General features: G+C 41.8%; 5 protein-coding genes across 7 annotated transcripts; 1 reads left to right on the top strand and 4 right to left on the bottom strand.

The window, feature by feature from the left end:
* LOC8062523 lies at positions 7,064-10,260 on the bottom strand. The gene is made up of 3 exons (XM_002464205.2): positions 9,588-10,260; positions 8,599-8,946; positions 7,064-8,500 (listed from the first exon to the last, which is right to left on the bottom strand). Exons 1-3 carry the CDS (start codon positions 10,008-10,010, stop codon positions 7,868-7,870), a joined length of 1,404 nt encoding a protein of 467 aa, XP_002464250.1. The 5' UTR covers positions 10,011-10,260; the 3' UTR covers positions 7,064-7,867.
* On the bottom strand, positions 41,160-43,020 carry LOC8064511 (peamaclein). Of its 2 annotated transcripts, XM_021463606.1 has the most exons (3): positions 42,945-43,020; positions 41,930-42,081; positions 41,160-41,812 (listed from the first exon to the last, which is right to left on the bottom strand). In XM_021463606.1, exons 2-3 carry the CDS (start codon positions 42,024-42,026, stop codon positions 41,616-41,618), a joined length of 294 nt encoding a protein of 97 aa, XP_021319281.1. In that variant the 5' UTR covers positions 42,027-42,081; positions 42,945-43,020; the 3' UTR covers positions 41,160-41,615. The 2 variants fall into 2 exon arrangements, with proteins under 2 accessions (XP_021319281.1, XP_002464248.1); XM_002464203.2 differs by having other exon boundaries at positions 41,930-42,953.
* LOC8064510 lies at positions 43,479-55,049 on the bottom strand. 2 transcript variants are annotated; one of them, XM_021460307.1, is made up of 24 exons: positions 54,650-55,049; positions 53,707-53,816; positions 53,215-53,380; positions 52,994-53,094; positions 52,828-52,900; positions 52,600-52,741; positions 51,896-52,056; positions 51,600-51,724; positions 51,414-51,513; positions 51,077-51,173; positions 50,866-50,917; positions 50,372-50,473; positions 50,144-50,290; positions 49,891-50,062; positions 49,548-49,787; positions 49,228-49,382; positions 48,474-48,602; positions 48,213-48,330; positions 47,857-48,052; positions 47,542-47,653; positions 47,314-47,468; positions 44,627-46,094; positions 44,357-44,551; positions 43,479-44,238 (listed from the first exon to the last, which is right to left on the bottom strand). In XM_021460307.1, exons 1-24 carry the CDS (start codon positions 54,822-54,824, stop codon positions 43,759-43,761), a joined length of 4,971 nt encoding a protein of 1,656 aa, XP_021315982.1. In that variant the 5' UTR covers positions 54,825-55,049; the 3' UTR covers positions 43,479-43,758. The 2 variants fall into 2 exon arrangements, with proteins under 2 accessions (XP_021315982.1, XP_021315984.1); XM_021460309.1 differs by having other exon boundaries at positions 43,505-44,238; positions 52,994-53,088.
* On the bottom strand, positions 56,778-61,008 carry LOC8062522 (metal transporter Nramp6). The gene is made up of 4 exons (XM_002464201.2): positions 60,176-61,008; positions 59,205-59,341; positions 58,362-59,014; positions 56,778-57,352 (listed from the first exon to the last, which is right to left on the bottom strand). Exons 1-4 carry the CDS (start codon positions 60,811-60,813, stop codon positions 57,140-57,142), a joined length of 1,641 nt encoding a protein of 546 aa, XP_002464246.2. The 5' UTR covers positions 60,814-61,008; the 3' UTR covers positions 56,778-57,139.
* On the top strand, positions 63,470-69,863 carry LOC8062521. The gene is made up of 6 exons (XM_002466784.2): positions 63,470-63,851; positions 65,373-65,578; positions 66,479-66,770; positions 68,717-68,824; positions 68,994-69,244; positions 69,328-69,863. Exons 1-6 carry the CDS (start codon positions 63,642-63,644, stop codon positions 69,443-69,445), a joined length of 1,185 nt encoding a protein of 394 aa, XP_002466829.1. The 5' UTR covers positions 63,470-63,641; the 3' UTR covers positions 69,446-69,863.

Here is a 71,447-nt window from a genome sequence, read left to right as displayed (position 1 = left end):
CAGAGCAGTGATAGGTCCAAAATCAGCAGTTTTATTCGAGTTGTCAATGTTACTTGGTTTCCATGCATGTACAGAAACTCGGCCCATCATCGTCGGTTTCTTACAAACCGGCAATGATAGTGGCTGACGGGCCAAAAAACCAGTAGTACTGATAGGACGAATCGGCAATTATATTCGGGTTATCAATATCAGTTATGTAATATGGGCATAATCTACTATATGTGATTGATTTTCTCTAGCTAAAAGAGGATGCAATAACAAATTTATGTGTTCCTATGTCGCGATATTTTAAAAAGAGGCTGCAGAGTTTCATCTCTCAAAGATGGCAAAAGAAAATGATGAGAACGACCATAATTGCATTTTGAAGCCCAAAAGAAAGACCAGCTAATTAATAGGAAACATGATACAAAACCAAAGAATCGATCAATAGAGGCTTGGATGAAGAAATGTTGGCTTGATGTCGGATCCAGGAACACGAAGCCGAAGTCGACGTGGTTGTTGTCTTCGTCTCAGTGAGGATTGCGTCCAGTTGCTCCCGTCGCAGGACCCTCGCGCTTGCAGAAGTCCACCATGTGATGTGCGCGACCCCCACCTGGTCGAAGAAACAGCCGGCCAAGCTCATATATAGTACTCGCAGCTAGCTCACGCCGATGGCCATAATTTCGTTGTGTGTCCGGCCAGCAGGGAGAGCGAGGGTCGTGTCTAAGAGCAAGCATGCGATCTGGTGAACATACCCCCACTCAATCGCGTTCTTGCGCCGCTCAAATTCGATCAGCATCCGCAGCAACTGTTCCTCAACCGCACCTCTAGTGTCGCCATGTTCACACGCATGGTTACCGAACGAACTCAACAGAGAGAAGAACTGCAGGAGCTGCAGATGCATTGGTACGTGCATTGTTTAGTTCACCCTCAAAACCAAAAAGTTTTCAAGATTCCCTGTCACATCGAATCTTGTGGCACATGCATGAAACATTAAATATAGACGAAAACAAAAACTAATTACACAGTTTAGCTGGAAATCACGAGACGAATCTTTTGATCCTAGTTAGTTCATAATTGGATAATATTTGTCACAAACAAACGAAAGTGCTACAGTACCGTGGCTAATGGATGCAAGCGACGGCTTGGCTGCATACTGGTGGGATGCCCTGCAGCGCAGATGATGTGATCGCTGGGGCCTTTTAACTGGGCTATTTGTCAAACGGTAGATTCCAATTGAATGACGAATTGATGTGGAAGGGGAAGGGGAAGGGGAAGGGATGAATTAAGTTTTTTTTCCGAAAGATCCATTACCGGCTTTCATTAATAAAAAGAGGGAATTATGTACAGAGAGTTCAAAGCTTTGCTAGGCTTTTCACACGAATGTGAGAGCCATGGTAACCCTATCTACTTTACATTACAGTGTAAGAAGAGGAGAAAACAACATAGACCAACAAACAACGAGCAAAGAAAGGCAAGAGAAAACTACTGAAACTAAACCTGTTATGGATTAAGTTGATTAGGGCCTGTTTAATTCCCCAACTGTGCTAAAAAACAAGGTTTTGGTCTACCATTCTGCAAAATAGAATTAAGGAAAAAAACCATCTTAGATTCTACAACTATTGCGAAAGTCTGCTTTTCATCTCTGAATTCTAAAACCGGATAAATATATCCTTCAACTTTTAAAACCATGCACGTTACATCCTTGACCTGGTTACGAGCGGTTTTGAAAGCAGTTTTGTCCTTTTTCTTTTTATTTATTTCAACTGAATTTTTGAAAAGTTATAGTAAATCACATAAAAATTGTAAAATAGAAACTTCAAATTTTTTTGACTTCAGATGAGTAGGTCTAACACATTAAATATATAATACGATCTATTTTAGTACAAAATTTTTATTGTAGCTTAGATATATGCTTTTGTATAATTAATTGGAATAATTATAGCTACTGTCTCTATGGTCCAATAGCGGTGAAATTTATATGGTGAGCTAATTATTGTATGCTTGAGTTGTAGTAAAAATTTCATACTCATTGAATCGTGTATTGCTAGTTATAGATTGGTGGGCTAATTATTGTATGCTTGAGTTTGTAGTAAAAATTCCATACTAATCGGATCATGTATTACTTAATTATAGATTTATTTAAGTTTATGCTTGTTAAATCTTAATAAATCTATAATTAAGTTATACATGATCTAATGGGTATGAAATTTTTATCATGGTTCAAACATACAATAATTAGTCCAACATAAAAAATTCACCACAATTGGACCATAGAAACAATAGCTATAAATTATTCTATTTAATTGCAAAAAAACATAGATCTAAAGCTACAACAAAAACTGTGTACTAAAACATACTATATGATATGTTCATTGTGTAGATCTACTTATCCGGAGTCCACAAAAATCAGATTTTCTATTTTATGAATTTTATATGATTTACTATGATTTTTCAAAGATTCCACCAAAACAAATAAAAAAACAAAACTGCCTTCAATACCGCTCATAACCATGTCATGTCAGTGACGTAATATACACGGTTTCAAAAGTTGAGAAATATATTTTGCTCGGTTTTAGAGTTCATGGATGAAAAGCAGACTTTCGCGAAAGCTAAGAGACCTAAAGTGGATTTTTTCCTAGAACTAAACACCATCTAATTTTTTAGCAAAATGGTTGTCATTTTGCATTCTGGATTTTGGCCTCAAGAGCTCAAAAATCCTAAAGAACAGCTTTATGTATTTGGACCCTAAAAGTTTTGGTATTTAAGATAGAACTAAATACACCTATGAAAAGTTTGGCATTTTGTATTTTATCATTCTAAAGTACTTGGTATTTTGTATTTTGTATTTTATTGGAAATTGAACACAACCTTAATGAAATTGTTTCAGCGAGGTGGGAAGCCGTTTCTGATCAGTGATAGACGCGAGGGAGATGTACAGGCGGAGAAGCAGTATAACCTCTGTTTATGTTTGTTTAACAGGGAGGGGTATTGTGGCTGACGTGGCAGCATGAGGAGCTAGATAAATTTTGTAGTGAGATTCTCTTATTTATGACTTGTTTAGTTCACCCAAAAAACCAAAAAGTTTTCAAAATTTTCTGTCACATCGAATCTTTCGGTACATGCATGAAGTATTAAATATAGACGAAAATAAAAAGTAATTACACAGTTTACCTATAAATCGTGAGACGAATTTTTTGATTCTATTTAGTCCATGATCGGACAATATTTGCCACAAACAAACGAAAGTGCATATAAACAAGACTTTAGTTATAGAAGATACAAGATATGATGACTTGGCTGACCCTGTTTGCATATATGACATGAAATTAGATGCATCATTATTATTCAAATTCATGTATCATGCATGCATGTTCGATCGAGTGGACGAGAGTAGTGTCTTAACTCTCAAGTCTTGTCGCTAGTTTCCAAGAAAAAAAAGTCTTGTCGCTATTTTCAAAAAAAAAGAGTCTTGTCGCACTGAGAAGGGACGAAGAAAGCGTGTTACCGGCGACGCAATAGAGTATTTCGCTCCGTCTCTTTTCGACAAATAACTTTAACTAAATATATAATAAAATATATTAATATTTATAGTAGTATTATTAGAGAGATCTTTAAGTTTAATTTTTTAATAAATTTATTTAAAGATATAAATATTACACGTATTTTATATAAATTGAGTCAAACTTATCGAACGAAAACATAAAACGACACTTTTTTTTTACGGAGGGAGTAGGTGCATGCAATTTCCCGCTGGACGACAGGATGGCAATGCACGTGATGTTTTTTTTACGACCTTGTTTACTTCTAAATTTTTTTGTAAAATAAGAATAATAGTACTTTTATTGTATTTAACAAATATTATCCAATTATGGATTAACTAGATTTAAAAGATTTGTCTCGTAAATTACAGGTAAAATGTGTAATTAGTTATTTCTTTTATCTATATTTAGTACCCTATATATGTGCCACAACATTCGATGTGATAGAAAATATGAAAAAATTTATAAAAAATTTATAAAACATTCTCAAGACTTGTTTAGTTCACCCGAAATCCAAAAAGTTTTTAAGATTTTCTGTCACATCGAATCTTGCGTCACATGCATGAAGCATTAAATATAGACGAAAATAAAAATTAATCACACAGTTTGACTGTAAATCGCGAGACAAATATTTTGACCTTAGTTAGTATATGATTGGACAATATTTACCACAAACAAACGAAAGTGCTACAGTTCCGAAAACTTTTCAGTTTTCGGAACTAAACAAGGCATGAGTGCCTGGATCCAGCGGCAGACAGCACAAGCACTGTAAAAAAAAAACGCACGTAGTACGGCCCTGAAAACCAACCGTCCATCTGTAGAAAAAAAACAACTTTTTTTCCAAAAAGTGAAAAGTTTTCGATACCGTAGCACTTTCGTTTGTTTGTGACAAATATTATCCAATTATGAACTAATTAGGATCAAAAGATTCGTCTCGTGATTTACAGCTAAACTGTGTAATTAGTTTTTATTTTCGTCTATATTTAATGTTTCATGCATGTGCCATAAGATTCGATGTGACGGAGAATCTTGAAAACTTTTTGGTTTTCAGGGTGAACTAAACAAGGCCTCAAGACTTTCACTGCGCCGGCCGGCCACTGTCTGTGCTTGGCAGACAAGGCACCAAGCAAGTCAGCAGCAGCTGTTTCCTTGCCTTACGGTTGCAGACAATATTTTCAACAGTGTCTTTTCTTATAATAAATACGTATTTATTAAATCCACTAATTATTCAGCAATATCTTTTCTCATAATAAATATGAGCAAACAATATTTTTAACTATAACTTTTTAGCCAAGTAAATAGGATTATACAGCCGAGGTTGGCTTCTCCTTCCTCCCTCCCTCCTTGAGAGCTCCTTGGCTTCGACTCCAACTTTGTTTTGCATTGTACGTGCGTGGTGCTGGCAGAGAGTTTTCAGATCCACATTCCTCGATTCAATCTTCTTTTCTCCGTCCATATGCTTTCTTCAAAGCATGCATTTTCACTTTCACAGTTTCACACATGACACACCGGTCAGCCAGCCAGCCAGCCATGCAATGCAGCTTCCGGAAATGGAAAAGTACGCTGGTTTTATAATTGGCCCCGGCTCCAACATGACATGACACGACGTGACTGCACAACACGCCCACACACCATCATGGGAGTGTCTTATAAAAGGGTCAGGAACACGTCAGAAAGCTGCAGAATGCTGTTGGGGGCGTAGTATTCCCAGGTAAAAAAAACAATTTTGGCATAGAACCAAGTTAAATCACTTTCAATTAATCAGATTTATTAAAAAAAAATATCAGTACTTATGATGCCAAATACGTATGTATCATTCTTTCGTCTCGAGATATGTTTTTCATAGTTATTATTTTATCTTATAAACCTTGATTTTTTTTACAAATTTAATTTATTTTTAAAAAGTCTAACTAGAGATTGAGCTACAACTGCGTCCATTCGACGACACATGAGTACTAGTACCACTGTACCAGTAGATAACTATGTACTCCCTAGCTTTGTCCACAAAAGAATGTGAGTTTCGTATTTCAAGGAGTTAAAATTTTTAAACTTTGGTTAAAATTATATAAAAATATTAACACCCATGGGACTAAATAAATATTATTAGATTAATTATGAATATTTTTTCATAATAAATTTATTTAAAGACATAAAATGTTAATATTATTTATTATAAAGTTAGTCAAATTTAAGTCAGTTTGATCGGCCCGGTTCCATAATTGTATTTTTTTTTTCTAGACAGATGGAGTACTAAGGCCATCAGGGACGTTGCTGCTTCTGTGCAGACGACTGACAGTTTTTGCTTAATTTTCTCCCTAATACGTAGGTCCGGTTTCTGAATTGTCACCGTGCGGTGGCGTACAGCAATGATTTGAACATAGGAGCATGGCGACTATACCTATACTAGGGCTTGAGGCTGCGACCTCCTGATGGCGGATGCTAAGTACTAGGAGTAGATATCTTAATGGATATCACCAACCCCTTTGGCAGCTTTGCTTCCAGTAATCCTGTTAGCCTTTTAATTTGGTGCAGCCTAGCTGCCTCAGGCTGCATCATTGCACTGTCAAACCACCTCAGATGCACGCGGTAGCACTGCATGAGGATTGAGGCGTCTTTTCATTCGTTAGCTCCATCCCGTACCTTCAAACTCGTTTTGCAAAAATTTATATAAAAAATAACAAATTCCATTAGCATATGTGGGTTACTGTAGCACTTAAGGCTAATCCTGGAGTAACTAGTCTTAAAAGATTCGTCTCGCGATTCTCAACTAAACTGTGTAATTAGTTTATTTTTTTATCTACATTTAATGTTCCATACATGTGTCCAAAGATTCGATGGGATGGATGAAAAATTTTTAGGTAGGGAACTAAACAGGGCCTAACACTAGTGCGTGCTGCATGCTAAGCAAAGCTTCAGACAAAGCATTTTGACCTTGCAGAGGATTGTTTTGTGAGTTCCCAAGTAGGAGTGCCCAATAGATTAGGAAGGAAGCACTAATATACTGTAATGTAACTGGGACAAGTAAGACAGTGGTGGACTAGAAAGCATTATTAGAATTTTTCCTGCGTAGCGTAGACATTGGTCCCTTCTTCCCAGGAAGAACACGCGGCCCTACGAATAAAACTACTCCTGGCACCAAGGCAGGGCGTGCAACACCATCAATGCCAATGGGCGGCAAGGTGCCAGTGCCAGCGCCATGCCATGCCTTTCAAACAAGGAACAGGGAATGGAGCTCTGCTCACCGCACACCATTATGGTTGCAAAGCAAGGGCCATTACTCATTATTACAGATTACAATAAACAGGGGATGTACATCCGTGCTCCTCAGTGTCACTCTAATCACAGGCAGCACCTGGGAGGCTTGACACTGGGACTGCAATAGAAGCGCCACATGGGAGCCGTGCCATCACAGTGATGGGTTGGGATGGGATCATTACTTCCCCCAGCATACTGCAGAACAAAGCAGTAGTAGTAAAATGCAAGCAGGCCTGGAGAGAAACCACATTGATGGTGCCAGTACCACACTGTTTGCACATCAACGCTGGGAAAAAGCCTGAATCATTCCATTTCCTCCTTACAAGGACAATCGCAAACACAGTTCAATCCATGACACTCAAAAAGATGTTTGGGAATATATTACATCCACCATCTGTTTAACAATAGTGGATCCTTCATCTCATGATTAAATATAGAGAGATGCAAAGGGGGGAGGTTCAGGAACAAGATAACTTACTAAATAAAACACTGCTAACTAACAAACATCTAACAGGTTCTACCCAGTACTAAAACACAAGTAAAAACCATTCAGATGTTCTACTCTCTCTCTCTCTCTCTCTCTCTCTCTCTTTTTCCCCTGAGAGGTTAGCTTCAGCTCAATCCATCAGCAAGCAAAACACACTGAACCACCGCCAATCGGATGCCATGACGGCCAAAACACTGCCAGTTCCTGGCGAGGAAACCCTTCTTCCCCATTGATGGCAGCGACCAATTAGTATAAGCTAAAAGAGAACCAACCACAATGGCCTTTCTCATGCGGTTGGAATGGAGAACATACCCTAAGCAGTCCTTTCACTAGGAACAGACAAAAAAATGAAGAAAAGCCTGAAGCAGGAAACAAGGCTACCTACTACCATGTCTCTGGATGGGATCAGAAAGGATGATTCACACAGATCCGCTTCAATCATATGCAAGACCATGTGAATGCCTCATGCTTCTTCCTATACAGAGGAGGCATTTGGATTTACCAAACCTCCAAATCCTCTCAACTTTCACTTGTTTCTCTCCTACACTAGATTCAACAGGGTCAGCAGCTGCACTGTGAGAACCAAGTATAAACAGACTGCAGATCAGTTGTGACTCTCGAGTACGGTTCCACCACCCCATGCCACTTTATCTTCTTCTGCTTTCTCCAGGGCAGCAACTTTAGCGCAGTAGCCTTGGGGAGGGCCAGCCCGGCTCCTCTCGCCATGAGTAAGCTCCATGGCCTCACCAACAGATCCAGACTTGATATCAGTGGGCGGGATGAAGCAGTCCATGGACAGCCCTGGGACGTTGAATGCAACCTCTTCAATGCTCCACACCTCCTCCATCCGAGTCTTGGTGTGGCTCATGGCAACCTCACCAAACCTGAACAGGGTCACAGCCGAGCGCCCAGAATGCGCGATCATTATACCATCCACTGGACGGTAGTCCTCCATGAACGAGCTGATGGTAGTCTCCCAGTAGACCGCGTCCCCTCCGGCAGCTGACTGAATTCGGGTCAGATGTGAATCCTCAATGTGGGCAAGAAGACCAGTCCTCTGGCTGAAGTACCCAAACGTGACATGCCTGATAATCTCTGCATGGCCCTCGCTGCGTGCCTTGAGGGTCTCAGTGTCTGTGCTCAGCTTCAGGATGAAGCAATCCTCCCCATTCACCTTCCTCTCACCAATGCACCGGGCACGAGCAAACATGCTTGCCGTCATCAATGGATCCAAGCCCTGTAAAAGAACATCACTCAGGAACCATCTTCTATGGGACTGTGGCTGAATTAGAAGTGAAAAACACAAACAGGGGACATGGGCAGCAACAGCCATACCTGAAGGGAACGGCGAAGCGGGCGAACAGGGCCCGTGGCAGAATGGGCACCAAGCCATGGTGTGTGGCGCCACACGAGCTTGCCATTGCACCCTGCGTGCACCTTGCTCCCACCGACAACCAGCTCGATGTACCACATCTCAGGGGCCATCTGCCACAGCACGAAGCGGCCAGGCTCGCCGCCGCGTCCAGCATTGCGGTTCTTGGTGAGGCGGCCGCCGGTCTCGAACTCAGTGGCCACCATGCGCACCTTGCCCATGGCGTAGGAGTTGCGCAGGGAGGCCAGAAGCTTGTGCCCTCCGGAGGCCGCAAGGTATTGCTGCAGGATGTACTGCGCCGATGAGGTCTCCTGTGGAGAAGCACATTACCAAAGAAAAAAAAACGCAAATTTGTTATAGATCAGGCACATAACAGTATATAGAAACATCTCTGAATTACATAGCAGGCAACAGCGGTGAAAAAAAACAATCAGTAATATACACCAGTCCTAAAGAGCAGTCAAAGATCCCAAGACCAAACATGCAGACATTAAGAACCAAAAGCAACCCTTTTACAGCACTGTAATCACTGCTAAGTGGTAACGAACTTTTTACAGTCTACAGGACCGTATTCAAGGAAACTCGCAATTTTGTTAAAGATCAGGCATATAACAGTAAATACAAACATCTCTGAATTAAACACATAACAGGCAACAGCGGTGAAAAAAAAACAATCAGTCATGTCCCAGTCCTAAAGAGCAGTCAAAGATCCCAAGACCAAACATGCAGACATTAAGAATCAAAAGCAACTCTTTTACAGCACTGTAATCACTGGCGACGAACTTTTTACAGTCTACAGGACCATGAATTCAAGGAAACTCGGATACAGACGTCCATGAAAATCTTGACACCGGCATTTCGTCGAACAGTTGATTGGAACGGAACGTGGAGCAAGCAAACAAGCAAAAAAAAAAAAAGAGATCTGGAGCAGCGTGACAAGAGAAACACTTACGATGGGAGTGTCCTTGACGCTGAGGTGCGGGAGCGGCTCGGTGGCGCAGACGTGGACCGGCGCGAGCGGCGCTCCCAGGACGCCGAGGAGCATCCTGAGGTCGTTGCGCAGCGCGCCGGCCCCGGCGGCGGCGACCGCGGAGGACGGGGCCCGCGCGAACTGGCCGCGCACCCAGTGGCCCCAACCTTCCTTCCTCCCGCGCGCGGCGCCTCGGCAGGCGCCGCCGCTCTCCCCGTCGCTGGGCTCCGGATCGGGCCCCTCCATGAGCGGCGCCAGCATCTCGCCGCCGCCGACCACTCCGGCGAACCTGAGCGCGGCGGCGGCCAGGTCCGCGGCCTCCGACTTGCGGCGCGCCCGCGCCGGCGACAGCCCGCGCGCCACCTCCTCCCGCAGCGCCGCGAAGAAGCCGTGCCGCCTTTCCATGGCGGGCAGCGCCGGGGACCTTTTGGCGAATAGCGGAAACTTTGGTGGGCGTCTGGTGGCCGCGCTGTGGCCGAGGAATGAGAGCGACGGCGGGGACTGGTTGCGAATTTATAGGGAGGCGTGGGCTGCAGAGGAGAAAGAGGTGGGGCAGGCGAGCTCGGCGCGGGGTTTGCAGGCTGGGAAGTGTGACAGCGAGTGGGGTGGTATACGGCCGCAAGTCGGCTGCGGATTCCCGTCACCATCCCCAGCTGTGCTCCCCGGTCACCGTTCCATTGGTGTCCGTGTCAGCCGCCGGTTTTGGGGGCTTTCTTCTCTTCTCCTTGACATGGCTCGTTTAGATGCGAAAAGATTTTGGATTTCGCTACTGTAGCACTTTCGTTTGTTTGTGACAAATATTGTCCAATTATGAAATAACTAGGATCAAAAGATTCGTCTCGTAATTTACAGATAAACTGTGCAATTAGTTTTTATTTTCGTCTATATTTAATGTTTCATGCATGTGTCAAAAGATTCGATGTGACGGAGAATCTTGAAAACTTTTTGGTTTTCAGGGTGAACTAAACAAGGCCAGCCAAGAACATGGTTATTTACATACCTCCCCCCCCCCCCACACCCTTAGTTAGATATATGTAGGAGTTCAAAAAATGTGAGATGCCATAGTCTTGTTATAGCAACATGTGGAGTACAAAGCTCTACGTACGTAACAACGAAAAGTTCAGGTGGAAAGTTTAGTGTGCCTTTGGCGTGAGATGATGATTGATGGATCGTAAGCACAAGAAACGACGGTGCTATTAGCTGCATGGTGTGTCATCGATGGATGTTACGAACACAACAAGGATGGCAATTGTCGTCGAGCAGTGCGTTGGGATGATGATGTGAGTAGAGAATCGATGTCCATGCTCCACGGCAAAACCAGGAATCCAAGATGACATTGGTTGCACAAGATAGATGGTTAATGGATGAACAATTGCTGACCACAAATGCAGTCGAGATGATGATTCAAGGATAGAAATGGTATCCATACATCACAATGGACCCAAGAAGTTGGCGTTGTGCTACTAGTCGCATAGCATGTCTACCTTAGGTGACAACTCTTTGAAAGGTGCACATATCCAAGGTGAGCTATTCAAAGGTTGCACAATGATATTGCTTTGTCAACAAAAAAATGTACTAGGAGGATGAATTGGTGGACATAATTGACATCTACGCTCCGTAATAAAACTTGAAAGCCACGATGCCAACGAACTTGTAAGGTGATGATTGCTGGGTAGAAACGGTATCCATACAACTAGGGTAAACTGAAAAAGCTGGCAATGTGTTACTCTTTGCATGGCAATTATTGTTAGATAGAAACAATACCCATACAACCAAGATACATTGAAAAAAAGCTGGCAATGCGTTATTTGTCGCATGACGTTTCTATCAAAGGCAACAATGTACCGCTTTGAATGGCATGGGTATCCAAGGTTCCTGATTCAAAGGCCACAAAAGTAACGTACGTCGACAGTTAATGTGTAGAGAAGATGATTGGTGGGTAAAATCAGCATCTATGCTCCATGACAAACCTGAGAGTTACGATGCTATGAGCTGTATAATATATAGTATTCACGTACGACAAAGATAACAGTTGTTCATATTCAGTACACTGAGAAAATGATTTGTATTGAAATAGTATCCAAGCAACATGATGAACCTAGAAAGTTGGCAACGCACTGCAAGTTAAACTTCATGCCACACATATTAGGTGTGGACATGATATGCTGGGTGCGTATGAAGTAGCAATGCTTGGAGGGCTCGCTATGCCTTGGAGTCATGGTGAATCCCCTTGCTCTTCACCTTCGCTTGAGCTTGTGAATAGTTGACAACCATGGTTGTCGCACTCTAAAGCAGCCAATATGAGATGAGAAATGTAGGCCATACCCATCCCCATCAAAGTAGGCATGTCGCGTTGTGCCCATGGAGGAAGATGGATTTGATCCGTTACTGGTTTCGTGCTTCACTAGGTCTACTTGAATTTGCTTTAGCAGGCCAACATTTTTCGCTCTTCGACGAACCTACCGGCCTAACCTTGATGTGGGCCGGAACAATTGCCGAATCGGTTTCTCGTATCGTCTCTCGACAGCCCATGATCAAGAATCTCACCAGCCGAACACGGTTTCCCTTGTTCCCATTATTGTTTCATTAGTGGGCCGGTCGATCGGCCGGCCTTGTGGGGCTCATGTACCCACGTGCTCCTGCCACTAGGCTGTCTCACTCTGCTTTACTTTTGCGACGACATTTTTCCGCTGGCTATTGCCTACGTCTTGTTCACTTGTATGCTTCCTATTATGTTTAGAGGGAGTTTTTTTATGTTTATCTTAGCTATTTTGTGACGGTAGAAAATTCAGAGGTGGTTATCTTAGCTATATTGTGACGGTAGAAAAATCAGAGGTGTGGTGCATCACGGGGTACCCACAGTTTTTTTTTTTTTTTTGAGAATACGGGGTACCCACAGATGACCGAATATGCGCCATCCATCACCGGGGTGGTGAGCGTAAACAGCCCCTGGCAGCCGCGCGCATGCAGTCTGGCTGGCTGGCGCAGCCCACACTGGTCTCACGAGCCCCGAAACAACCGGCGCCGTTAAGCGAAGGTTCGGGCACGGCGGAACGTGCCTCGGCCGGCCCGATCGAAAGACACCTCCGTCTCCGTTGTGTTGCGTTGGTTGCCGCGCGCCCCGTGCCGGTGCCGGGGCCCCCACGCGGCCCGTGCGGACTCCGGGTCCGCTCACATTTATCGCTACGGCTAGCGCGCTGACCCAAGAGCAGCAGCAGCTGCTGCCACCGCTATCTATCTATCTATCTATCTATCTATCTATCTATCTATCTATCTATCTATCTATCTATCTATCTATCTATCCCCGGGCGCGCGGACAAAAGGCCCCCGGACACGGCAGGCATGCGTGCGCGACGGCGACGGCTCCAGTGACATGCCGCTCGCGAGCCTTGGCACGACTCCGACGTGCGCGGGGGACGTGGGTGGGCGCCTACGCGCGCGACGACGACGACGACGACGACGGGACAAGCAGGGCGTGCGGTTGGCGGGCGCGAGCGATGGCGTCCCGGCCGCGCGCGTTGATCGTCGATCGTCGTATATATCCCCCGGGATTCGCGTCGTCACAAAGCAGGCCTCGTTGGACGGGTCCAGGGGAAGGCCACCGTCACGTCAGCCTCCCTCTGCGTTGGATCGCTGCTGCTGCGCTCGTGTAAAGGGACCGGCCGGGCCGCTAGCGCTAGCGCTGGCCGGTTCGTGCCACGGAAAAGGCATGCATGCAGCTCCAGCAGCCCTCGCGCGCGGGACATGCGTGCCCCGGCCATATCTTAGTGATAGATACTATATAGATAGATATATACATCTATCTTAGAGATAGACAGTTATATATAGATATAAATATATATATATATATATATATATATATATATATATATATATATATATATATATATATATATATATATATATATATATATATATATTATTACTAAGTTATAGTCGTCGTATTGATTCAATTTTTTCCCTCTCTCTAAGAGATAGGTTTATGGACGTGTTTAGATGCCATATCCATATTGCTCACTATGCACGCAAGATGCGGCAAAGTGCCTGGCTATGGCTGTCAACCAGACAGTCTTATATATGTATATGTGTTGCGTGGCGTGTTGTTTTCTGCCCTTAATTAGCTTTATTATTTTATTCATATAAAACTCATTGTGTCACATATATAACTATTATCAAAGTTGTTTTCTGTTGCCCACGAGAACATATAACCAATTAATACATCGATTCTCTTTTATCAGACGTGACCAAAAAGACACCACCACTATTATTATATATTTTATTATTTAAATTCGTAAATTTAAATAGATAGTACATTAATTACCAATCTAGCTAGATCAAGTTTATATAGTACTTCCTCTGTCCCTAAAAGCTTCAACAACTAGAATCCGTGCCAGTCAAACTTGTTTAACTTTGACCAACTTTATAGAAAAGAGCATCCGTATCTATGGCATAAAATGAGTATCTTATAAAAATACATTCAATGGTAAATCTAATGGTATTAATTTGGTATTATAAATCTTAGTGTTTTTTCTATAAATTTGGTCAAAGTTTTAAAAGTTTGACTTAGGTCAACTCTAGAAGTTGTAGCTTTCAGGGATAAAGGGATTATATAATAATTAAAATTGTTAGCTAAATTATTTTGGTCAAAGATTTTAAATTTTGACTTTAGGCATGTTGCATGCCTAGTCAGTGTAGTAGTAGAGTACAATAACGAAGGCTACAAGCAAGTGGTTAGCTGATGAGGTATACCGACTACTGTTGCTTTGGACTCTATGGTCGTACTACATGAAAATATTATTTTAGGACGACGGATCTCGCTACTGGTGATCTCTGATGGTGGAATCCCTGTCGTGTTTTCTTTTATTAATTATTGGTATATGCTGAGATCTGCCCAGCAGGGTTTATATTAATTAACCGTATATACGAGAGGAGCGTGAGTTGGATTTGGCAAGGCAAGCATGCATCACCATTATCATGGAGTGGGTTCGCGTGCTGTTGATGGAGTGTACGCTGTTTCATGCATCCTTTTGGTTGGCGGTGTATATATAATACAAATATATAAATATAGTAATCCTTCCATGATCAAGTAGCGTCATACCCATACGTATTATTAACACGACCGTACCACGATTTTGGGCCTACTTGAGTTTAGTATTACACCTCGTGCAAAGACCAGGTGTTATGGGTTTTGTTGTTTTTCTTAAAAAAAAAACTGTTATGGGTTGTTGTTACTTACTTGCTTCCTTCTAATTCCTTTCTTTTTCCCCTTCTTTTCAAACCACTAAACTCATCTTCAGAAGAGATTGTTCATTAATCATCAGTACATATATACACCTAGAATTATATAGATGCATACGTACACACATCATGCACACTCATATTCATACCTGTATCTCTATGACTGTACTGTTTAAGAGACTATGCTAGCAAGTTGCGTACTCCCTCCATACACATAAAGAAAGCCGTTTTGAACAAGATTTGAGTCAAACATTGGGAATATAAATCATGAATAACTTTTAAGTTGTTGATTTTTGAAATGTGAAAACCATATAAATAGATTTATCTTCAAAAATACTTTCATAAAGTATACATATACCACTTTTTGATAAATATTTTTATAAAAAATAAGGAGTCAAAGCTAGACTTTGGAGACCGTATCGTTGTCATAAACGACTTTCTTTATGGGTATGGAGGGAGTATGTTAGAATGCTGACCACAAAAAAAACCTCATTCTCGATGAGCAAGTTTTTTTTCCGATGACAAAGCATGTCACTTATCATCACACTATAAAAGAAAAAGAGTGTTTTTTAAGAAGGCTCTCCCTCTATAACACCATTCGGTCCAGATGCCGTCCTATCTAAGCATTTCATCATCTGGAGGATGTAATATTTTGAGATTCGGGAAGTTATGGTTTTTTCCTTTTGTTTGTTTAAGTCACGTTGTTTTACATCTGTCGATTTTTGTTTGTTTAAGTCATATTATTTAACATCATTTAGCATCACGTCATTAGTAGAGTCCTAATCCATCACATTGTTTGTACATCATTAAATATAGTCCTAATCGCTCAAGTTGTTTGTACAATCTTACACCATTGAGGTCATATTCCATCATATAATTAATAATTTACATCATTGCTTAGTCATGGCTTTTTTTAAGCTCCTACTTAATGATACACGTGGCGTTGCATGATCTTGAAAAAAAATGTTTTTAAGGTCAGGAAAAAAAATTAAAATCACCGTGTAGAGCATCGCCTAGTCCGCAATCCCCACTTTAGATTTTTTTTTCACAGGTGAACAAGTGACAACCAACTCCACTAGGTTGGTGCCACTCACTTATATAATTTTGTTGATTCCTTTAACATTTTATATTCCCAATCGACATTTCATTATCCTATTTTTATATTTAATAAATTGTGATGATACATGTATATATGTATTGATATATCGAGAATTCAATGAATATTCTCAAGGTATTTGAAATAGTTTTCATTCTAGTGATAAAAAAAATGGACAAATAACTATCAGAAATTATAATTTTCCTTTATTGCATCGGTTGTTGTTGGCCAGATAATAATAAAATTACCGAATCTCATCCATTGCCGATAACGATTCGGTTGCTGTTTTCTAAATAGGGATGCAGCTGTTCTTATAGGTCTCTTTGGGGCTACTTGTGGGTCAATCATCAGAATGCAACAAGTTGTGTGCACAGGACAGCACCTGTGGAGATCGAAGCATCATCAAATACGACGCATGCTTGCGTGCGAGCTCGTGCAGTGTAGCGTGTAGGCAGCGTGCCACACTGCCACTCCGGGGACACAATGCCAGTTTTGTTTTTTCGTTTTACAAAAGGACCATGCCAGTTCAAAACCTGCCTGTGGCCCAATCGGTCCATGGCCCATCCTTCTTTCCTTTTTCTTTATAATTGTTAGCTAGGTTCACTTTTTTTAAAAAAATATAAATACAATACATATAATTCTTGGTGTAGAAAATTCAATATCTTGAGTAATGGAGGATATTAGTGCAGACCAAAAGTGGCTATGCATCAGGTTTTTGTAATTCATTTGCAGCAAACAGTGTTTGATCTTGTGCTAAAATGTTGTTATTTCTTTTAAGTTAGCAGTGTTGGCCAGTCCTATAGCTCACTTTAAGCTCCACCGCAAATCTTAAGTAGCATGGTGGTGTATGTTTAAATGACCCTTTATGCCATTTTAGTAATTAAAGGTGTAGTCTGTCTATGACCTATTGACCTTAAACTCTTGGTTTTAATAAAATATGTGGAGTGTTTTTAGTAAAAGTTATAATAAAAACAAGAGTTCTAATTTAACATGGAGATAAAAAAAATTGGTAGCAACCAACAAGATCAAAAATTTTAGTGGTTTTTTGGATCTTGAAAATATAAATAGGTTTTAGCAACATGAGATTTAAGTAGGTTTTTAGGAAACCCAGTTTTGAGATAGATAGTTATTAGCGTGAGTTTTATTAAAAATGTTAGCTAGTGTCCCAACTTTCAATGCAGCTAGTGGCGGATCAAGAAATAAGGAGCTCCTTCTCCTTATTTCCTTCATTTACTTCTCATTTTAACTTTCAATGACAACAAATTTTTAACAGAAGCTTAGGCCAGTCTCAATGCATGTTTCATGAAAGTGTCATGCATATTAAATATGGTGCCACATAAGCAAAATTGCTGACTTGGCAGGGTCATTAAATGAAGGAGTTTTATCTGATGAGAGATGAGTTTTATCCCCATGAAACTCCTATGGCTCGGTTACATAGTTTATAGTCTTGGAAACTATGCTATGAAACTATGCATTGAGACTGGCCTTAGGAGGTCATGCACAACATGGACTCATCAAAGAACGAGGAAGGGCACATTTTGGGTCCACCTATTAGCGTCGTGAGAGGACGGAAGAAGAAAATTTTGCTCTATAGTATTATGGATAGATATACCCTTACCTACAAATATGATTTTAAATAAATCACAGTGATTTGATCAAGGTAGTCGATATGTTAATGTGTATACTTGTGACACCCTTTGTTAACGTTGTGGCATATATATAGAAGAAAATGTTGAGGATACGATGGCTCATTCAATTTTCATTCGGGGTTAACACGTGAAATTCATTACTTGGCCGTGGCATAGAAAAAGATATGTGATAAGAAGTTATGGAACAATTTTAGGAATTCATCTTATTACTCCAAGTGGACATTGGATAAATTAAAGCCAAATTAATATAACATGTTACCTTGTTCGGGGTCTGCTGCCCACTCTAATACTACTAGTGTACTACAACAGCACCGCGCTACCAATGCCACAAGCAACCGAGGTGAGCAAAAAAAAAAAAAAGTGCAGCCACTAGTGAAGACCGCTCCTTCAATCGGCTCAATTGGGGTGTTCTTTAATTTGACGCATTGAAAGCTCAAGGGCGATATCATTGTTTTGGTAAGGCATCGGTTCTAGATTCATGAGGTAGAACATTCCAAGTCATCAAAACAATTATATGTTGGGTCTATCAGGCCTTGTAATTAAACTTGTTATTCAGGGTCTACTTAAGCCCAAGTTGAGGGAACCATTGATCAACCATATATAGCATGCCATATTTTTTATTCCTACTAGCTAGTATAGCCATCGTCACACAAATCTTTTTTGGATTCTGTTTACATATCAGTATAGGCCTTGTTTAGTTCCCAAATTTTTTTGGGCGGAGGTACTGTAGCACTTTCGTTTTTATTTGACAAACATTGTCTAATCATGGAGTAACTAGAATTAAAAGATTCATCTCGTGATTTAAAGACAAACGGTGCAATTAATTTTTATTTTTATCTATATTTAATGTTCCATACATATGTCGCAAGATTCGATGTGACGGAGAATCTTGAAAAGTTTTTTATTTTTGAGGTGAACTAAACAAGGCCCTAGCATTGCAAAACTCCAACTTGTGTTCCCTTCTTTAATCGAATTTGTAGATTCAGATCGTGTTATTTTGTATTATTCTTGTTGTGTTCTATCTAGATTCATTTGCAGGAAACAATAATCTTTTTGGCAAGGTTAGTGATATGGTCACGCACAATTAATTAATAACCAGCAGAGCAGTGGTACAGTGACTACAAAAAAATTACCAACAAGCACCCAGAGAGAGTAAACTGGTCAGGCGATCGAGTAATGGGGTCAATAATGTGTACACGGTAGACGTGAGGCACCCAACACAGTCACAGTGCGGCACGGTACAGGGATGATGCAGCGGCACATGCAGCCACACCCGGCCGGCTGCTGGATCTTTGTTCGCCGATCTCACTGTCAGGCACGCACGCACGCTAGCTGTAGCTAGCGTCCTGTTGCAGGTGCCCCGGCCGGCCGGCCTGCACGGAGGCGCAATTGAATTCAGTGCATGCATGCACGCATACCGTACCCCCAGCTAGAGAGTGTGTGTGCCGTCGTGGTGTGACACTGTGACCGACCCAGGCCGCCACGACCGGTGTCCGGTGCGCAGCAGTAGTCTAAACGATCCTCCACAAGTCCGGAGGAGGAAGACTACAAGCCACGTAGAGACAAAACTATATAGAGTGGGGCGCAATATGTACGTACTATGCTTAGGCCTTGTTTAGTTCTAATTTTTCACATTCTCCGTCACATCAAATCTTTAGATGCATGCATGAAGTATTAAATATAGACAAAAATAAAAACTAATTGCACAGTTTGGTCGGAATTGACGAGACGAATCTTTTGAGTCTAGTTAGTATATGATTGGATAATATTTGTCAAATACAAAGGAAAGTGGTACTATTCCTATTTTGCAAAAAAATTTTGAACTAATCAAGGCCTCTGACTCGCTTAGGCATGCACGAAGTTTGAGCTAAAAATAATAATGAATCTTACACTCCCCAGGTTCCCAATTCAGTTCACGTGTTAGCTTTTCCTAAATTACAGTTTTCTAAATTTGATCAGATTTTTAAAAAGTACCTCCTCTATTTCAATTATAAGATGTTTTGGCTTTTGAGATACAATTATTTTTACTATGTATCTAGACATACAGTATATCTAAGGGCATTGCCAAACCTAAGCATTTAGAAAAAATCAAAATGTCTTATAATTTGGAATGGAGAGAGTACTTCAACATCTACAATATATATCAAATTAGTTTTATTAAATTTTATCATAAAATATATCCTTAGCATATTTATTTGAATTTATAGAAGCCAATATATATTTCTAAAAACTTGGTCAAATTAAAGTAAAAGAAGTGTCGGTGTTTAGACTCGTGGTCTAGGCACAAACAAGTATAAGATTGCGTGACTACCTAAACCTGGATGGTGATGCAAGTGGAACACAGGGAATTTATACTAGTTTGGGCCAAGAATGCCCTACATCCAGTGAGACCGTGGGGTCTGTATAACCTTGCACCCAAAGGTGCTTGTAGTAGGGGGTACAAGCAGGTTGCGAGAGAGGGCTAAGTCCCAAGTCTCGACTTTGTGGTGGACAGAGTGCTGGTTGCTATTCTGCGAGTGAGTGTGGTGAGCTCTGCGTGTGAATCTTGTGGACCTTATCCCCTTAGTTGTGAACCCTGGCTCCCCTTTTATAGCCTCAAGGGGAGACAGGTATTTACATGAGTAGATTTCCTCTGTTGAATGATGAAGCCACAGTCCCGACCCTGTTGAAGCCTGTCCATCTTGTCCTTGAGGGATAGTTGACAGCATGGCTGTTCCTGTGGAGGGTTACCGAGCCCTGTGGGAGTCGTGGGGGTCGGATCGGTGATGCTGCTGCTTGTCCTGTTAACAGTGGGAGAAGACAACAAATAGTGATGCTGATTAACCTTCCCCATTCCTCTTTCACTGTGAGGCAGTACACCACAGTGAAAGAGGTAAGGCCACAGTGGCCAGGGTGGTTGGAATAGTCGCCGCCATGCCCTGCTGTGACACAGAAGTTACTGCGCCTGTCACGTCGCGGGTACGGGCGCCGTGCGTCGGAAGCCTTGCCTTAATCTGGTGGAACGTCGTTTGGCGCCCGAGCCCTGGAGGGGTCGGGCGAGCCGTAACTTACGCCCGAGGCCGAGGGGATCGGGCGAGGCGGTGTCTGCGTCCGAGCCTCTAGGGGGTCGGGCGAGACGAAACTTACGCCCGAGGCCAAGGGGATCGGGCGAGACGGTGTCTGCGTCCGAGGCCCAGGGGGTCGGGCGAGTCGTGGTTTGGCCCTGAGTTTCAGGAGTCAGATGATCTAGGGTTCGTGCCCTGGCGATTGCGGATGATTTGTTTTGTTCTTTGCGTTTTTAATTTGTTGCCCTGATCTGGGTATCTTTTTTATGGTACCCAACAAGAAGTTTGATACAGACAAATAAAGTTATAGTATGAACTATAATTTGGAAGGAATGATAGCTTTCATGAGTTTTGGGTCTGTTTAATTTGATACACATGACTAGTTATTAGCTGGGGCTACAAATTAGTCTAAATTAGTTGTGTTTGGCTAGTTAGTTGACTAACAACTAGTTGAAGAGTTAATAAAAAAAATAGATTACCTGTTAGCTCTCCTATTTAGATGCACTAGAACTAATAAATTTAGATAATTTTTAGCTAGTTAACAATTAGCTCTTATATACAAATACACCTTTAATTAGTTGTTATACCTACAAACATGTGCAACTGAGCATGCTGCACGCAAGTCGCGCAACCATAGAGACAAGCCACAATTGGGCTGGGTCCCTGTGCCTTACACGCTGGGATAGCTTGGTCGTTTTGAAGAACAGGTTACAATGGAAAACTGTGTGTGTTTGTGTGTGTGTGAGAGAGAGAGAGAGTGAGTGAGTGAGTGAGAGAGAAGAAATACATAGAGCGAGGAAGGAGAAGATGATGTGGACCTCACTTTGTGGGCCCCACATGTCAGGTGCATATAGTCAGCATGCCACATCAACCTAAAGAGTGGGTTAAGACCTGTTTAGACCCAAAAGAGACCCAGAACCATGTTTAAGGATCTAAAAATAGCATTTTGATAGTACGTACAGAGGGATCTGGATGACATCTCATGCCAAATTCGAGGACCGGTCATGAACTTTTTTTTCTCTTATTAGAGCATAAAGTTGACCTAGAACGTGACATATTTGTGACTCTATCGTACTTCTATTGTACATGCAAGTTTTTGTGTGTGACTCCAGAGCAGTGTTGTGAAGACTATTGTGGGTTGTTGGCTGGCTAGCTTCAACTTCACATATATATGTTCCCGAGATGTTAAATCCGTTGTTGTACATGGGGTTGACCGTACGGAACGCATGCAGCATATATATGTGCTGCACGCAAATGTTTGGAAAAGGTGAACGCGACTATATGCCGTGTGCAAAATGGAAAATCATCTGAACCCTAATACCCTATCGTAGTACTTTCTACTACTTTGCATTGTGCTCTCCACCACTTAAGAGCAGACATTGCATGCATGGAGAACACAAGGCAGTGGTGGTGCACCGATTAAAGCAAGCAAGGTCCAGAATAATGCATATATATGCATAGCGCGCTGTGTAAAAAGCAGAAGAGAGTGAGATCGAGATGACCACATGCATGCAATGCATAACACTGACACCCTTGCGTAGAAGCTTACCCATGCCTGTGGTTACTGTAGACTGCCAGAGCAGTGTATTACGTATTACTAGCTATACCATGCCGTCGAAACATGGGAGAAGCAGGCCGGGTGATGGAGTACGGTACGGAGTCGCAGTAGGTGCTTTAACACGGGCCGTCGATCGAGAGCATGCAAGAGGCCAGGCTCGGTCACATGCGATCACGCACCGTGCACACCTCCATGTTTCTCTCCGGCAAAGCCATTAACCCCGGCCGGCCAGTCAACCACCACCGTACCACCGCCGTTGCTTTTCCGCCGCGCTCGCGCGGAGTGCGTGCAATGCAAGCGAAATTGAGGTCAAAAGGGGACTGCAGCAGGCATGTATATGCAGCGTGGAGGACCCGGCGTCGGTCGGTGATGCACTACTTTTCGGGCGCCGCACGAGCAGTACGATCGATCTCCCTCTACCGTACCTCTCCAGTAGTCTCCTCCGCGCTGTGTCCAGGACGTACGAGCCATCGACCAAAATGTGTGGAGAATATATAGCGCACGCGAGTAGGAAAGTAGCCCGTACAAATTTACAACACAGGCGCATTATAACTAAAATCGATTGTGCAAAGTTTTTATCCCCGCCGGCTTAGAGCATCTATATACTAGTGCTTAGCACGTATGCTATTATATACACTCTTTGTATAGAGCATGCAGAATTGCAAAGGGAATGAGAGTAATATTAAAACTTAGCACAGTACATTCTCAAATTATATATGAAAGAATCTTTTTTTGAAAAAAAAATTCTCTCCAATCTTTGATACATACTAATGTTGAAGTTGGACTTCGTGGTCATCGACGATGAAGTCGACAACCCAGAGTTAGTTGTTTCTTTAGGCTCCATCTAAGGTGCATGCCTTTATGGTGCTTTGCAAGAGTGGGTAGGTGGATCAAATGGTCAATGATACATTTACTCTAGCATCACGAGTAGGGCTATAGAGGCAAGGAAGACGAGGTAGCTCGAATATTCCTGCCCTTTTGTATCCTTATCATCAACAGGTCTTCATGACGAGTGATATCCGGATGATTAAACATTGTGCCTTCCTATATATTAGGCCCTGTGTATCCTCACCACACCAAGAGAGAAGCTCAACTAGGATGGGATGGGCTGAGTTTGCTAAGGAAGAGGCCCAAACCAGACATGGTGTATCGATACTTGAAAGACAAGGCATCAGCCGGATATTCTTAGAATCCAAGTAAATCGAGGTGATACGTTAGGATCCAATAAGATTCCCTTGTAATAAACTAGAAAACTGTAGAACTAGGTTATTCAACATTCTATCTATAATCCTATCCTAAGACTATATAAGGCGAGGTAGAGGTGACCCATTCATCATTCTTAGCATACCATAGCTTAGAACCCTTGACAAACTCATCACCATCCATGTAAACTTGAGCACATAGAAGAAGAGAAGCACCCGCAGGACATATGATACCTTGTACTTGAACGAGTATACATCTATATGTCTCTTGTGCTACCCCTTTGATTTTCTACGCACAAAACACTGATCTACTTGTCTAGCGGAAAATCCTACGATAAGTGGCACTAGATAAATCGCAACAAATTTTTCCCTCTTTATAATACCGCTATCTATCCTATCGACTTAGCTATTACAACTTCTCTAACCACCATATGGCCACTGATAGACAAATCTTATGTTATATCTTTGCCTTCACTTTTTCCATCTTCTCCACATCTATAGTAGTATCCATTGCTTCTCACTGAGCTTGTTGCATTGAGCCATTGCAAACATGCTCATTGCCATCTTCACCACCATGGCCTCACGTACCTCAACATTTGCTTGTGGACTAAGCCACTACTTAAGGATAATTTATCAACATGTACAAGGGTACTTTGATTTTTTTTGTATCAATGTGGTAATTTCTAGGTCTTAAAATTAAGGTTGCAAACACATGGTGGATATGTGCCCATGTCTGAAGATGATGAGTGATTGTCAAGAGATGATTGAACTTTGGTTTAGTGTTGAGACTAACGATTGCGTGAGTTGGTGTAAGTGCAACATATCAACTATTTTCCTGTGAATTAATCAAGTTGACCTTTGGTCTTGTGGAATTCAACCTCTCCATTCCTGTCTTTGTTTCTGTTTTGGTGTTTTTATTGGCCTACTTGTGATTTATTCATTATGAGTTCTTGTGCTTCTTTGGACTTCATCTAAACGTGCTATGACTCTTGAGGAAAGTTCCTAGCCAGTGGTTTTGGTAGATTCCTCACAAGCATGAAGATCTGAGTTTTTGAGGAAATTGGAGAAAACCCCACCTTTAGAGAGCATGTTTTGTATCTACTTTCATTCCTCGAGTTTTTGAAGTTGATCTTTGGCAGATGATCTTTATAAACTTTGGTTTGAGTTGGAATTGGTTAGAATCAATTTTGTTTTTTGGAGTTTGTCATGGGCTGCAAGCATGTAGAATCGGCCAGGCCAGTTCCTGTAGTCGGCCAAGCATGTTTCCAACTGACCAAGCCGGTCAATGTCAGCCAGGTCAGGTTCCTCAAAGTAGTGTAGGAAAACCGACTTAGGCTGATTTGCCAAGTCGTCTAGGCCGGTTTTTTTGCAAGTGTTGCATCTTAGTTGTGTTTTCTGCTCGTTTGGTACATCTTCTGATGTTGTGTTTTTGCACCTTCTTCGTTGTGTTCTCTGAGTATCTTGGAGTTCATCTAGTTATCGGTTGATCTATATGGATTTGATTTAATTTGGAGATTTTAAGTCGTTGAACGCTTTAAAGGTTTGCTTGAGACTTAGCCAGTTTTCTCACTCGAGAAATTTGAACTAGGTCTCATTCACCACTCCCCCTCTCTTGTTGACTGCTTGGTCCTTCGAAGAGACACAGCGCGATGCAAGCACACGCCCGAGGAAACACATGCATGACCTCATCGATCGATGTATACACTACGGGTGTGTTTGGTTCACATTTTCGACTTGGCCTGCCTAGCTAACTAAGCCAGGGTACTTCAAGTCTGGCTCTCCCAATGCAAGAGCCGGTTGTTTGGTTCACTTGCCTTAGCTAAGCCTGGATTGCTTTGATCAAGTTTGGTTACCTGGTCAGCTTAAATGCAGTCACCTCTTCCTTGTTCTGGTAACTTTACCTCTTTGAGGCATTACATCGAACACTTGGTGAGCACTGGAATCTCCACCACACTACCGTAGCTCCAGTTCGATGAACTCCCTGCCATAGCTCCATCTCGATGAACTCTCAGCTTCAGATCGAGGGAGAGGAAGAAGAGAACGTGGTGGAGGCCAGGAGTCAACCCAGCTTCCAGCCATGGATGGATTGGCCACGGAGCTAGAGGTGGCGGAGTGGGTGGTGATGCGGTGGGACTCGGCCTTGGCGGGCGCCGGCGTGGACGAGTCGATGTTGTTCGACGGCGGCGGGGACCGGGCTGAGGCCGACCAGTTCCTCCGCGCCGTCGATGACCTTCGCCGCTTCGTGCCGCCATCGCCCGCGGCCGTCGGCAGCCCACGCTGCCTCTCGTCGTCCTCAGCGTCGAGGAGATCGAGCCACCACGGGAGCGTGAAGGCGGCCTCGATAAGGAGGAACTCCGCGTCGGAGTCCCAGGCGCGGGCCGCGAAGAGGAAGGACACCACGACGCCCGCCTCGCTCCTCCGCACGGCCATCAAGCAACTCCACCACCACGGCAACGAGCTCCTCACAGTTGCGCCACTCGACAAGCTTGCGCCAGATCTGGAGGAGGAAGAGAAGATGGAGGAGGATGCTTGCCGCTCGGTGCGATGGAGGAGGCAGAGGAGGAGGGCTCGCCGGGAGGAGCAACGAAGACCGAAGGTGACGCGGACCATCACTCGCCCCTAGCCAAGCCAGGCTCCATGAGAACAACCGAATCGGCCGTTTCCAGCAAGCCACCCAAATCCCCTAATTTGGGCTTGCTGGAGCGTGGCTAGCAGGCTATCCAGCCAACCAAATAAGCTTTGGTTACATTCCACAAGACTAGTTAGACCCTTATGCAGGCAACCAAACACACTCTACAATTACGCAGAGAAATGTGGTCGGCATTGTGGATTACAGATGGCACATGACGTCTATCTACCTGTCTCTTGTGACCCCTCTCTGGAGGATCGAGTTTGGCTATCTGAAAGCAGAGGCCTGACTGAACAGCCCTGTCTCTCTTCCCACAGCAAACCCCGGTTGCCGGTATAACACGCACGTACATGTGCATACCTTCTTTTTTTTTTTTTGCGAACCACGTACATGTGCATACATGCGGCTACCCGTAGTACGTACTGGGACATGTTTTTTTTATCATGCAACACGTAGATATACACACACAGGATGACAGGAATAATGCTTGACTAATAGTAGGCCAAAAGGTTCAAATCTTTACTGTAATCTCCCTTTTTGATAAAAAAAACAAGAGGTGAAAAAGAAGTAATGAACACCGTACAACAATAATGCATGCATGCAGTTAAAGTATTCTTAATCTTAGATAAAATCATTCGTACTAAATATGAACATGTGATCTCCTCCCATGATTGGTGTTGCGCTACTTTTGGTTAGGCTTGACGAACCTGCTGCTTAAACGCATGGCTACTGAACAATCGCTTTAGACGGACAATTAGCAGTGGCTAATCCCTAGTTAATTAGTGTGCAAGCTAGCTAGTGTTTGCTGTGCAGTGTGTGGCATCATCCAATGACCATGGTGTAACATGCACGTGCATGCAATGCAACAAGCTAATGGGGGGCAAAAAGCTGAGCGGAGAGCACCAAGCATCTCTCATATATATTAACAGGCTCGATCGATCTTTTTGCTACGATATTCTACTCGAGCAACTAAAGTGGCTTATGGAGGTCGCAAAAAAATTAGTCGCGCGAAGGACAATTAGTTGGTTCTGACCATGATCTTCATCTTTACTGATCTGAATTATCATAAGCAAAGATGATTCTGAATGGAGGCGATGAAAAGTAAAGATTCTGGTGTGATATCCAGTTAGCTAGCTCCCTGGTGACCAAGTCAAGATGTGTATGTATGGGGTCCGGTGTTAATTTAGGCTGATTATTATTAAACTATGGGAAGAAACAATACAATGTGCAAGAAGTTGTTAAGGGCCTGTTCATTTGAGCTTTGAATCGTAAAATTTTACGATTCGAAGCTGAAACAAACTAGTAGTTTTTGCAAGCAGGCAGCTCTTGACAATAATCTAACACACCAGCAGATTATATATTACAATATAACAGTCCACACCTCCCTCTAGCTTGCAGCAGATTGTTGAATGGCAAATGAACTTGGAAAAATAATTAAGCATGGTAATTAAGTATCTAGCTACAAGATAGAATGAATATGCATGGAGAAAAAAGATGCAACCAACACCGTACAATAATGCATACTAAATATGGACATCAGTGCATGTGCTCTGCTCTCCCCAGATTTGTGTACTATACTTTTGGTTAGGCTTGACCCATGGCCGTCCCTAAACACAATCGCTTTAGAGTAGACGACGTACGGACCAATAGCAGTGGCTAGTCACTAATTAATTACTGATGAAGGGACAACAAAGCTAGCTATGCATGCTCATCACTCCAGGCAGATCGATCTGTTGCCCTTGAACATGCATATATGCGTTCTGATGTGCGGTGTACTGTGCCAGCAGCATCCAATCCAACTACCATCAATGTTTTTCTAGTCGGTCACAGCTCCCGTTTAGCCATATTGCAGGCTAAGTAGTTCATTAAACATGCTAAATGGCCAGTTAAACAGATGATTAAATTGACACAACGTACTACTGTGTAGCATTTACATAGTGTTTAAACCGGCTAAACAACCATTTAAGCCACAGTGACTACTGACTACCATGTGCGCACACGGTGTAAAATGCAACAACGGGCCAGGCCGGGGCCGGGCCAAGTAAAGCTTTTTGCTACGATATTCTATTGTCGATCGAGCCACTACAGCTAATAAGGTGACCTGCTATAGAGGTCGTGGATAAAAGAAAACCCAGCTCCTGCCACCTGGAAGGGAAATTAGTTGATCATACGAGACTGACCTTAATTGTTCGTCATCTTTACTGATCCAAACGATCAGGTTTTGTACAATCGTCTTTACTGATCAAGTTCTTTACTGAAAGGCAAATAGCTAGTGAGCGAGATCGAGATTGATCATGAGTACAAATATGGAAGTAATATTACGGTGTTACAAATTACTACCCGGCCGGTGGTGAGGCGGTCACACCGAGTCAAGTCAAGATGTATATGAACAACTGTATGTAGTAACCGTGGGGACAAATAAATAAAGAATGATGACGATGCATATATATGGGCACATGCATGAACATTAAAAAAACAACTTTTGACCGGAGCTGATGAATTAACAAATTACAATCTGATCGAACAAACTGTGTACGTACGTGATCCACCATGCATGCATTCTCGTGAAAATCGTCTATATATGGACGACGTGGACGCTGATCATGCATGCATGCATATGAATCGGTGATATAATTACACATGATGATCATCATCGTGATGCATATAATGCACCCACCACCCGACCGCACCAACCCTTTAATTTGCTAGTACGTATGTACTAGTACCACTACGATTCATGGATGGCATGGCATGAATCGTCTTGTCGTTCTCGCCATTGACAACGCTGAATGAATCAGTGATAGATGGATCGAGCTAGCCTACGCCTATATAGCTACTAGTAGGACTCTAGGAGGCGCTGCATGCATGCTGGTCCTCTGCGCGACGACGACGACGACCGACCGACCGGCCGGCAAGCCGGCGCATGCACGGACGCAGGAATCGAATGGATCGGAATCGGGTGCACGCATCGCATGCAAGGCCCCCGTCCGTCCGGCAGACCCCAGCTGTGTTTTTTATTACAGTGCAAGGTACTCGATCTCTCTGTCCCTGAAAAAAAAAAGGTAATTCTCATTTTTCGAAGAATCAATAATTCTAAACTTTTATCTGTTATCTCTAACAAACTCTATATTTCCATTAAATCATTCAATAAAAATGGAAAAATCTCGGTTTGAAAAAATATATAAACATTGATTGAAGTTACTTCCTCTGTCCTGGAATATAATGCATTGATATACAAAATAAGAAAGAGGGCAATAGACACATGTACCCCTCACTTAACTTCCTAATTTATCGAAATATGATCCTCGCTATTCCGCATGATTAAAAGGTACAATATAAGTTTCTTTATAGAAAATATGGTAAGCACTCAGTTACTTTCATCTTCCGTATTTTTATTTAAGTAAACATTACTCCCTCCATTGATTTATCTCCTTCATCGTCTAAGCAAAAAAACATTTTATTCAAAAATCTCTTTCATATTACCTTGGGACATGCCTCCATTTATTGTCCTTTTGCTGCTCATTGGCTACCACTTGTCTGTATTTATTGTCTCTTTGCTGTTCATTGGTTGTTTCTTGCCTCTAACTCCTCGTATGCGCTCAGCCTGAGATGATTAAATGTAAAGTGAGTGCTTTTCCTATGCTCCTTGGTCATTGTGCCGAAGGCTAAAACGAAGGAGATAAATGAACTGAGGGAGTATTATCTTCTTGTTCTCAGAATGTATTATATTTGGGGGGGGGGAAACCTCTCAAATGCTACAATACACTCTATCCTAGGACGGATGGAGTATATAAGAAAAGACTACTACTAGCATCCTTGATTAGCTATAGATTATATTTTCATAATACAAATGCTAATAATATTTCCTAGTATCATTTTAGTTAAACTTGAGCTAATTTGATGGGTACGTACACCGTGTAATTGCATTCTTTAATTAAGCTTGGCCCCGATCGAACCCGGCGGGGAGCTTGATCCAATGATCACCACTAGACTAGTAGTAGGCGCCAAGCGCCATGATGGGGTTCCGTTAGGTTCGGTCGGGCAATGCATACAGTTGCAGCAGTCTGACTGCCGCGCGACCGCATGCTGCATGCACAACCGACAGATCCGGCCGGCCGGCGGCCTTAACTGATGAAAGCGCATCGACCGGTATGTATGGTTTTGGACTTTGGCCTAGCTAAACTTTGGAAAACGACGTGCCCCAAAATCCTGTACTGCATGGTGTCCATCTGTATTGGAGGGACAACAAGTTAACGCTGCATGCCGCCTCTTGCTCTTGCTCTTGCTCGTGACTATTATGAGGGAGGGCCATGGCCTAGAGAGTACTACGGAGGAGTAGAGAGGGACCGAAATTAACGTACGTCCCGGCTGCAAACTGCATGCTGGGTGCTGCCACGCTCTCTGGTCCAGTCCATCAACTTTGGAGCACGCTCTCTGAATGCCATGCTCAGCTTCAGCTCAACGACCCACGACTGGGACTGGCTGTGGCTGGCAGTGGTGTGTGGGTATATTCGAGATCTTTTCACGGTGAACAAAAGTCTCCTATTAAATGCAGTCGGGAAGATTGCTATAGGTAAAAATCAATTCCTCTCGGACATCCTTAAAGCTAAATATTATCCCAACTCCAGCTTCTGGCTTGCAGGTAATCACTCAACCAAATCTGCTTTTTGGGCTTCTATTACCAGCATAAAAAACACTCTAGTAAATAATTGTATTATCCAGGTGCACAAAGGAAATTCTAGCATTTGGTCCATGCCTTGGTGTGACATTTGGAATGAAATTTACAATCATCTTAATCTACCTGTCACCATTAACAATCTACCTAGTCGCATAGGTGATCTCTAGGACACTCACAATCTCTCTTGGAACAATGATATTATCAACTTAATTTTTGATAGGCAAGCGGCTATTTCTATTAACAAAGTAAAACCTGTGCTTTCAAATGAAAATGACAGAATCATTTGGAAACCCGCCAACAACGGAGATTGCTGTGCAAAAAACGCCTTCCGTTACCTTAACAATCTGTCTAGGTTTTAGCTCCCTCACCAAGGCCCAAAAGTATCACACATGAAGCGATGGGCATCTTCAAACGTGTCTAGAACTCTAAAAACATCTCTCCAGTCATGAAAACTTTCATTTAGAGACTCATAAGAAGAGCCATTGCTACAGGAGAGCGTGTGAGCGCCTTCACTGACAAAATTGACAAAGCTTGTGCTCTCTGTGGCTTTACAGAAAATGATATGCATCTGTTCTTCCATTGTGAGTTTGCCAGAGCTGTCTGGTTCTGTGCCAAAACCCCTCTGCTTTCTTCTATTTTGCCTCAGGAACAGGATGGGGTGCAACAATGCCTGGTGCAAATCATAAGTCCTCAAGTCTCGGATGAAATTTTAACACAAATCACTACATATCTGTGGTTTATTTGGAAAGCCATAAATGATCTTCGCTTTTGCAAACGCAGTTGGTCTGTTTTGCAGGTCCACTTGGCGGTGCATGCGCACATTCACTCTTTCTCTAGGGTGCTCCTGAAAGAGCGAACCCAAAACTTACTGGAGATGATTTCAGCAGGGAACAATCAAGTATAGGTCCAGGCAAGGCACTTACCTAGTGCGCTCCATAGCAACTTCCAGCACATGCAAAACAACAAAACTCTTTGCAGGTTCCCTGAGACTCTTAGTGATGCACGGTGTTTCACTGATGCTTCCAATGATCCAGATGTGACACACAGTTCACCAAGGAGAGCGGGGTTAGGAATCTTCTTTCTTGACCCAAGAGCCAACAACAGCTATTACATCAAGCTGCAGATCAACAATATCACCTCTGTCGTTATAGCGGAGGCTGCTACCTTAGCTTTTGCTGCAGCCATCGCATCGGCGCTTGGCCTTCAAGATATCACCTTTCTCACAGACAGTCAAATGCTGACAAATTATTTCAATGGACAAAATCTCAGTTGTCCCCCTTTCTGGGATGCCAAGCCTTTCACCCAGAAATTCCTCAATTTTAATGCTAACAAAAGATCTCAAGTTCTTAAAATTCCAAGAAGTAGGAATTCTACAGCTCACTCGTTAGTGAGCTCAGCTTTTAGACTGTTTAGATTTTATTGTAATCAGGTGAGTTATTCTTGTACCAATGCCAATCATGTATGCAGTTGCCCACTGCGATTGGCACTGCAAAATGTAAACTGGGAGGCAGTCTCCTTCATTGCAGCTTCCTGCTGCTAATAATAAAGTTGCCATTTGTCAAAAAAAAGTACTCTCTCCAATCCAATTTCCAATATAACCTTACATCTACAAATAAATATGCAATACAAAACTACATTCTACGATCAATCTAGCGTATTATGCATATTATATATAGTAATGATACTGTACGAGTGTCCGTTCTGTCCGCACAACACGCCCACGGGCCTGCGGCCCAATTAAACCAACGCAGAGATGCCACCAACGCCTCGTCATTTTTGTCCGCCTCCGCATACACCGGGCGATCGCTGCTGGTCTCTAGGACGGACGCCACACTCGCATCGAGCTTGCTGCCATGCTTGCCTGTTTGCGCTCCCTCCCCCCCCCCTCTCAATAACCTCCCTTCTCCCCGGAGACAAGGACGACAGCGGCGCCGGCTCCGACAAGGTATGTCGGTTCTTCTCTAGATCTGAGCCGCCACCTCCTCCTCCTCCTCCTCCTACTATGGATCTGACCCCCCCCCCATCCTCCTCATCCTCATCCTCCTATTCTAGATCCGAGGGACACAATAGTGGCTAGGGGTCTGGTGAACTCTTCCTTCCTCTGGTAAGCTCGAAGGTGATGGACCAGGGTTAGAGCAGAGCCCATCCCCTTGTTGTTTTTGCACGTCCTTTTCCATTTGTTTCTCCGTGTTGCAATGGTTTTTTTGGATGTTGCTATAGATGATTTTTCAATGTTGCAATGAGATTTTTGGGTTGTTGCAATAAATGATTTTTCGAATTTTTTCCTCTCCATGTTTCATGGTTACTTTTTGTGTGTTGCATTACTACCATTTGAGATGGTGCAACACATGTTTTTGGATGGTGCAACATGATTTTTATGTTGTAGTACATGTTTATTCGATGTTGTCGTACATATTTTTTTTTTGATATTGCAGTACTTTATTTTTGATATTGCAGCATATAATTTTCTATGTTGCATTACATTTTTTTTGATGTCGTTGTACATGTTTTTTGATGTTGCACTACGTATTTTTGCGATGTTGCAGTTTTTATATTTTGATGTTGCACTTGCAAACGGGTTGCGTTGGGGACGGGAGACAGAGGACAGGGGCGCAATGGGGAATGGGATCCAGTGGGGGAACGGGGCGCGGTGGAGGACGGGGTGCCGTGGAGGAACTGGGTGCAGTGGGGGAACGGGGAAGGGGGCGTCGTGGGGAACGGGAATAAGGGTGTCGTGGGGGAACAGAGTCAAGAGCGCAGGTGGAAAATGAGATACAGTGGAGGAACGTGACACGGTGAGGGAGCACTACCTAGGATGTGTGTGCGGAAGCTGCCTACGCCTTTTTTTCTTTTCTTCGTGTGGTGCGTGTGAGGGCCTTGGCATCCGAACACGTTGCTAGCGCCAGACGTCCGGGCACGAGTAATACCGTATTGTATATAGTTAGTCAAACTTTTATAGATTTGACTACTCAAGAAATAAGATATGTGCAGTTATTTATCCAAGACCGTGTGTACGCCTCTCGCAATCACACACAGGGCCCAATGGAGATCCACCATCTTGTGTCACTATATGCTAGTACTATCTCTATTTTTTAAGTGTCACATTTGATTTGTCCTAAGTCAAACATTATAATTTTTGACCAACCATTTTTAAAAATTATTATAGTCTCACAAGATATTAATTATATATTATGATATTATTTCTAATAAATCTAAAAATATAAATTTTATTACATAAAACTATATAATTTTTTAAAAAATCAATGGTCAAAGATACACATATTTGACTTATAAACCAAATATGACACTTAAAAAAATAGAGGTAGTACTCTGTTTCCTATTTGGAGAAGGAAAAAAAAAATACGTTTCAACCCCCGACCGGCTTAATTTGCAAAATTAAGCTACTTCATGTATTAGTGAGTAGTGTATGCATCATTGTACGACCGCGGTAGCACTAGCAGCAGCAGTACAATGCTGAGTCGTCCTTGTCACCATACAGCAGTAGGCCAGTAGCAGCATGAGTTTGGAAAAAAAAAATAGCGCCGTCGCAGCTGCTGTTAAATTTAATTCTGGATGCAGATCACCTTTTTTTTATGAGGAAACGGATGCAGATCACTTGGTGGGCTGACATTAACAGCATCAGTATCTTCCTTGTTTCAAATTGGGCCGATCAGCCTGGATAACACACTGCTTATGGATCAGCTTCTGTTACCCAGTTGGCCAACGGCCCATTGTGGCCCAGCTGAGCCTCTGCTCCTGTGGTCTTCCAAAAAAAATTCCTAAAAATTTTCATTCTCCGTCATATCAAATTTTTAGATGCATATATAAAATATTAAATATAGATAACAAATAATTAATTACACAGTTTACTTGTAAATTTTTTAAATCTAATTAGTCTATAATAAAATAATAATTGTTAAATACAAACAAAAATGATACAATATCTTGTGAACTAAAAAGCCTCAGTGTCCCCAACAGCCCAAACCCATCTCGAAACCTCGGCCGACCCCAACCAGCTCTGGGCCGATCGGTGGTCGGGAAAACGGTCGGGGACTGGACTGCCGTGTCGTACGTGTCCCGTTCCCGTTATGAGAGGACGTCCAACACCAAAAGTTGGAGAGAAACGACCGCTGCTGCTTGCTAGTTGCTACATATGCTGGCCATAGACGCAGTTGCAGCAACTTGATGACTTTTAGTCGCCATACACAGTCAGCTATTGTGATATGTGTTGACTGAATCTGGATACTATGATGCACTCTTTGTTGCTTGTTCGCAAACAGAATGAGGGCGGCTTTGTCACATCTTGGCTCTGTTTCAGCATGCGGCAGGAGCTTTCTTAATGAAATACTCCCTCGGTATCAGATTTAAAAGTTGTTTTGAACAAGGTTTGAATTAAACATTGAGAATATAAATCATCAATAACTTTTAAATTGTTGAGTTTGCAAAAAATGTGAAAATTATATGAATAGATTTGTCTTGAAAAATACTTCTCATAAAAAAATAAGAGATTAAAGTTGTGTTTTTGATACCGTGTCGCTGTTCTAAACAACTTCTAAATCCTATACAGAGGAAGAGGAAGTATAAGTGAACGTTTTGTTCGCTTGAACTTATCTACCGAATCTGTCAGCTATTTAGCAGTATTTCTCTCTCACAACAAAACAGTACTCGCTCCGTATCGGATTTAGAAGTCGTTTTGGATAATGTTTAAGTCAAACATTAGAAATATAAACCATCAATAATTTTTAAATTGTTGAGTTTACAAATATGAAAAATATATGAATAGATTTGTCTTGAAAAATACTTTCATAAATATATATATATATATCATTTTTTTCTAAATATTTTTATAAGAATTAGAAGTGAAAGTTATATTTTGTAGACCGTGTCTTTATCCTAATATTTAGAACAGAGCGGAAGTCGTGTTTAAAAAAAAAGATACAGCGGGAGCATAAAGAGTGGGGTGAGTTCGAAAGTTGATGTGTGAGATGCATGAGAAATCAAATATTTCGACGGGTATATCTGCTACATGAATCGATGTGCCCTCTCGTAATAACGGTAACAAAGGCCAAAAGCTAAGCTACCTGCCCGGGCCGGGCCTCGATCGGGGGCACCATTTTTTTTTTTTTGACGGCTACCACATATCCTCAATTAGATTTTAGTCTTTGGCAAATAGCCAGGTATAAGGTTCATTATATACAAAGGCACTTGGCTCATTAACACATCTGAGCCAGAATCCGACACATAAGTTCCATGGACAGCTAAAGCATCTGCCACCTTATTACATGATCTATTAAGAAAGAGACATCACAAAAAGAAAACTCGGTTTGCATAATGTCTCGTATCACCAGAGCACCAATAATGCTACGATCTAAATTTGTCGATTTGAGAGCATTAGCAAGCACTATGCAATCCGTCTCTAAGATAATTCTTGACATTCCTAATCGAGCTGCATGGAGGACACTCTTGTAGGCTGCAATTGCTTCAGTATGCAAAGCTAAAGAAGCATAAGAAATGTTCCCAGCCCCAGCCACATGGACCTCTCCCTTCATGTTCCTCACCACAAATCCATAGCCTCCAATTCTCTTATTCGGATCAAAAGAACCATCAAAACTGATCTTATATATATCATCCTGTGGAGGATTCCATGAACATTCAATAGCAGCGGGTATCACTTTCTTTTCAAGCTTATGTAACTTTGTAAATTCCATTAGATAGAATGATACAGAACCACAAACCTCAGTTGCATTTGTCATTCTTCCACCATCATTTACCTTGTTTCTTGCAGACCACCATCTCCAAAGAAAGACAAAAATTTGTATTTGAATGTTCGTTTCTAATTGCCAAATCTTATTAATTACTTCTATTCCTGAATGGCAGTTCACCAGCTCAGATCTTATATCCTCCATATTCAAAAGACGCCAACACATCTTTACGTGCTTGCATTTAAAGAGGATATGTCCACAATCTTCATCTAGCCTTCTGCAAACAAGACAAATTGTATCTACTTTTATCCCACGAATGGCCAGATTTCTTCTAACAGGGAGGTTGTTATGTGCAAAGCGCCATATGAACATTTTAACTTTATTGGGAACTTTGATTTGCCAAATCTTAATCTACTGGAATTCATTCCCATATCCACCAGCACAACTAGAGCTAGAAGCATCCCTTCCTATAAGAGCATCTCTTTTTTGCATAGCAAGCTTATAGGCTGATTTGACTGAAAACCTTCCTTTTGCATCAAAGTGCCAAGCAGACCAGTCTTCCATATCCACATTTATTGGAATTCGTAAGATCTCAGCAGCATCCTCGGGCCAAAAAATATCAGAAATTAATTGCTCATCCCATTCACCTGTTGTTGGATTTATAAGCTCACTAACTCTAGTAAGTAAACATGACCTCCTAGGTGTAGCTGGTTTTCTTGTTGTACCTCTAGGTATCCATGGGTCTTCCCATATTTTAATATTTACTCCATTCCCAATTCTCCATATAAGCCCTTCCTTTAAAAGTTCAGCCCCTCTTAAAATGCTTCTCCATGTATAAGATATACCAGACCGAGGAACACAATGGAGAATATCTGACCTTGGAAAATATCTTGCTTTCAATACCTGTGCACAAAGTGTATCGGGGCTGGTAAGAAATCTCCATGCTTGTCTACTCAACATTGCTAAATTGAATAGAAGCAAATCTCGAAAACCTAAACCACCTCTTTTTTTTTATCTGGTTAGCTTTTCCCAACTCAGCCAATGAATTTTATTTATTTTATCTTGTTGGCTCCACCAGTACCTCGCATTAATCATACTTAGTTCATCACAGAGGCCTTTAGTAAGATCAAAACAAGACATAGCACAAGTAGAAATGGATTGTGCTACAGCCTTAATAAGAATTTCTTTGCCAGCTTTAGAAAGGAGTTTTTCCTGCCAACCCTGAATCCTACTCCAGACTTTCTTTTTAATATACTCAAACATTAACTTCTTTGATTTCCCAACTGAGACAGGTAGACCTAAATAACGTTCACTCCTTGTTTCGCACTCAATGGAGAGATTCAATCTAATTTGTCTCCTGATTTGTTCATTAGTGTTTGGGCTAAAAAAATTGATGATTTATCTCTGTTGATTACCTACCCAGATGCATCTTCATATACTTGCAGAATATGCTTAAGTACTGCAGCATCAACAGCCCTTGCTCTCATCAAAATCAAGGAATCATCAGCAAAAAATAGGTGGTTTACTCTTGGTGCATCACGGCAAATTTTAATGCCTTCAATCTTCCCCTCTTTTCAGCTTTTTGCAGCATAGCTGATAAACCTTCTGCACATAGAATAAATAAATAAGGTGAAAGAGGATCACCTTGTCTTAAGCCCCTTTGGAGAAGGATTTGAGGAGTATACTCTCCATTAACTTTGATTTTATAAGTAACCGAGGTAACACAATTCATGATAAGTCGCACCCATCTTATATCAAAACCTATTCGAATCAACATATTTTGCAAGAAAACCCATTCCACCCTGTCTTATGCTTTGCTCATGTCTAATTTGATTGCAACTAATCCCTCCTTACCTTTTCTTTTAGAATTTAAATAATGTATTAATTCATAAGATAAAAGAACATTATCTGTGATTAGTCTTCCCGGAACAAAGGCGCTCTGAGAAGGAGAAATGATATCTGGCAATATTTTCTTCAATCTATTTGCAAGAACTTTTGAAATGAGTTTATAAAGCACGTTACATAGACTAATTGGCCGAAAATCTTTTAACACTTGGGGCGAGCTAATTTTGGGTATCAACACAATAATAGTTTCATTCTAGCCAACCGGCATTGGCCCTCCATTAAGGACTTCAAGAACTTCTTTTTTAACTTGATCCCCGATTAAAGACCAAAACTTTTTGTAAAAGATAGAGGGCATACCATCAGCACTAGGAGCCTTCAAATCACCTATGCTTTCCAAAGCATTCCAGATTTCCTCTCCTGTGAATGGCTCCATTAATGACTCATTCATTTCTATTGTGACTCTAGGATAAACACAATTCAGCACATAATCCGCATGTGACCCTGCACATGACATAAATAACTGTTGATACTGATTAGCAATAAAGTGTTTTAGTTGGTCTCCCACCACTAGAAATCCATTCTCATCTTTTAAACTTCTAATCCAGTTTTTTCTTCTCCGCTTTGAAGCAAATGCATGGAAAAAACTAGTATTCCGGTCTCCCTTTGTCAACCAACTGTTATGAGCTCGTTGTTTCCGGTAAGTATTATGCTGGTCTTGCAATCGTTCAAGCTTATAACGCAATAAGTGTTTCCGGTTTACTGATTCTTGAGATATACTCATCCTCCTGCACGTATCCAACTCACTTTTGACTTTTTTAATTTGTTTTCCAAATCTCTTAAAATGTTCCTGTCCCATTCCCAAAGATCACCCAGCACCTTCATCTGCGATCGGGGGCACCAAATTAGCAGCGCAGCCGCAGGGTCACATGCGGTCTCGACGATGACCTCGGGTTCTGTTCCGGCGTGCCTGCAGGGAAATGAAAAGACGACGTCGCAGCTTGACGACAAGCTCGAAGTCACGGGAAGTCGGGAAGGAAGCCCTTACCACTGATATTTAGGCCTTGTTTAGTTGGCAAAAATTTAGATTTTTGGCTACTATAGCACTTTCGTTTTTATTTGACAAACATTATCCAATCACGGAGTAACTAGGCTCAAAAGATTCATCTCACAAATTACAGATAAACTGTGCAGATAGTTTTTATTTTCATCTATATTTAATACTCCATGCATGCGACCAAAGATTCGATGTGACGGGGAATCTTGAAAATTTTTACGAACTAAACAAGGCCTTAGCGGCACAAGCAATACCACATTATTAGGGCCTGGTTTAGTTCCCTAAAAATTTTGCAAAATATCAAATCTTTAGACGTATGCATGAAGTATTAAATATAAATAAAAATAAAAACTAATTGCACAGTTTGGTCGGAATTGACGAGACGAATCTTTTGAGTCTAGTTAGTCCATGATTAGACAATATTTATCAAATACAAACGAAAAAACTACAGTGTCGATTTTGCAAAATATTTTAGAACTAGGCCTTGTTTAGTTGTAAAAAATTTTTGGATTTTGCTACTGTAGCACTTTCGTTTTTATTTGACAAACATTGTCTAATTATGGAGTAACTAGGCTTAAAAGATTCGTCTCGTGATTTACAGACAAACTGTGTAATTAGTTTTTGTTTTCATCTATATTTAATGCTCCATGCATGTGTCATAAGATTCGATGTGACGGAAAATCTTAAAAAGTTTTTAGTTTTTGATGGGAACTAAACAAGGCCCAGACTACAGTTCAAATTGTTGGGAACTTAGACATACTATGGCACATTTTTTAATCTAAAGAATTAACATGATGGCATGTGTGACAAATATTTGACCAGCGAGCGCACTAGCAACATCAAACATACTAGTCTCAGTCTGCTGACTGTTATTTATTTACGTGGCAAGCACCTCTCAAAAAAAATCAAGATTTCTCATCATTCATATCTTGTGGCATATGGAGTATTAAATATAAATAAAAATAAAAACTAATTATACAGTTTGTCTATAAATTAAGAGACAAATTTTTTAAGTCTAGTTACTTTATAATTGAACAATATTTATCAAATAAAAACAAAAATACTATAATATTAAAATCTAAAAACTTTTCAAATCTAAACAAAGCCTATATATATATATATATATACAAACAGGGGCGAAGCTACATTATATATATACAAACAGGGGCGAAGCTACATTGTCACTGAGGGGTGCAATGCATCCTCCAAAAATTATAAAAACAGTAATTAGATTATACACCTCCAGAAAAATGTCTATAAGCTAAATATAGACCCTCAAAGCTTCGCCACAGTATACAAAAATTGAGTAACAACGGAGACATGCCCAACTTTCCTCCCCCACCTACTGACCTACTAGGCCTTGTTTAGTTCCCAGAAAATTTTGCAAAATTTTTCACATTTCTCGTCACATCAAATCTTTAGACGTATGCATGGAGTATTAAACATAAACAAAAATAAAAGCTAATTGCATAGTTTGTTCAGGAGTATTAAACATAAATAAAAATAAAAGCTAATTGCATAGTTTGGTCGGAATTGACGAGACGAATCTTTTGAGCCTAGACAATATTTGTTAAATACAAACGAAATTTTCGGAACTAAACAAGGCCAAGTTTACTACTAGTACGCGGGTAATATATGCGCTTATTAGACGTCTCAATGCATGTTTCATGAGAGTGTCATGCACATTAAATAGGATGCCACATAAGCAAAATTACTGACTTGACAGGATCATTAAATGAAAGAGTTTCATCAGATGAGAGAGGAGTTTCATGAGAGTGTCATCCCCATATGAAACTCCTATAGCTTGGTTACCTAGTTTATGTTACCTAGTTTATAGTCTTGTGCCATGAAACTATGTCTTATATAACACATTTTTAGTTCATGTACATTAATTAATTAATTAGTACATAAAGGCAGTCTCACCATCACTCTCGGATCGAATGCGTACATACTACACTACTGTCCCGAGGAACAGTCCATGCATGCATTCTGCCAACTACTACTGAGGATTCATCAGTACCTTAAACTCACTCAGCTTGTCACTACTAATAACAGACTAACAACAGTACATCGATCTCACGTGACCTGGTAGCAGATTACATTACATATAGATCACACGGCCGGACGCTATATGCATACATAAAAAAAATACGTACACAAATATATAACAGGTAGCCTGGCCTGGCTCAGCAGGTACGTACATACTGTACATGTACATATACATACGCCCGATCCGATCCGATCCGTCTAGCTCTTCATTCATCTTCATCAGTGGATGATTGCAGTTGCAGGCAGTCGCAGTCCCGTAGACATGTTCAGGGGCACTTGGGCCTCTTCCTGGGCCCGGCGGTGAGCATGTCGCGGTAGCAGGGGCACTCGTTGCCGCCGCGCGCGGGCGCCGTGGCCGTGGGCACGCAGTTGCACTCCTCGCAGCACAGGCCGCAGGTCCTCATGCACGCGCCCCGCGCCCGCGCGCTGCCGCACCGAACGCTGCACTTGCCCGAGCAGAACCCTGCAGAGCAGAACCCTGTAGTACGTCACGGGATCTCGAGGACGGACGGCGACCACGCCGGCCGCCGGCCGCCTACCTAGAAGCCAGTCACGAGAGATTCATGCGAGCGCCACGTACCTGAGGCGGCGTCGGCAGTCTGGAGCCACGACGCGGCCGCGACGACGAGGAGGAGGAGGAGGAGGATCGCGGCGGTCTGAATCGGGGGCTTGGCCATGGCCACCGAGAAGAGCTCTGCCGGTGCTTGCAGGCTGCTGACAGCTTTGGCTGAGGGGAGTGGAGCTGGATTCAGTGACTTTACTCTATAAAGTCACGATGTAACTTTCCGTTCATCTGGTGCGTCCATTCAAAATCTAATGGACCTAGTGATCTCAAGCAAAAGCAATCTCTGAACTTGGCCATTTTAACCTGGGAAGCTGCCTGCTGGATGCACGTGGATGCGTCCTGGCGACGACAGAGCATGAAGGTGAGGATGTCGCCTGGCCGGAACAGGCAAGAACCAAGTCGATGGCATGTATCGGCATGGCGACTCTTGCATACGCGACGAACCTGGTGGCCATGTTATTTGTTGTCCCCTTGCCGGCGAGCTCTTGCACCAGCAGTAGCAGCACTGGCCGAGCTCCGTCGTGGCGTGCACCATGGCCGGGGCTGCAGCCAGGCGCATCACTCGACGCTCGCCGCGCACTCGCGACTAGAAAATGGCAGCCTGTAGGAGTGCTCGGATGACTCGGCCGGGCACCGCTGCCTTCGAGTCGTCGGCCACATTGGCGAGCAAGAAATCCGCCAGCCTACCCACGTCGATCCTCGCTCCAATCGCGCATTCCGCGAGCCAGCGACACGGTTGAGGCCGCGGCATCCACAATGCTGCACGCACTGCCCACGACAGTGATGGTCGATGGCACTCCTACAGGCTCTGGCGGTGGGTGCGGCTTCTGGTGGCAGCTGCGGCCGTCCGTGATAGCGATGGCGACGGGCGACGGCGCTCCTGCGGACTCTGGCGCGCGGCCGCTTTCGTGCGGGAACGGAACTGGGCCTCAAGAAGTATTGTAGCCGTCCGATGCTAACTGGAGGATGGAGATTCAAAGAAAGTTACAACGTGACTTTGCTCTGTAAAGTTACTGAATCTGGCTCCGAGGGGAGTGAGTGGAGTGGAGTGAGGTGCCGCTCGCTCGTGTCCGGGCTGCTTTGTACTCGTGAGCACCGGCCCGGCCCGACCCTAGCGAGGGGTCAGGAAGGCTCTGGAGAGCGAGCGACGTGTCGCGTGAGCGCGGTTACCCGCCGTGATTGTCCGGTCCCTGTACACAATGCCTGCCGAGAAGGGACACGGCCGGCGTGGGCCGGGGCGCGGCCGGATGAGGCAGCATCCGTATCTGGTGGTGTGGTGCTTCAGGTGGGGGGCGTGCACTGCACTGCACTGCACTGCACGTTACCCCGCCAGACCCGGGGGGCCCCCAGGCATGCTCATCCCACAACCCGTGACGCCGGGCCCCCCCCCCCTGCCGGCTGCCGCGGCTGGTGCTGCCTCTCGGCCTCTGACGCCCGCACCGCACGGGCGCGTGTCCATGGCTCCTGTCTCTCTCAGATACGCCACGGCCACCGCACCGAGCTCCCCGTCCCGTGATTCACTCACCCTACTATGAATGCTGGACAAGCCCCTTCACTACTGCTATTTCTGTTCCTGCAATAATTGTAGTATTTACCAACAACTGTCAAGGGTACAACGTTTAACGTCTAACTTCGCGTCTCTCGCAAAACACCGTGTGTGTAATAACAACCAAACCAACAGTACAGGTGTACATGGCTCTCAGCACCAAGTGTGCTACACGTCAAAAAAAAAAGACTACATACAAGCTACAGCAATCGAAGGGAAGGGATGCAAAACTGCACACTATATTATAGATATACAAAAACAGGACCGATGAGGGAGGAAGGAAAACGTCTCGAGCTTTTCAGCCGAAAGGCGACGGCACGGGCCCAGGTCCACCGGCGAGGGCGTCGGATCTCTTGATGCTCCCCATGCCACAGATGACGCACCCGGGTGCAGAGAGCGCCGAGAACTTGGCGCCGCAGAGGTCGCACACGTCGTGGCCGATGGTCGATAGCCGGCTGAGCGTCACGGAGCAGAACTGCGAGGGGTCCTCGAACGGGTCGATGGATTTGTTCGTCAGGCCCCTCTGCGCGCACATGTCGATCAGGCTCTTGAGCTCGTCCTGCTTCGTGGGGGGCGCCTTGGAGTAGAGGAGGTCGAGCATTTGCTTGGCGTAGGCGTAGTTCTGGACCTCCATGTTCCGCTTGATGGCGGTCCTGATGCAGTTGATCCGGTGCTTGGCCTGGATGGGCAGGGAAGCAAGGTGCCGAGATAGCCTGGCCATTTCCTCCTTCGCACTGAGAGCACCGGCTCCTTGAACCCTTTGCAGACGAGCAATTTCCTGCACAGAAGCCAAGGATGCTAAAGCTTAAGGCAACAATCTCAACGGTTCGAGGTGAATGACTAGCAAGCTGATCTTAATCATAGACGCCGCATGCGATTGAGAAAACAAATGTTACCTGCAGCAGAGCAACTGCAATCTTATACTGAGCACAAATGGTGGCCTGCGCTTTGATGTCGGCTTCACGTGACTGGTCCTTTGCAAGGGCTAAGAATGCTTCGTCCAAACAAGATAGTGCATCTGTAAGCTGATTCTGCTCAAGATGAGCAAGAGCCATCTTGTAGCAATCTGCAGCAGGGGCACCGCGTGGTACCTGTAATAATGGATGAGGGTGTCAAGGAAAGCAAGTCCAGACCCATCAGATTTCTTTTCAGGAAATACACAGTACCTGGCCAGGCCGCACAGCAGTAGGTGCTGGAGGGCGAGCAGCTTGCTTTGCCGCTCCAGGACCCTCAAGAGCGCTGAGATCAATGGGTTGTGATGGAGCAGGAATACCAGGTTGAAAGCCCTGTGCCTGTGAAGGAAGAGCCTGGCCTTGTGAAGGAAGTGGCTGACTCTGTGGGGGAACACCGCCGTCTGGCAGGCCAATAGAGTCCATAGGAATGCCTGGTTGCTGAGGAAACTGGGATTGCTGCGGTGGAAACTGGGACTGCTGCGGTGGAAATTGGGACTGCTGCGGTGGTGCTTGTGGTGGGACCCCACCATCTGGAAGGCCAACATTAGCCATCATTTGATTAGGTACTGGTCGGCCTTGATCCATACCAGGAGCAGGTTGAGCCATTCGTGAGAGGACTATTCCAGGAGGAGGTAGTTGAGCCGCAAGCTGATGTGATGGAATAGTGTTCTGGAAGAAGTCCTCAGGGATAGGTCCAGCGGTCACTCCCATGCCTGCAATAACAGGACCTGTGGCACTAGAGGGTGCCTGCGGTTGCACTAAAGCATTTGTTCCAAACAAATCAATTGCAGCATTTGGCATTGCTGGAGAAACAGCTGCTGCTGGACCTCCTGGTTGTGTAGGAGCCTGATTGAAGTCTTGAGGTGTCCCTGATAATGACCTTGTCCTACTCAGCGGAGGAGGACCCAAGCCTATTTGTTTAGTGGCTTCTTTCAATTTGTTGACATCAACAGTAGGTGCAGCCGGTTTATCACGTATCCTTATATGTATCTTTTTAGTCTTTGAGGTTGACTCGTCTTCATCACTACTTCCATCGTCAACAACACCATATAAAGTCTTCTTAAATTCCTCAGCAGCTTTTGCCTGTTCATCAGCAGATGCAATCTGGACTCCCAGCTGCCTTGCCAAAGTATCACCAACCGAGTCACCACCAGCAATTGCCTTGTTTTTCTCTGCTGATGCAGAAGATGCCGCCTGTGCGTTCTCGCTACTAGCTGCAGCTATAGCTTTAACCAAACTCTTTTCACTTACTTCCACTACATTACCCCTTCCTTTCATCACACCCAGGTACACACCAATATGATCTGCAACGACGGATGGGATACCAGCATCAGTTGTCTTCATATAAGGCATGACTTCTCCTGCAAGCTCCCACTGAGGTATATTCTTAATGTTAGTAGGTGTTTTGATCTCCCAGTTTCCTCCTGCCCATTCAGGGCCTTTAGGAACCATACTTTCAGCAGCAAAATTGGCAAATACGCCCTGTGTCCATCCAGTCGAGCGAACTCTTAAAATTCTCTCAAGGTATCGCCTCAGCTCAGAATCTGTACCAGATTCCTCCAACTTTTGCGCAAGGCGTCGCAATGCACTAGGGTTCAGGTGACATATAAATAGATCCAGCATGCTCTCATGATCTGTAATAACCTCAAAAGTTTCTTTTGCACTGTCAAACTGACCATACCTGAAAATATTTATCAAATGCTATGCTTTAATTCTTATGAGAGCGTATCTCTTTTGAAAATAACATTGAAGAAACTAGAAGTAACAGAAACAATACACGTAAATTGTACAGAGCAGTGAAGAGTTGAATTATATCAATGGGAAAAATAACACTCCCTCCATTCCAAATGATAAGACGTTTTGGCTTTTCTTGATTCATAGCTTTTGCTGCGCATCTAGATATATGTTATGTCTAGATACATAGTAAAAGCTATGAATCTAGAAATGCCAAAACGTCTTAAAATTTGGGACAGAGGAAGTAAACCATTTAGTCATTGGCAGACAACAATAACAAAGCATTTTAGTTCCAAACAAGTCCATGTAGGCTAGACCTCAAACCCAACGAAACAACAATGGCCAGACAGGTATCAACATCAACATACAGAACAGATTGTTTTATACTCCCTCCATTCCAAATTATAGGACGTTTTGACTTTTCTACATACATAGATTTTGCTATGCACTTGGATATACAATATTGTCTAGATACATGATAGAAGCAATGTATCTAGAAAAGCCAAAACCTCTTATAATTTGGAATGGAGGGGGTATTTAATAAACTAAAATTCTATACAGCTAGTCTGCAAATTCTTCTAGCATCAGAAAAGTATTTGGAAATTGGTTGTCATAAAATGTAACCAAAATCCAAAGATTGAACTATCGTCAAAGTACTTCAGATATTTGTCGATATGAAAAATGATACTCCCTCCGTCCCAAAAAGAATGCAATTCTCAATTCCCAAGGAGTCAAATCAATTTAAGTTTGACTAAATTTAGACAACAAAGTACTAATATTGATGGTGCCAAATAAGTATCATTGGACTAACTATAAAATATCTCTCCGACCCCAATTATAGGTCAATTTGGCTTTTCTAGGTACGTAGCTTTTGCTATGCACCGAGCTATATGATATGTCTAGATACATAATAAAAGTTACACATCTAGAAAAACCAAAACGGTCTATAAACTGAAACGGAGGAAGTATATTTTGTATCGTAAACCTATTTGAAAATATAAATATTGATATTATATTATATTCTATAAACTTTGTCAAACCTACAATTACATTCTTTTTGTGACAGGGAGTATATACTGGATAAAAGTTATGAATGATTGCAATTTAGCCACACAGTGGAGACAATATCCAAATCAAGATCATGTAAAGATGCTAGGTGAACATACTTTATACATGCATATCCCAATTCTCGGAAACGCTGGAACAGATGAGAAGTGGGAGGGCATTGAGGATAATCTCTGGAACGCAGGAACTCATCTTTCAGAATTGACAGAGCAGTAGAGAACCGGAGAGCTTTGATTGCATAATTGCAGCGCATGATCTAAAACAGTTAGGGAAGATGCATTAGCCCAGGCGAAAGAGAAGCTGTCAATAAGAACACAGGTTAAGCTCACTTGGGTAAACTGAGGTCCTGCTTGAGATAATGATACAGCAAGGTCTCCACAAACAGGAGGTCCTTTAGTTAATATGTCCAATGACCTCGGAGTGATGCGTAAGCTATCAAACCTGCAAGAAACAAGTACCAAGAGATACAATGTAATCAGAACATGGAGACCAGCCAATAGAAAAACTATGAAAAAATTTCACTAACCAAATAGTGACATAAACCATTAACAAACACATTGCAGCACCTCTGTGCTAAAATTCAACTAGAGTAATTAACAAGCATACTAAAAAGTGGACAATACATGAGTCCAGAAAAAAAATACCTCGAGGTTATTTGGTACAGAACTTCTGAAAGATCAAGTTTTTGCTCAAAGTGTTGCTGCATGGTAGCAAATCCAATGAGAAGAGGTTCAAGAAGCCCAACTAAACAGCCCCTTATTTCCACTCCCTTTTTCTGTCTTGGGTTTATATCCGTCGGATTTACAAGTAGCAGGCGGTCATTCAATGCACCAAGTAATACTGAAGATACAAAGGAATATGGTTTAGTTCAGCACAGCCTGGGCAAGAAGGCAAAATAGTAACATATTGATAGCATGACAGCAGGGCAAGAAGTGTCACAAAGAATCTAGGTTGATCATACTATAAAAAATAGTTGTACGGTAACTTAAATGGATCTTACCTGAACGAGGGAAGCTAGTGGAGAGGATTGATCGGACTTTGTTGTCCCACCCAAGCATACTTATTGCAGTTGCGCTTGAGAAGATAAGTGCTGGTCCAACCCACAACATTGATCGATAGTACAAAGTGGTTAAGTGCTCAACAAAGAAGATGGCTATCTAGAACAGATAATAAGCATGATCACATAAAAAGATAATGAGTAAGAGGAGGAGGAGGAGGAGGGGGGGTAAGGTAGCTGGCAAGAGTAAGATAAAAAGGATATTGATGGGAGACCGTGATCAAACTTTGTTGAGCTGCTTGATAGTATATCAAGATCAGCAGAAGCAATTAGCACCCTCTGATTTGTCAATATTCCTACTACAGGACCTCTTAGAGTTGTTTGCCAGTGGGCCTGCAAAGATAACAAAATTGATTAACAGACAACTACCAGTTAAGTAACTAGCTGTGCCTATGATTTTGGTGGTGAAACTGGTTCTCGATTACAATTTACATGAATTTTAAGAGAACAGATACTTTCTACAGAACTTTTCAAATAGTGCATAGCATATGCAGCTAACACATTGACTTCTGCCTACAAGCAGTAAGATTTCCGTCGTGTCTACAGCCCACAGCTGAACTATCTAATAATGAGCGATTGGGCGCATGTGTCATGCAAAGGCTGAAATACAGAAACGCCTTCATTTAAAAAACTGTAGTGTCTAGTGCTAATAGCACACTTCTAAGTGAAAGAATGTGTCCTTTTCAGTGGATATTTAGTTTTTAACAACTCAACCAAGCAAGCATCAACACTACAACAGCACACGAATGCAAGAGTCACCTATATACAAATTCAAGAAGCAAACATTCAGAAATTGCTTGCCTCAGAAAATCAAATTATTGTTCCTATTTGGATAATAACGATCAAGCTAAACTCCAAGGACTAACCACCTTCAAAAGAAAATGTTTGGACCCATGATCAGGCATTATCAGCGATTTAATATTCAAAGATGGGAATGGTCTTAGCAAAGATTAAACACCTGAAGAACAGTCTCATTTGGTTTCAATTTGATAAACTTCTTCCCGTCAGTTTTTGTTGTAATGGATAGCCCGTTGTCTGTAGAAAGCCTATATCCCTGCAGAAGCTTCGCAAGTCCAATATGCTTTCCCGAAATCACATACAACAAGGTTGATTCTGTAGGACAGAACAGTGAATCAGTAATTATTCTCCAGAGTTCCGTATCAATAAATCAATAAATTTACAAACAAGGCAACCCTAGCAGTCTTTTTTTTCTTTGATGAAAATGAGGGAGACGAGAGTTGGAAGAAGGACGAGTGGAAAACAGTCCACTCAGCCTACCTAGAGGAGAAGAAAATATGCGATCAACCTCTGATTCAAAAGTAAACTGTAGAGGACCTTGGCGTTCCGTTGAGTTAGCAGCATTATCAGCGAAAGTGTTTTCTTCAAGCACAGCAGCATTATTTTCAAGAGCTTCCTTTGTGGCTACAGCTTTGAGACTAAAGAGACTAAGGCTAGTTCTATCTTCCTCCAGAATAGCATATTGATTATCATCTGGGCCCAAAAAGGCAGCATCTCGACCTAATAAAGAACCGCATACCGCATAATGTGTCAGAAAGTCAAATAGAAAATACTTAAGGTCTCAGTGAGATAGGCAAGTAATATTCATTCCAAAAAGAGAAACCTCTTATTGAGCTTCCTTTGCTGTTCACTGTCTGTAGATCAGTCTGCTCCCAGTAAAGGACAACTTCATGTGCCACTCCAGCTGTACCACTTAATTCAAACACAACAAGAAATAAATGTTGTTTTGGACTGTATGACATATTCTTGGGATGGCATTCCACATTTGAAGGAATCTGAGGATGGGTTACTTGAGAATTAGAGAACAAATAAAAGGTAACAAACAAGAAAACATTGTTCTGATGGACAGTCAATACCGTTGAGTAAAGCTTCTTATAGAGATTGTCAGCTCCGGATGCTAAGTTATGGGCCATCAGGTTAAATCCATCCATATAGAAAGCTCTAACTGGATACTGAACAACACGGGTTTCCTTGTTGAAGAAATTCAGCTCTAGATGGAATGGCTGGAGTTGCAAAATTAACAAACTGTTTAGAGAGCAAAAAGGGAGCATGTAAGTGAAAAGATAAATTACTCTAATAGTTACCTGACAAACAGGAACATCTCGCAAAAGGTCGCTAGAATCTGAAATTGTAACAAGAGGTAGGCGAGAGATTGGACCACTTTTAGCATGCCCTTCCATGAAATGCTGCATAAATAATAATATATATATATAAGAAATTAGAAATGGTCTACAAACACAATTGGACTCAACTCATAGAACACAACACATTAGGAAATAGAAGGCTGAAATGGAAAACAGATGGCCAAAGCCTGTGTTTGAATGTGGCAACAAGTGACATGGCAGCACTAAAATATGCACAAGATTCTTTGGGAGGCCTCATTGTCAAGCACTCCTTTTTTTTTCTGCAGCACTGCCACTGAGACTGTACAGGAAACAGAAATGGGTCTTACATCATATTTGTGTTACCTAGAAGGGTTCAACAAATGTGTGGAGGCTGTAACAATTCAAGTTGAACCACTAAAAGAAAACTGGTAAAAAAATACTATGAAACCACTGCCAAGAGAACTGCCACATACACTGTGAAGGAATGCCTTCCTTGCAACATCTGAAATAGTTAGCTGGCTCTGGCTGACAATAAGAAAACAGGTGAAATCAAACCAACGATCAATATGACATGAAATCAATAAAAAGTTATAGCTACACAGAATCATTATTGAACCCCCCCAAAAAAATGAGTTCATCAAATAGAATTTTTTTATGATCTACGTAGGTAACACTGAATTTTACCCCTTCAAGTGCTGCTCTTGCAACTGTGCCTGAAGTTGATGCTCCGCTAATATTCCAGATGATCCCAAGGCTAATAGTTTCTCCTTTAAAACAGCAGCTGCAGCACCAGAGCAAACCATGATATACTGACATTTACAAACTGCTTGAAATATCTATTTTTTTCCCAAATATACCATGAGTGTATTGCGGCATGTAAACCAAGGATTGAAATCAGAACAGTGTTGCGTAAGTAGCATGATATGTTGCATTATTTTATCCTGTACGAACCAAGGTTCACATTTCCACAAGGGCCCCATTAAAGTAAACATGAAAATAACTCCAGGAAAAGGAAGGTTACCAGTTGATCCCCTAGCTCCCTGAAGAAGAGCAAAAAGTTGTCTCCTCCCTTCTCTTGTGTATGCAGCCTTGTTCTTTGCAGCTTCTGTCCCAGACATATCCTACAAAATTGAATATATCAAGTGTTTCTGAAACCCTTGTCATTAAGTACCATACTTATTTAGGTTCATAGTTAGCACGGCCTAACCACAAAAATTACTGCAGCCAAATTGAACTTGGGATGCACTGCCAAATTTTTAATTCGGGGTAATGGGTACACTGCTTCTCCACCTTGAAGAGTAAGTATTTTTGTGATATCCATTGTTTCAATAGCTGCACCGTTAAAAAGCAAAATTATTGCAGAAACCATTTTCAAGAAAAATAAAGGAGTAAATAACCCTTAAATGTAACTGTAAAGCAAGAAAGGCAGCTTGAGAGGAAAAAGTGGAAATAGCTAAGGAATTTCTCAATTTTCTCAAAAGATGATAAGACTAAAAAAATAACCTGCACGCTCGAAGAAATGAGTTTCCATAGGTTGTCTGTTAGGGTTTATTATAACTCGTGTCTTCCACACTTGGAGTGCTCCATCCTTTGAAATAGTAACAAGCAGCCGCAGTGTAGGAAGCCAGGATACAGATGTGATAGGCTGAGAACCAGCCTGTGTACTAAGTAAAAGTGAAAGGCAAAATTCAGATGGAAAATAGACAGAAAGATGGCTATGTCAGAAAACAGTGTAATTAGAGGATGAGAGACACCAACAAAGAAAGGTGCATGTAGATGATTGACTAAGACAAAAACACATCATTGCAATTTTTTGATATCCATTTGATGCCAAGGAACTGCAAGCATTATGTTAGAACTTTTAAGTTAAAGTTCATGTGCAAAGATGCATTAAATCAGATGTGAATGCAAGCTTTTCTCCTACGGAGCAAACGACCACATAACACAGATGGGTGTCTAATACATATGGCAGAACAGCATATATTCAAAACTAAGTCCTACTGTGGACTACAGTGTCCTAAGGATAATTGTTCCAGTTTCAATGGTGCTTTAAGGAACTTGGTGTTTGACTTTGCAGATAATGAACATTTCGTTATCACTGAAATCAAAGTAGCAAGCAGTACTGGAAAGAAAAGAAACAATGGGCAATACACCCATGACACTATAGCTGTATTTTCCAACTCTCAAAGCTCTATAAGGATACTTACATGCCAATCATACTTGGCCTCTCAGTGGATACATCCCATGCCAGGAGAGTACCACCCCTATCACCAACAAATATCCACTCTAGGGTCGGATGAAACCCAAAAGCACCAGCACCCATTAGCTTAATTGTACTGTCAACAGCAACTGAAACATTGTGCGATTAAGAAACCAATGAGTGGAAAATCACAAAAAAAAAACATATGAATATAAAATACAGCATCACATCTTACGTTGTAAGGTATAGTGTACAGCATATGTCTGGATGTTGTAGGCACGTATCAAGCCTTCAGCATAAGCGACATACTAAAATCATAAGCTTGGTCAGATATGGGAAAAGGCAGAAACATGACAACATAAAATCAAAAAACAGAAACAGGTAAAGATATCACTGTTTACCAAGACAGGGAGGCGGGGATGGCAAGCCAGGTTAACAATGGGCTTTTTAAGATCAGTCTTTATTTTTGTTGGCGGTCTACCTCCATCAACAGTCCCTACAACTAGAAGAAAGCAAGAGGTTAACACGTGGAAGTGAACCTGTAAAAACTAAACCAAATGGAGGGTCACTTTAAGCCTCCCAAGCAAACACAAAAAATAACCTGCCAAGCTAAGAGAATAACCTGTTACACTCATTCTTTTGTGGAAACCAAAAAATACAATAGGCTCAAGAGGTGTCAATGCAAGATGGACTTCTGTATCTATTGAAACATGTTCTGATTTCTTCTCAGGCGAGTGCAGCACAAGTGTCTGCTCCGTGGCGAAATCACAGGATCTGATTGTAGCATCCTGCAGAACAAGAGATAACAGAGGGGTCAACAGTTGTACAAGCTATTACTAAAAGATGCAAAACTCACAGCCAGTAACCAATAGCAGTGCATGCACTCAGAAGCTGCTATCGAATAATATTATTCACTCTGCATGGCACATGACTAGATAAAAAGGGCTAATGAATATGCCTTGCCTACTAGCGAAAATGAAGCATCATCACTTCTCTGATTTTCTGTGAACAGTATCATAAGCATTTGCCTTACTTTGAGACATACCTCGAGAATAGCAATAAATGGAATTACTTTTTCAGAAGAAAGAAAAACAAGTGAAGCAATGAGACATACCTCAAGAATAGCAATGACAACATGACTAGTTGTAGGGCTATATGCCATACGAACAACACGGGCGCCAAGGTCAATAGAAGCTATCTTGCTTCCCGTCAGAGCATCGAACTCTGCAAACAAATAAGAAACCTGAGAGAACTCAAAAGATTTGTATCCACGCAACACAAATATCAACTAAAGAAATCCATTGAGCTCTTCAACAAACTTTAGTAGTAATGAATAATGTTTACATTGTATTTAACGTTGCCATCTTTGATAGGAATAAGAAGTTTGGTTATCACAAAGCAACAGCCAAATGATTTCCCCAACAAAGAGTACAAAGATTAAATAAATGAATAAACAAACTACTTAATGTAGCATTCAATATTTGAGGTCAGCAGAGGCAAAAATGTGATACCATGGTTGTGACCAACTAGCTGTGATGATACCATGTTTTTCAACATTCTAAGCCACGAATTTGCTAGTTATCCACATATATTTGTGACGGATACACGATACAGCAACTGAATTAGAAAACCTAGTAAGATGTAAACCTAGGCATCATTCTCTGAATCCCTGGGTGTTTAACTTTGACTAACAAAATCATCACTGAAAGCACAGATCAAGCTATGGAACTGATCTAGAAACTAACCAATCTGCTATTGTACGTTCATGTAATCTACTCGATATGTGAACATTACTCATGAGATGCGTCAGGTTTAAATGGGATCCTACAGAGTTGATCACAAGCTACCTTCAAACCTAGACTTTCAGGCAGTGGAGATCCGATTCCCCTTCCAATTCTCTCGTTTCCATCACCCGAGCCAACCGGATATTAGTGTCCCCCAGATCAGCATTGGTACAACCCACCCGAGTCACGAACACCCCTTTGGAGCTTTAACCCAAGTATCTACGAGGCTACAGCAACTGGGTAGTCGAAGCGGCGTAGTAAGAGAGAACGCACCGACGACGTGGGTGCCGATGGCCACAGCGACGATGGCCTGTGAGGAGCGGAAGGCGGCGGCGTGCGGCTGCATAGGGCGGGCCGAGGCGCCGCGGCGGCCGCCGGAGTGGCGCAGGTCCAGGTGCTGCACCGTCGTCCACTCCATCGGGGCGCCGGATCTGGACTGCTCCGGCATCAGGGGCTTGTTTGGCTGCCACCCTCAGCCGAATTTGCCTGACCGGAGACCCTCCCTCCCTGTCCCCCACCCCTGCGTCCGGCCGCCTGACCGCCGGCCTTCAGCAGCTGAATCCCGCTGCGAAGCAACCTTCTCGGGTAGAGATCTCTGCTCTGGAGGAGCAGGCGGACTCGGAGTCGATGGGATCTGGGGATGGGAAACAGAACGCACCGACTGGAAATGGTGCGGAAATATACCGATTTCTGCTTGAGCCGTCGGATCATGTACCAGTGGCTTGGATCATGTACTACCTTCCCCGGCACAGCACATTTCGCAAAAGCACTTTTATAATTTGGAAATGGAGGGAGCAGATGATTAGGTACTGATAATGTGCATTTCTGGTTTTAGATTATGTGCATTTCTGGTTTTAGCTTCTCTTATTATATACTCCCTTCATCCCAAATTATAAGGCATTATAAGAATCTTGGAGAGTCAAAGTATCTCAAATTTAACTAAAATTATAGAAGGCATTATAAAGATTTATGAGATCAAATAGATACACTATAAAAATATATTTAATGAAAAACCTAATGATACTTAGTTGGTATCATAAATGTTATTATTTTGGTTAAAAACTAGATATTTTGACTATCCAAGATTCTTGGAATGACTTATAATTTAGGGTGGAGGAAGTAACTCATTTTATGTTAAGCATGCTTTTCCACCAGACTTCGATTAGTATGTACTCTCCATTCTCCAAATTATAAGTAATTTTGAGTTTTCTAAATATAGAGCTTTTGATATACACCTAGGATCTAGAAAAGTTAAATAGTTTCATAATTTAGAATGAAGGGAGTGGTATTTTTGTCCCAAATTGTAGAGCATTTATCGTTGTCCTAAGTCATGTCCAACTTTTATCAAGTTCATAAAAAATATATTAACATCTACAATATTTGCATTATCAAAATATAGTATATGTTGTATCTAATTAACATAAATTTATGTTGTAGCTTTTGTGCATTTTTTTCTACAAACTTGATCAAAACTAGAGAAGTTTGACATGGAATAAAGCTAAATGACTTACAATTCGAAATTTAAGGATTATGAGACGAAATCTCTATCTTGTTAAGGTTTTCTTTAGGGCAAAGCCTAAAAAGCGAGCACAAGAAAGAAAGTTACAACAAAGAGTGTATCGGTTGAGATAGAAAAGATTGACCCTAGTAGCCGTTCATTGCAATCGCCAAAACCAAACAAATTCATGTCGCTTGATTGCTATGTGTGAAGGGGATTTTTCACCACTCTACATATATATATATATATATATGGTAGGATTTATTTTTTAGATAAATAGGTTTTGATAGAAATAACACATATCTATTGTGCTTATGACCATTTACTTCTTTGTGTGTTAATTTGTCTTCTCTTTTGCAATTAAATTATAGGATTATTTTTTTAACGATTCTCGTTTAAAATTCCACTACGCCAACACTTTTGTTATTGACATATCACATATTACAATAGCAAAAAAAACATGGATTCTAGTACTTCTTTCAATGATATATTGAGGCATTATCAAAAGCAATGGTATGTAAGCATTTTGGAGCAAAAGTAAATATATGTATAGCTCTTTTAAGCAAAACCAATGCATCTACTCATGCAAATATATGCAACATTGATAGAACAATAGCAAGAGTTTGGTTCAAATGTTCATGACATGCTAGCCAAATGAACTAACCAGTATTATTAGATACAATGTCATGGCAATACATGTGAAAAACTTACTCTTTTGATCAACTCGGATTCAACGGAACATGATATGAGCAAAACAAAATTAAACAAATTTGTTTCCACCGCATTCAAAATTATTTAGAAGAGAGAACATGTGGTCACTTAGGCCAGTGATGGTGATGACATTCCACTGACTAAAGATTAAGGCACAATTATGTTGTTGCAAACAAAGAATCGTTGGTGCTCTAATCACATGAAAAATTTGAAATCATAAACTCGAATCTCATCGTACAACACATGAGTACCAACAATCTAGCTTTGATACCTAGCGTCTTGCTATGTTTCTCTCGCTATTTGTCATTTCCACGTACCATAAAAATAAGACAAGGTTGTTAAGAAATTTAGGTATAAACATAGAGGTTGTTCTTCTCCCATGACATTTCTTCAATCATAATCAGAGGTCTTTGTATAAACCATACAATAGTCTTAGTAATTCTTCATAACAACTGAAACTTTGTTTTCCTCTATACAAAGTGTACTGTATTTTTGTGATCTTCCTAAAAATGTCAATAAGCTACCATACAACAATATTTTTCATCCAGTTTTCACTATATGGAACTATTCTCGTGTAATGTTGTTGCAAGATAGTAGGGAAATTCCATTCCTCGAAAAATAAGATATAGTATGAACACGGAATAAGTTGCCACAACCACACATAGAGCTAAGCTATACAACACGCCTTCCATTTCTGAAGAGAAGAAGTCCAACAACATATAGCTATTGATTAGGATCGGTAAAGAAGCAACTATCCAGGTTGCAATCTGCATTAAGATGCCGAGGTCAGTTGTAATTTGATCGAACTATAACAACTAAGACATTAAAATACCCATCACTCATGGATAAGATCAAATTTAGACTTGAAAGACAATATGTCAAACGTTTAACACATAATATGTTTGTGTGTTGTTTGTATTTGGTAGATAGGAATGTAACTTGGCATTACCATATGTTGCTAGAGAGGTTTCTTGCCTCCTAAGTCTCTATACTCTACACATATCATCTAAGAGGCTCAATGTAATATATCCGCATGCAATCTTTCTAATTACAGTTAGAATAAAAATGGATTCACCCAAGAGGCTCAATTCAATACATCCACACATTGTATGTAATCTCGCTACTTATAGTTAGAACCTAGATGATTTATATGGGTAGAAATCATACAGTGACAATATAACATTGAGTTAAGAAGATAACTTTTTAATAAACCAAGAAAGTTGACACCTTTACATGAGAACTTGAAATCACTAAATTGGGATAGGATTAAAAAACGAACAACCCATTATATTTTTGGTAATGGGACACTAATGATATATGCAAGCTATGCCTGCCATTGTTTGCAATAGAATTGACAATATTTTAGCACAACAATGTCTACCACCTCTTAACAATCATTGGCAGTGCTGCAAAGGTATGTAAGCTTACGCACATATCAGGTATGATCATAAAGTAAAGCACCTATTAGCATCATAATGCTCATAGATGCTATTCCTAGATGACATGTTTCTTTGAGAATGTGCCTTAGCATGAGTTAATTATTGGTAATCTTTACAAACATTATTTAAACATAAAGTGTGAAACACACACAACTAGGTTTGTCACAGGGCATAGTTTGGTAAGAAATTTGAGCTTGGTCTTGGAATGACAAATGAGTGAGCTAATGCACCAAAGCTCATCAAGCTTCATGAGCTAAGATCAATCAATTTGGAAAGGCTTGAATTTAGTCAAACTAATATTAGTTTATCAAGTTTACATCAAATAACTATTACTTACTTTCATTCTTGGACCTATCTTGTACATCCCCATGACTTCCTCCTTGGAAACCAGTGTTATTAGTGGGATGAGAGAAAAGGGAATCTGAATTGACTGGAGCACATTGAGCCACTCATTGAGAACATCCAGCTCATAGCCAGATTTGTTGAAGAATAAAGCAACAATTATAGTTGGCACAATCGCAAAGCTTCTAGTTATCAATGCCCTTATCCATTTTTTCAACCGCCAATTTAGAAATCCACCCATTATAAATTGTCCAGCATAAGTTCCGGTTATGGTACTACTAGTGCCAGCGGCTAACAATCCAACACCCCAGATATAAAGGATAGGGAAAAAGTCCCCTCCAAACTTCTCTTGTAGATATTTTCCAGCATTCTCAAGGCCGATACTATCTGCTTCCTTGGTACCATGAAATCCTTTTGCAAAAACTGTTGTGACAAATAAATTTATCATGAAGGGCACTACCAATGCCAGGGTGGATTCAATGGAATAGTACCTCAATGCTTCACGAACTTCATATTCCTTGTTTGGGTCAATTTTTCTTGATTGCACAAGAGCAGAATGGAGGAACACATTATGAGGTGTGATAACACCCCCGACAAGGCCAACGGCTTGTTTTATTGTTCCTGAGCTCAATTTTGGAACCAGAATACCTATCGTACATAAATTACAATGTGGTTAATTGAAGATAATATGACATCAAATGACTATGTAGTAGAGTCACCTGTTGCATGCCCACCACCACCATGGGCTTAAACCTCAGCCTAACCATCTCACCTTTGATAGTGAGATCTTTTACGTATTTGAATGGAAAAAGGAGGTTAAGAAGAAATAGATACCCACCAATGAATAGATCTTTGCCACTAGGTTCAGTCTCTACAAACATCCATGCGAAGGAACACGCCATTGTTGTAATCAGAACCGCAAATAGACCTTCCAACTTTCTCACCCCATAGTTCTCCAGGGAAAGAAACATAAAGCTGATGAAAACCGTATTATGGTAAGTACGATGCAAGTATAATCCTCCAACCATTTGAGCAATAAATAGATCAAAATAAGTGCTCATGAGTCATGATGTTAACAATAAACTTTGTAAGGTAATATAAAAATATAAGCTTTGTTTTACATGTCACTCTTATACTACTCATATTGTTAGACACACAATGGAACATGCGCACAATATGTCCATACTAAACTAAAACCATTGTTTTAGTGGTAATACATAAAAAAAATCTTGAACAAAAGCACTAGTATCTATGCTAAAAATTAGAGAAAAAATATAATGCACTTATGTTGTTATAGCTCTTTGGGCACAACGTAAATAGAATAACTAAACATGATAAAGTTTATTGATAAGTTCTTCTAGGTCACCATGTTAATACCATCAACATTTATTTATCTCATGTGCATCCAAGTACTTTGATTGAACTACATGCAACAAATCACTCATAATCCACCAGTTGACTAGAGAAAAAACAAAGAATATTTATCACATTTTTAGTATTTTATATGATAAATATTCAAATACAACTGGTTATGTTCTTTCAAGACACATCTATGACAATCCTAGGGTCAAAACGATAAGTTTTACTACACTGTGCTACTCTCTAAGAAAATTTAAAAGGCAAGAAGATTATCTAGCCGATGACCACCAATCTTAAAAAAACATTTTAATGATGGGATCTAAATACCCCAATCTAAAAGCAGCTTAAGATCTACCATCAAAATCGCTCACCATTCATCATATACGTGAAATGACTATCAAGATTTGACAACATTCCATATACCAAAAAGACACAACTAAAGATGTTTACCAATCCAAAGCGGTAATGACAACGCCGGCCCAGAGCGGCAATAGGCCATGGCTAAGGATCTTGATGGCAATGGCGCTTCCGATGACCTCTTGGATGTCGGCACTAACCAAGGCAATCTCAGCCATCAACCAAAGTGCGTGACGCGCCCAGTCTGGGTACTCATCACGACATAACTCAGCAAGGTGCCTCCCCGTGGCCACCCCGAGGCGTGCAGCGTGAAGCTGCACGAGTAGGCCCATGGTTGTGGCCCATAGGAGCACCCATAATAGTGTGCCACCTGCTGTGGCCCCCGCCTGTAGGTCACCCTCGATGTTTCCTGGGTCCACGAATGCGATGCTCATCAGGAAGCCAGGCCCTGAGAATAGCCATAACTTGCGCCATGAGAAGGGTGGCATGCAACCCCCTGAGGCATAGAAGGCACCCTCTTCATTGGCGTCGCCTTTGCGGTCACCAGAGACGGAAACAATGACCTTTTCAGATGGCTCAAATGCGCATTCCTTGCATCCTTCATTGTTGTCTGAGATGGCAGAGATGAACGATGACGACCGAAGGAGAGCGCGGTGCTCGGCTTCATAGGTGGGTGGAGAGGCACTTGCGGCAGGCTCTCTAGCGACATCAACATTGTGGTTGGCGGCCATCGGGAGGTGAAACTAGGTTGATATGCAAAATAATGCTAGCGGCCCCGCATGGTTTGTGGTGAAAACAACCTATGTTTGTTGTCGCACATCTTGGGGGCTCCTATATTTAGAGCCTATAGGACACAAGGCTCTAGAACTACTAACGTGAAGAATGGTAGAAGTGAGAGGACACCGACTTAGGTAGCAAAATAACACTTATATAAACAACATAAAGAGGCTAATATAGGAAAATACAAATATGTATTTTCTTATTTACAAAAATAGGCCCTAACTTTCTAAACTAAGGGCATGCTCGTTTTATACTTACATGCTTATTGATCATATATTGTGATTTGGGAACTATATGTTCTATTTTTTTATGAAAAAACATTGATTCTCGAATTCTAATTGTTGATCACTAAGGCTATTTGGCATTCTACATGTAGTTTGACCATATACTAAGCAAAAATGAAACACTATCATTCTTATAAGGGTGCTAGATGAAATGACAGATGACATGAGGTGAATAATGATAGTGTTTAGCAATCTATAATATCATCTATCTACAAACTACACTGATCAAATTGTGTTTCTAGTTGTATGAATTTATTCAAGTTGAGTTATGGGGAGGCTATCCTACTTGGCACAGGGACCCATCATTTTGTTGGTGTTATTGCTGCTTAAAGTCCAACAAATAGCAAGCGGTGCATTGTGAAACCATGTTGTTCCATCCATGTTAAGATTCATTCAAATGGGTAAGAGCTACGATGGTAACTAGGCAGATATGGGTCAGGTGAAGTATCCGCATACCCAAACCTGAAACCCAAACTCAAATTCAAAACTACCCTAACACCGATTCAGGTGAAAATCCACCCCGCTTTCAAACTCGATGGATCCCCAAAACCCACCAATCTATGTCGGTACAATAAAAATAATGAGTTCTGAAACATATGTATGCTACACATGTATAAATAAGAGGCAACAAATAACACACAGTTCCATGACTCAGCTTAGAACAAACTTAGTAGCTTATATAAACAAACAACAGACAATTCGATGACTCAAAGGGTATGAGTTTTCATTGAAAATGATTTATTTTGGATCTCCATCGGGTCTTTTTGAGAGGAAACCAAAACCCGATAAGTTTCAACCCCCAAATCTAAAAAGTGTGTGCAGGGGGGATCAACCTGAAACTCACAGGCCCCAACGCAAAAGTGCCCACTGCCACCCCTAGTAAGAATATTGACAAAAATAAGAGATGTGTATGATATTGTAATTGTAATATTTTAAATTGTCATGATTTAAATTATTTCCCATTGGGTTCATCATATATTATATGTTCTTCTTCTTCGCATGTTCGGAAAAGGCTCTCAAGTAGGATAAATGTTATAAGTGGTTAACAGACCTAATTTTGGTTTTGAATTGAGCTAAGAGCATACAACATGTGAAGGGGTGCAAGTCCATTTAATTATGGATTATATTGGACACACATTCCGTACTCTAAATTGATGATCAACACCAAGATCAGGATAAAGATGAAGTTTGAGTTCAAATGACGTTGAAGATCCATTGGAAGAAAGAAAATGACTTGAACAAGAAGAAAACAACTTCAAAACAAAACACATTTTGAAAACCTTTTATGATAAAAACATAAGACACAACCAACACAAAATGCATGGTATGAAAATGCATTCATATTAGCATATGTTGCATTCATGTTATCTCATATTTATGTTCCATACAACATTTGTAAAGCACGTCTAGATATATAGACTTAAATGCTTTTGAGAATTTTCTAGATTCTTTTGATATTTTGTCATTTTCTTAGATTTGAGATTATAGAATACATGAACACTAAAGATTTTATTTGAATTCATCATATCCAAATAAATCTCTATATTTTCTTGAAATTTTTAGTAACTTAGATATTTTCTACTCAAAAACCTTGTGAAGTATTTATCGAACTTTTTAACTAAAACATAAAAGACCGAAAACCACTTCAAATCAGGATAGAAAGGTGGTTTCAATGGTCTTGATAGTTCAAAAGAGAAGGTGTCTATTTGAAAATAAAAATTAGACCGCAGCCTATTGGCAAATAGAGCGGATTAAGGCCTTGTTTAGATGCACCCAAAAACCCAAAACTTTACAAGATTCTTCGTCACATCGAATCTTGCGGCACATGCATAAAACATTAAATATAGATAAAAAATAATTAATTGCACAGTTTACCTGTAAACCACGAGACAAATCTTTTAAGTTTAGTTACTCTATAATTAGACAATGTTTGTCAAATAAAAACGAAAGTGCTACAGTGTCAAAATCAAAAAAAATAGATCTAAACAAGGCCTAAGACTTAAAGACTTTTACCTATTGCCGGCAGATGTTATTGGGCCGCACCCCGCTGCTTCGGCGGCACACAACAGCAGGCCCATAACTGCACCCACGCGTTCCAGTGGCGGACAGCGGAGCGCGCTCACGTGGACGAGCAGCAGACGTGGGTGTCATCCACGCAATTCCACCCCGCCCCCCACGTCCACCCACCCGGGTCCAACCGCGGCCGTCCACGAGTTCCCCCGGCCGGGCCCGCCGCGTCAGCGACCCAATCCCCCCCGCGAGTATCCCCGGCGCGGCTTGGCTACCATACCACGCGGGGGCGAAGCGCACCGAGGGGAGACCGAGCGAGACAGCCAGCCAGCGGGGCAGCTGAGGGAGAAAGCCTATCTTCTATCACCAGTCACCTCGGGGCCCCGAGGCGAGGGGAAGAGGAAGCGGAGGGGAGGCAGGAATCGCCCCGCCCCGCCCCGCCCGCGCCCCCCCAATCCGTCCGCCTGCCGCGGCGACGGGCCCACATGCCGACCGCCTACAGCCTCCGCGCGCCGCCCTCCGCCGCGCAGCAGCGCCTAAGGCTGCCCCTACCGCAGCCCCCGCCGCCGCTGCCGTTTTCCCCGGCGGGTGGAGGGGCAGCACGCCGGAGGAGGGCTGTTGGGGTGGCGGCCGCGTCCGCGTCGCCCTTCGACGAGCTGCACGCGCGGGGGAGGCCCGTACGTGGACCCTCCAAGGTGAGCCTTCGCCTACCTCGGGGACATCGCCCGAACGACCAGCCTCTTTTTTTTCTCCCAAAATTGAATAGTAGTTGGTTGGCAGTAGTATCGAATACTACTGCATGATTAGCTTCCATGGATTTCGTGGGCCGCGATTCTGAGGTTTCTATGCCGGAAAGTCGCTGCACGTAATCATTTCTTAGCTTGAAATTTGATGTCTTATATGAGACTCCGGGCCTTTTGGGTCAGGAATAAGATCTGGGTTCCAGCAAACGGTTCATATTATTATGATGACCATCTCCTGTGATAGTCTCATCGGTCGCTCACGGCTCACCTTCGTCTGGTAATTGAATACCTGCAAATAAGGTGGCGACGTTACTGCCAAGTAGTCTAATACACGAGGTGCTTATAAGCGGCTATTTGTTAGCTGCGTTCACTGGTCATAAAGTTGTTGTCGAGGTTTAGTTTGTATGTACACAAAGTTGTGGTTTGTGCCACTCAGAAGGGGGAGGGGGTTCTGTAAGAGTGTACACTGTGAAGCAATGGAGATTTAGCTGCATCTGCATCGGCATAACTTTAGGCTTGGTAAATCGTCAGCAACCATGGTCCTTTAGACATATTTTAGTTGTATGATGCTTGCCTGGATCATGAGACTGATGGTTTTTTTTTAAGCTCCATTTTTTCATCTTCTTTTTGAGGCTAGGTTGTGAGTTAGAATGGTTGCTTGACTAACAGCCTCTGTCATAGGCATATATCATTGCAAAAATAAACAAAATGTTTTGTTAGCCCCAAGTGACACGAGGAACCATGGCACTTAAGGATTCAGTGTTCCACCACTGTTTTTGTTTATCGCTAGGTCGAAACATTATATACTGCTAACTATCTTAGCAGTTACGTTGGTACTACTACTGGCTAATACTGAGCTAAGTGGTCCTTAACATAGCAAACTCTTTATATATAATTCATACTTACTGAGCTATTTTTGGATTTAAGACTTATGACCTTGAACTTTAGTATCAAAGTTCTTTTGGATAGCTCAAAACGATTTGTCCATATTGAGCTGGGTCATTCTCATCATTGTGGCGAACTATGTTTCTGTACAACGTTTGCTTCTGTATATCAGTTCACAATGTATTTGTCAGATGGAGCAACCTGTCATCTATTCTAGCTAAATGTAGCAGCCGCTGTTATGACCAGTAATAATTTTTCTAAGTAAATACTGTTTGCCCATGGATCATTTCTTAATGAAATTGTGGGATTCTTTGGGGAGTTTTATTTTACTGATTAACAGCTATTTGTCTTGTAGGGATTAATTGCATGTAATACATTCTGACTAAATGATTTTGAACATTGGTTTATGGACACTTGCTAGGGGTGACAATAATACATATGTTCAGAAATACTATATAAAGTGCCTATAAACATCCTTGATATAACTACTATATGGACATTCATTACTTTTTCATCTATTAAAAGACACTTGGACATTGTTTTGGTCATGCTGTAAAGTTGACTTATAATGTGTTTGGTTCTTTGTAGAAATCCATGCTCTGGAACTTGATCCAGGATATAGAGCCCCTGGACCTAAGTGTCATTCAGAAAGATGTTGCTCCTGAAACGGTTGATGCAATGAAGAGGACTATTTCTGGCATGTTGGGTCTGCTTCCATCTGATCAGTTCCGTGTCGTTGTTGAAGCCCTTTGGAACCCCTTCTTCAAGTTATTGGTATCTTCAATTATGACTGGGTATGTTTTATAGTTCATAGTTTTTTCTATGTTGATGATTATGAAAAGTATTTCTGAGACTTGGTTGCATAATTAGGTACATGCTTGTTTGAACTGTTGTTGAATTTGGAATTCTGAGTCAACATCCATTACCTTTCAACGTGTATCAGTCAATTAAATGACATGTGAAACTGATGGTGACGCTTGCAGTCTTGCAATTTATTAGTTCAGCAGGACAGCATGTGGACCTAAAAATGATGAACAAATTTGCCATATGCCTTTCTGACATGTTTTGTATGAGAAAGAGGCCTGTCGTTATCAGATGATTAAAATATGGTAACCTTCTAGTGATGTTTAGTAGTTTCCATGGTAGTGATGTTTCTTCTGCTTGTACCACTTCTTGGTGGTTGCTGGTTCTTTCGCTTCTTTTAGGTCAACTAGAGAGTTGGAGCATATTCTGCTGTCTGGAGTCAAGTCATTCTGCTTGTGTGGCTTCCTTTTTCCATAAGAGTTTGCTGTGGTATGGTTTAAATATGTTGATCTGGCTAGTTTTCTTAGGCTAATAGTCACATCACAAAGTTAGCTGCGCTTGATAGCTGCTTCTGAATTAACTGTTAGTTTTTTTTTCACTTTTCCAAAACAAAGAAATGAAAATTTCTGCTCAATAGTTTAGTTAATCTAAATATTAGCTCTAATAAATGTTGTTCAATATCCTGTCTTATTAAACAATATGAACCTACTTCCCATTCCCATGTGATAACTCTTATTATATTATTTTCTGTAATAGCTACAGCTATGTAATTTAATAATTTATTGATTGAAAAGCTGAGATAACGAGAAGCAATGTCTTGTTTCATGGAAATACAGTTCACATGTATTCATTGTACGAAACTCAGATCTCTACTTTGTTTTTGTGTCCAGGTATACTCTGCGAAATGCTGAATACAGGCTTTCTTTTGAAAGAAATCTAGAACTGTCTGAAGAAGTTGCAGAATGCCCTAAAAGTGATGTCACTGAAGATAATCATCATAACATCAATTTGGGTAGACCTGTCACTATTTTTAGATTATCAGAAGAAGACATGCCTCGGGACCCTGGAAAAACTGATGAAGAATCATCATATAAAAATATGGGAGAAGAGCTCGGCGACTTAACACCACAGGCAGAAGAGTACATTATTCAGATGCAATCTCGTTTGGATGCCATGAAAAAGGTAACTATATTCTGTTGCTTTATTATGATTCATTATTTGGCATTATATCTACTGCAGTTATGCATTTATTAGTTCATAAATATGGGTGATGCATATATATATACCATAAGGGGAAGATCAGAGATAACATGAGAGTTATACACAGGCTAGAGATAATACTTCTGTAATTCAGTTGAACTTACCCACTATATGTTTGTAGTTTGTACTTCTATCTGAACTTGTTATCGTCAGCTTTACGAGATTTATGTTACACATTCGATAGGTTGTTGAGAATATTTTGCATACCCTACATACAATTTTGTTTTCTGTGGCATCATTTATTTCACTTGTTCTTGCAAGTATGTTGTAATGCTTATGGAAATCATAGTTTATTGATTGTATCTAATGAATCCATAGCTTGCTCCCAGCAAAATAAGCAATGTAGATTATTTCTCTCTCGGTCATGAGATGATATGGTAGAATTTTATTTGATTGATCAACACATGCTACTAGAGAAGCCAAGCTCAAAGAGCCATAGCTCGTCTTAAGCTCAGCACCAGTTTTGATTGAATCGAACAGAAGTTTGAGCTGAGCTGAAGCAAGCCTAGGTTGGTGTTCAAGCTTTGTGCGCTCACGATCAGCTCTGTCAACGCTGGAGCTCAACTCAAGCATGGTAGGACATGTGTCTTGTTACTCTTGTACAGTTGCACAATGTAAATGGGAACAAAAGTCCAAGCGGGTCACAAGTAAGCTCAGTGTGCAAGCTTGGTACCGTAGATTGGGTTAGTCTTTGGCAAACTGCTCAATCTTCGCAGCCTTCTTGCAGGCCCAAGCTCCCCTCAATGAACAAATTGAGCAAGGGGTCAAGCTGAGCTGGAATATTTTCCAGCTGAACAAAAATATGAAAAAAAAATCATGTCATCTTAGTTCTTGTTGAAAACGTATCTTTTATGGACAATCATGTTTCATTTGGGATCTATTCAGTTGGATATCACTGATTCAATATGTGCATCTTTTCTCTCCAATAGATTGAATAGGACTATGTATACGGATGGTCTTTGTTATTCATATGGCATTGGTTTGGATCTAATCCAGTGATATAGCATACATATAGGCTTTCCCGCAAACAAAGAGACCAAGACTATACTTCACCAATTTTACATGTCCAAAATGCACTAACAAATGGTTTACCATAATTATCAGCTTCAAGTCACACATTGGAAGCTACCATATATATATTTATTTATTTTCTCGAAAACGCAGGAGAGCTGCGCTTCATTAGATTAAGAAGAAGAAAGAAAGGGGCTAGAGCCCTACAACACACGCCACACACAACCCCACACAACTCAGAAATTACATTCGTGCCCAAAAAAAGAAAGGGAAGCGACCAAAAAGACTAGTACTAAGCTAACCACCAAGGAGAGGGGCTGTCAAAGAGGACAGGCCCTTAGCTCCTACTAGACTCCACAACTGTCGCTCTTCTCCAGCAAGGGTAATAGCACCACCAAGGCTGGGGACAATACCATAAAAATCGCAACGATTCTGATGGTTCCAAAGAGTCCATGCCCCAAGCACAGTGAGCTACCATATATTTATGATCTGTCTGATTTCAAGTTTGCAAGATAAGGGTACATGCAGATGTGGTAATATCCAAATAATCATGATCTAATAGTCTTTACATACCCTGTGAGATCCCTGAACCAATGGTTTCTGAAGGACACTTGCCTACTATATCTAACTTGTAAAAAAATGAACTCCAATTTCTAATCCTACGAAGTACCAAGGCAGATGACGCACGCTGGGCTGAACAATTAAGTGTGGATGAAAAAAAAAAATCAAAACCAATTGTACCTCTATATTTTGTGTAGTTGGACCTGTAAAAAAGGATTTATCATTTTGAATCAGACAACCTGTGTTGTGTCATATATTTGAACTTGCCAGGCTTATTGCTTTTGTTGACATTGCAGGAGTTACATGATCTCAGGAGAAAGAATTCTGCCCTACAGATGCAACAGTTTGTTGGGGAGGAAAAAAATGACTTGCTGGACTATTTGAGGTCACTAACACCAGAGAAGGTATGTTGTAAATGGAGATCTCACGGCTCATGTGAAGGGCCATTTTTTGTTACATTTCATCTGCTTAATGAATCAATTATGACCAAATAGTCTAACACAGATCCCAAGTGCAAAACATAATTAGAAAGTTCTCTCCTGCTCAGTTCCCTAACCTAGCTGCTTTGAACAGGTTGCTGAACTATCAGAGTCTACATGTCCCGGCGTGCAAGAAGCAATTCATTCTGTGGTTCATGGTCTGCTTGCCACTCTTTCTCCCAAGATACACTCGAAGGCCCCTCCACTGCTAGATAACACTTCTGGTGGTGTCCTAAACCTTGGGGGTGAGGATGATGACCGTGCAGAACTTGTTGAGAATGCTTCCCTCCCATTTCAGCCCCTAATATCTGTTCCCCGTGATTACCTTGCACGTTTGCTGTTCTGGTAATGTGAAGCTGACTTAATAATAGGCATTCTTTGTTCGTATACCATGTAGCAACTGACCACCTATTTTTTCTATTGTTTAGGTGCATGCTGCTGGGTCACTACATTCGGGGTCTGGAATACCGGTTAGAGCTTACTCAGCTTCTGCGAATATCCAGTGACGTGGGTTCTTTCTCTGGTGGTGATGATCATGTTGTTTGAGGGTACCACGTTTACTGATCTTCCTCACCGGGAAGAATGGAAAGACCTGGCCAAGAAATGGCCAAATGGCAGAGCCGCAGAGGTGGCCGTTACACTGCGCTCCCTGTCAAAAGGATGCCCCTAATACAAGGGGGCACTGCTGAGCTATATAGTTCTAGTTCCTGTAAATTCAGAAAACAGTAGCTCGGGTGTAAAGCTAGTGTTACATATGCACGTGAACTACTTTCTTTTTCTTCCTTTGATGTTGTGCCGTATAACAAAGAATCTGGTGGTTCGTTGGTGTTCATCTCGTGGTAGCATGATAGGCATCCTTGTATTGTAGTTGTATGTATCTGGTGGTTGTGATTGTTGTCCAATGTCCATTTAACTCTTGTGTCTCTTCTTGATTCGAATAAAGCTTAACTTTTCATTTTTTGCAGGTCAGAAGTTCATACTTCCATTGGAATTATATTTAGGCTAGTACCATGGCCCCGGGCCCCTTGAGTGAAATGAAAGTTGCAACTAGATCGGATAAGGAAATGGCTCGTACTTTCTCTGATCCAATATTGGGCGTATTTAGCAGAGATAGTCTATGTAGTCTACAAGTCTATTAGGCTTGTACTAAGTCAAAAGTTTTAATCTTTGACTAACAATGTTTTAGGCCTCCTTTGGATTGTAGGGGAAAAATAGAAAAATCATAGGAATTGGATTACTATCGGAATGGTTACTGTTCACCCTTAAGGTTTTGGAGGAAACACTTCCCTTCGCAATCGGTTTTGGAGGAAAAATGCAGCTTTTTGAATTTTCTCTTCCGTTGTGTAGGATCTAGGCAAATTGCTGTGTATTTCCTGTGGCTCATCCAAACATCTCCAACAAAATTCCTATGTTTTCACATCGTCTGTTATGCATATGGATTCCTATCATAATTCTATGTTTTTCATGTTCCTTACTATCCAGGGTTCCAAAGGGAGGCTTACAGAAATGTATTATGTTAAATGGAAAAAATTATAAAATTCACAACGACAGCTTGTGTATTTTACTTGGAGTAACGACGACAGTTTATTCCTAGCAACATTGTTGTGTTTAGGTTTGTTGGGTACCATAATAAGGGATACCCAAATCAGAGCAAAAAAAAACGCAAAGAAACATACTAATCACAATCATCAGGGTCTCGGACGCAAGTTCCGACTCGCCCGACCCCTCAGGGCCTCGGACGCAAGTTCCGACTCGCCCGACCCCTCAGGGCCTCGGACGCAAGTTCCGACTCGTCCGACCCCTCAGGACCTCGGACGCCAGTTCCGACTCGCCCGACCCCGTCCAGGCTCGGGCGCCGGACCCCACTCCGCCTGGGCAACAAGACTTCCCCCGACATGACGGATGCGACGGCCCCCATAACGCGGCAGGGCAAGGCGACAACTGTTTCAACCACCCCAGTCACTGCAGCCTTACCTCTGTCACTATACACCCCTACCCCTGTTCACTGTAGCACACTACCGCACAGTAGAAAGGGAATGGGTGAGGTAAATCAGCACCACTGTTTGTGGTCATTTTCCACTGTTGACAGGATGTGCAGCAGTACCGGTGATCCGACCCCCGCGACCCTTACAGGGTTCGGTAACCCTCTACAGGAACAGCCATGCCGTCAACCATCCCACAAGGACGAGATGGACCAGCCTCAACAGGGTCGGGGCTGTGTTTTCACCCCTCAATAAAAGAAATCTACTCATGTAAATACCTGGCCTTCCCTTGGGACTATAAAAGGGGAGCCAGGGTTCACAACTGGGGGGGACACAGGTCCAGAACACGCACACAACACTCTTTCGCAGAGCAGCAGCCCGCACTCTGTCCACACCAAGCCGAGACCTGGGACTTAGCCCTCTCTCGCAACCAGCTTGTACCCCCTACTACAAGCACCTTTGGGTGCAAGGTTATACAGAATCCACCACTACACTGGACGTAGGGCATTCTTAGCCCGAACCAGTATAAACCCTCTGTGTCTCACTTGCATCACCATCCAAGCTTG

This window comes from Sorghum bicolor, chromosome 1 (genome assembly GCF_000003195.3).
Source record: "Sorghum bicolor cultivar BTx623 chromosome 1, Sorghum_bicolor_NCBIv3, whole genome shotgun sequence".
NCBI lineage: Eukaryota > Viridiplantae > Streptophyta > Magnoliopsida > Poales > Poaceae > Sorghum > Sorghum bicolor.
The sequence above is the reverse complement of the archived record's forward strand: the minus strand, read 5'-3'. Positions and strand labels throughout refer to the sequence as shown.

Bases quoted from the DNA above. Each gene is read 5' to 3' on its own strand.
- LOC8064510 (XM_021460307.1), bottom strand. From the start codon at position 54,824: ATGCCGGAGCAGTCCAGATCCGGCGCCCCGATGGAGTGGACGACGGTG. The intron at 50,063-50,143 runs GTATTGACTGTC...ACCCATCCTCAG, and splicing joins ATAAGAAGCTTTACTCAACG to ATTCCTTCAAATGTGGAATG. The intron at 48,603-49,227 runs GTGTTTAATCTT...TTATCTTTGCAG, and splicing joins CAAATGAGACTGTTCTTCAG to GCCCACTGGCAAACAACTCT.
- LOC8062521 (XM_002466784.2), top strand. From the start codon at position 63,642: ATGCCGACCGCCTACAGCCTCCGCGCGCCGCCCTCCGCCGCGCAGCAG. The intron at 65,579-66,478 runs GTATGTTTTATA...TTTTGTGTCCAG, and splicing joins GTATCTTCAATTATGACTGG to GTATACTCTGCGAAATGCTG. The intron at 68,825-68,993 runs GTATGTTGTAAA...TGCTTTGAACAG, and splicing joins GGTCACTAACACCAGAGAAG to GTTGCTGAACTATCAGAGTC.
- LOC8064511 (XM_021463606.1), bottom strand. From the start codon at position 42,026: ATGGCCAAGCCCCCGATTCAGACCGCCGCGATCCTCCTCCTCCTCCTC. The intron at 41,813-41,929 runs GTACGTGGCGCT...TCTGCTCTGCAG, and splicing joins GACTGCCGACGCCGCCTCAG to GGTTCTGCTCGGGCAAGTGC.
- LOC8062523 (XM_002464205.2), bottom strand. From the start codon at position 10,010: ATGGAAAGGCGGCACGGCTTCTTCGCGGCGCTGCGGGAGGAGGTGGCG. The intron at 8,947-9,587 runs GTAAGTGTTTCT...GCTTCTCCACAG, and splicing joins GCGTCAAGGACACTCCCATC to GAGACCTCATCGGCGCAGTA. The intron at 8,501-8,598 runs GTATGGCTGTTG...GTTCTTTTACAG, and splicing joins CGCTTCGCCGTTCCCTTCAG to GGCTTGGATCCATTGATGAC.
- LOC8062522 (XM_002464201.2), bottom strand. From the start codon at position 60,813: ATGGCCGCCAACCACAATGTTGATGTCGCTAGAGAGCCTGCCGCAAGT. The intron at 59,342-60,175 runs GTAAACATCTTT...GGTTTTCATCAG, and splicing joins GTCATTACCGCTTTGGATTG to CTTTATGTTTCTTTCCCTGG. The intron at 59,015-59,204 runs GTGGGTATCTAT...TATGTACGATAG, and splicing joins TGGCAAAGATCTATTCATTG to GTATTCTGGTTCCAAAATTG.